The sequence below is a fragment of the Hoplias malabaricus genome, chromosome 4, assembly GCF_029633855.1.
Source record: "Hoplias malabaricus isolate fHopMal1 chromosome 4, fHopMal1.hap1, whole genome shotgun sequence".
Lineage (NCBI taxonomy): Eukaryota > Metazoa > Chordata > Actinopteri > Characiformes > Erythrinidae > Hoplias > Hoplias malabaricus.
In genome coordinates this window covers 64,527,193-64,588,140 of record NC_089803.1, presented here as the reverse complement: position 1 = coordinate 64,588,140, position 60,948 = coordinate 64,527,193, and the positions used below count along the sequence as shown (strand labels likewise).

Sequence of the window (60,948 nt, the reverse complement as noted above, 5' to 3'; positions counted from 1 at the left end):
AGATTAGCCTTCCCCAGCCAAAATCATGCCCCCAATGACAGAGCATTAGTTATACATATATCACAGTTACTCCTAATCCACACCCAGCACATTTGTGTGCTTTGGAAAGGTTCCCTGGGTCTAAATTCACTTTGCAGCTGTTCATAACAAACAGGGAAATGTTTTTAGCAGCAGTAGCTGCAGCAATAAGTCTCACTTCTCTCCAGGGAGCTGAGATCTGCTTCAACGTAAGAAGCCTTTCTGCCTCTGCAGAAAAAGGAAACAAGGACATTGTTAATACACAAAGCAGAAGCGTATTTGGTTTCTCCATGTCGTCTCTGATCAACTTGTGAGGAACGTTCACTGTTCAGAAAATAGCAGAACACACAAAGTTGTCTGACTGGTTGGAAAAGGATTGCACAATGAAGCTCTTCCTTTAAGACCTGGACTAACTTGTGAAGGTCAAAACAGCAGCTGAAGAACTGAAAAGAAGCATGTGAATGCTGTGTCAAATCTATCAGCAAATCCCTTTAAAAAATGCATACATCATTGTATATAAATTTCTTTCTCAAAATAAATAAGACATATCTGTTCACACAAGAAATTAAACCTTTACATTTAATAATAATAATAATACGTTTTTCTCAGCAGAGCAAAAACAGACATCATAAACACTTCCTACAAAAAATCTTACCCTTAAGTTCCAGGTCCTGGTACAAGGGATCAAAAGAAAAACATGTATCAAATAAAACAATGGAACTAAATATAGACTATGCATTCATAGACCATGCATGAGATAATGATCTATTAACACCAGGCTGGTTCCTCTCAGTTAACTGAGGCCATGTCCCAATTCTAGTCCAAAGACCCCCTTTGAAGTGCATGTTGTAACCGTACAGAAAGGTTGGATTCAAAGTAGAACTGGAGCATGCTTAATTATATGGCCTTTAAAAATATTAAAGAGAAAAATACATTATAAATTGCCTTTTCTCCCTATTGGTTATGAAATTGTTTAAGGATTGTGGCCTTAAACCTTCACCAAACTTCAGTTGGAAGTGCACTTGCCAAAAAGGTTACACCTAAAGAGCCTCTTGATGGAGGAAGTGCTTTACAACAGAGCGGAAAGAACAATCTGTAGTGGCCTCCATCTTATTGTTAGATTCAGTTAATTCAAAATCCGGCCAAACGATTGGTCTTAGAACGGTCAGGCTAGGGTCATGACATCTAGGGTGTGGAGCACGGATCACTCCAAGTGTGGAAAATATTGAGGCAGAGTCTGCCAAGGACAATTAATCTTCATTTTGCCTCATCTATTTCTAGTTAACTTTGTCGATACATGGGCCACATGTTGATCAGTTCACATCATGAGGGAGGAAACCAAGTTTGATTCAGCTGTTCACATGCAGCCTTATAATGTGTTTCATTCTATTTCCTTTAAATAAGCGCTCTGTAGCGTCCTTTATATGCCGTCAGTGCATTACAGTTCAATACAGTGAATAGCCCATTCCACCAATGACTATTGAGATGATGTGTTCAAACATTGAAAGTAAAGGGATAATTAACCCGATCATTACAATCACTACACGCACCCACAGATTCTGGAAATAACTTTTATTGGAGTGTATAGTTTTAGTAAATCTGGATTTAACCTAATTCCCAAAGGTCTGTGTTTTCTTGAATGGAAATCCCAGTTGAAAAAAACAAAACAAAACAAAAACATTTAAAGAATGAAAACATCAATATACCGTTTAATAATCCAGCACTGTTAAGAATGTATATTTCTATGACTAGATATTCCATGGTTTTGCATTCATCCTGCTGTTATTAGTATCATGATGTTGACTCTATAAAGAGTTAGTAAAGCGTCACCAGCAGCATATCTTCCATTAGTAAAATGAACTGTAGGATTTTTATGGAGGTCAAACATTTCTGCTGTTCCTTAAACATTTTCAAACACTGACTTAAAACGAACCGTCCATTCTCTGAATGCCAGAACTTAAATACATATGAAAAGCTGTTCAGTATCCACTGCTGATTAGAACAGACCAGAGAGACCCCAGGGCAGTCACTGGAGCTCCCAGTATCTGACGCTGTAGTGATTCCTAAAGCATGGTTTTTTTTTGGTTTTTTTTTGGCTTTTATAGCAAATTGTTGTGTTCATGGAGCAGATTTTAGTCTCTTTCTCGTTCGTGCAAAAATATAACAGACTTAATCTCTGAGTAAATTTACAAATCAGCTGTGGGGCTAAATATTCCAAAAAAGCTGATTCTTTAAGAAAATAATAATGCTAAACTAGGATTTGAATACGAAAATGTAAGGTACAGAAGAGCAAGTTATGAAAAATAGTGTTCTCGTTTTCAACAGATATTGACATTAAGAATTCTCTCAAGTTTGTTCCTTAGTCCTCCCTTGAATGAATGATGTAAAAAAGAAAAACAACATTCAACTCTACAAGTCAAGAAAACTTGATGTAAAATTGCACGTTAATCCAAGAGAAGGAAAAAAAACTTTACAGAGAAAAAACCTTTACAGATGAAATGAGGTATTGCACCGATTAATAAAAAAGCTTAAAGGCAACAAAAATATACAGCAAATCAGCTGACCATTTACATTAGAATCTCTGTAAGATTTAGAGAAACAAAACTTTTAGTGTCTTAAACAGGGCAGGGGAAAGGGTTGATAGTGTCATTAGTCGTCCCATTCATCATCTTCCTCAAAGTCCTCAACATCATCATCATCCTCATCTTCATCTGCAGAGAAATGAGAGGATTTTGTAAGATGGTTTAAAGAACAGTTGAACCAATGGGCAAAGACCCTGCACTGCTACAAATCTAGTTGCATTGTGACACTTACTCAGCAAAAAGAAATACTTTGCCCGTTTCCTGTCATACCACTTTCTGCTCTTCTGGAAAATATTTAGAAATGCTGGAACATTTCCAAGGAGTTCTGAAGGCATTCAGCTTCAAATGTAATTTAAGGTTGGGGTTAGGTGATTAGTTCTGGTTCCCAAAGGCCGCTCAATCTCCAAACGGTATTCTATGGAGATTATACAATCTCTGCACAGCAGAACGACTGTCTCTCCAAAGGCTGCACAACCGAATTACAATATTACTAATCATAAAGGGGACGACTGTACACACACGGAAAATAATCTCTTTCAGAGTTTGCAGCACTGGAAAATACACATCACTGACATATTACATTCAAGAGATCACTGCCTGAAGTAACTGTCTGGGGAAATCTGTGTAATGCTGGGCATGAACCAAAAGGAGAGGGACTCTAAAAAAAAAAAATCTCTTCAGAACATTAACCAACACAAGTGATTCATTTAATGACAGTTAAGAGTCTCTTTAAATCTCTTTGGAATATAATCTGTTTAAAATTCTGCTTAGGAACAAGTTTTATTTACATTTTTATTTTAAAAAGAAGAGGAAATAAGTTGTGATTGACAAAATAATTGAGTTACTATCCCGTTCCTGAGCCAGCTAAAACACACCACTTAACTAAGCCATTTCTTCTGGTAAAATCTAAGTGTGAAAATGGCAATGGAGTTTTTAAAGGGCTCTTCATATATTGGCTTTCAGAACTGCACAGTGGTATTTAAGATCATAATAATTTACTTGTTATTCATATTAGACAGTAAACAGAGACATGTGACAATGCAGTTTGGAGTACTGACACTATGTTAATTATTAAATTTAAAGCCATCACACCGTTTAATTTACAATGTTTGCACCAATCAACAGCTTAGTGCTGTACTCCTCTCTCCCAGCTCTAGCGCTGCAAGTAAGATGTGCAACATGATTATCGTCATCATTTAACGCTTGAATGTTGCCCACAATATCACAACAATACTCAGTCATACGTTTATCTATGGGTTTTTCTATGAGTTTATTGCACGCTTAAAATGCTTTATATAATTTGACTAAAACGTGAAATTAGTTTTATATTTTAAAATAAGTAAAATTAAACAAAATGACATTAAAATAGCTAGACTGCATACTTTACTACAATGACACATATGAAGAAGAGACAAAGTACTTCTTTAACTATACAGAGGTTCCTCGACTTACGACGTTGATCCATTCCTACGTCGCATCGTAAACTGATTTTCGGTGTAAGTCGGAACATACGTACATACTGTACGTAAATAACATACTGTAAGCACTTATCCTATCCTAACACCTATCCTCCTCGGTCCTGAGCCGCGTAACCGTGTATTCTTCCGCCGCGCACACCACACACGAAGTTCACGTTACGACGTTTACGACGCAAAACCAGTCGAAACAAGGCTTTATACAGTAAATGGGAGATGTGTCGTAACCACGAAACATCGTAACTCGGGACTGACGTAACCCGAGGACCTCCTGTACTCTTTCTTAAGAAGAAATGCACGACAGTATTTTTACAAGAGTAGCTGTTCTTTGTCAATATTACTTCGGAGTGTAGATAAAAAGACACAGTATGTGACCCTATTACAAACTGAGTGAAAAGAAATTAGCTTTACTCACCTGAAGAATGGATAGCTTTGCTCCTCTTTTGCATCACCTCCATCAGAGCTCCCACAATTCCCGCTGAAGGGGCAGGACTGGGTGGGGGTGGTTCAGACCCCTCTGTCACCTATAAAATAACACAAAGTCAGTAATCCATGTCTTTTCTGATGTCACTCTCACTATGAAAAGAAAATGATATCAGAGTCATAACAGGTCTCTGGACACTGAAAGAATCTGAACTATTGAGTCATATATATCTATATATATTACTTTTTCTAAAATATGCAGATGCCATATAACAGACAATAACAATAACTTTTCTTGTCAGTGAGTTGTATATGAGTTGTATTCAAAAGCATGGACATCCTGTTTAAATGACAGGTTAATTAATTTTCTAAGTGAAATATCTAGAAAGAACACATAAAAATAGCTAGATTGTAGATACATTTCTATTTAGTTGATGTATTAAATGCAAATTTACTTTTGAAAAAAATGTTAAAATCAGTACGTAAACAGTAACTTCTGCAGAATTTGCTCCCTAGAGAATGTGTGTATATTTGTAATCCACAAAACAGCTGACATGGGGCTTTCAAATGTTTGTATACAAATATGTTTTGCATTCAGATACCAAGAGTCTGACACTGGATCAGTTCACAAAGTGTCAGCATTTTGTTCCTTCCGACATCCCTTGTTTACTTTATGGTACAGAGTAAAAAAAACACTGATGATTGGGGCTTTATTTTCAAGCATTTGTTTAATTTTCCCAAGTGCTGCACCAGTTATTAACATTCAAAAGAGAGTCCTAATGTAGGGCAGGTAGTTCAATCTTTATTCTATATATTTTATAATATACTTAACATCCATCAATGCACTTGTGGTAGTTACCCTACAATTAACCAATGCCCTACTGAGGTAAAGAAAGGCATGGAAAAGGTAATTATCTTATTGATGCATTGTCAAACTATCTGTAGATACCCTCTTTAATCAGTGAATTTAGCTACATTTAGCTACAAATGTTCAATTCATTTTGGGATGTCTAGCTTTTCTGATCCAGAACTTACCATTCAACATTGGTAGTTCATCTCAATAACGTTCTTATGACTGAATGCAAGTGTAAAACTTTGTATTCAATTTTAGAGAAATGCAGAAGCTATTACTATAGATAAGTGGTTGTAAATCAAAACCATTGATAATGGACTACCATGCTGCAGACATGCTGGATGTAGCCTCCAGACACCTATGAAGTCACATTTAAGTTTCACTCACATTTTTAAGCTGGATGCCCTGTCGTATTTGGTCTAAAAGTGCATCTCGTCCACCGCTGTTCACTGCAGCTTTGATCCCTTGGTCTACTTTCTTCAGTTGTGTACCCTCTCGGATCTGATCCAGCAGAGCAGACTTGCCCCCCAATGGAGAGGACGTGGTGTCCCCTGAATCACCTGGAAGAGGAGGTGCAGGTGGAGGTGGTCCTGGAGGTGGGGGTGGTGGAGGGGGAGGTGGAGCCCCCCCTCCTGCAGAGGGCAGAGGCGGTGGTGGAGGTGGTGCTGGTGCTGGTGGAGCCATAGAGGCAGGTGCAGGTGGAGGAGGGGCTGGAGGGTGCCCTCTGGTTGGTGGAGGTGGTGGAGGTGCTCCTATACCTGGTCTGGAAGGTGGAGGAGGGGGAGGTGCAGAGGCAGGAGCCCTAGATGGAGGTGGTGGGGGTGGTGCTCCTCTGCCTCCCCTTGAAGGAGGTGGGGGAGGGGGCCCTGAGCTATGTGGAGGTGGAGGTGGGCCGCCTCTGGAGGGAGGAGGAGGAGGAGGGGCTTCAGAAAGAAAAGGAGGGGGGAGAAAAAATAAAAATGTTAAACACATTGGAATGCATTTTTTAACCTGCTGAAACTTCTGTAAAAAATATTCTAAGAATGTGAGAGCAAGACCAATAATAAGAAGAAATGGATTCATCAAATAATTGAACATGTTTTTATTTTTCTTTTAGCCAGTTCAACTCCAGCTTAAGCACTTCAGACTGGATGGTAGTCTACGAGTCTGAGGCACACTCCTCATATTGAAAAGGTGCATACAAATTACAGAAGCAACTGTGTAAACGGCAACAAAATTTAAGCTTGTTCTTATTTATAAGGTGTTTAATGGGAACGCATGCCAAGACAAATGACAAGGTTATATCTCATGTGGCCAATAAACCCAAACGAACACAACACACATGCCAGAGATCTTTTTCAACGAGAATTTCCAAGCTCAACCAAAACATGGTTAAATGCATGCTAATATCCCCAAGAAACAACACGGCCAACAAGGTACATATTTCACACTAAAATACAGGACTTCCTACTGAGAGAATTATACAAAAGACAGATGAATTATATCAGCACACAGCTGTGTCACCTACTGAAAGAGCAAACTGTTAAAATTAAACTTGCTCATCCAGATTCTCAGGATGTTTCACACAAAATGTGGCACATTTAGATTTGCAGCTTGCAGCAGTATCAGTTTGTTAAGATTCCCTCAACACACTGATGAGCTGAGAACATCAGAAGTGACTTCATAAACATGAAAATGTCAAAGAAAAAAGTCCTGATATAAACGCTGAAAATTCAAACGTGCCAAACACTTACTATTCAATTAATTTCATAAATTTAAATGATCAGTTTGAAGGATATACATTTTAGGTTAAGGCAGCAACAGACACTGGAAAGCTCAAACCACAATTTAATACTGAAGATATCATCAAGGTTTAGTAAGTTTTGTGTTAATACTGAGTTACAGATTTCAACATGGTTTCTAATATGAGTTGTTTTGAAAACGATTAAAAAAAAAGAAATACAACCTACCCTATCATCTGGGTTCTCCTGAAGAACAAACCAAATGGCTGAATAAAGTGTAACATTTGCTGAAATTATTAATCTCAATCTCAGACATTCATTTTTTTTACCTTGTCTTCTGAGCTCATCCTTCACTGCCTCCACACCTCCTGACTTCTCAATGAAGTCATAGATCACCTTAGATGTCTCCTTATCCTTTAGCTGGGCTTCAGAAATGCCGCACATGTCAAAGAGTTTCTTCAGCTCTGGGTCCAGGTTATTAAGCTAGGAATATCCAAGAAACCAAATAAATGAACGGCCAAGATATTAATAAAAAGTAGTGTGATTTTACCACTGCACATTGCAATTCCCATATGGCTTGCAATATATTAAATATATATATTTATTTATATTTTATTCCCATAAATGACACTGAGTGAATTGATTTTGTGTTAATCCATTACAATAAATCAAAAGGCAGGGGATGGGGGGCACAAATAGCATAGTGTAATATGCTTCTTTTTGATGATACCACTGGATTTTAATATTTGAAACTACATCTTTTATTATTCAAGAAATTTCCATAGGTTTTCATGCAGAATAACTGCAATGGCTACCTCTTTAGACGACCCAATGAGCTACGGATCTAACCAAAGCATAGAACGCTGAAGAGAACAAAGTGTTTTCTTCTAAGCTGATGATTTACTTTCATTAGAGAAATGTATTGTAATTTTCACTGTTTTCACCATTAGATGAAATAGTTAGCATACTTAGGGATGACAGACCCATGCTTTTTCTGTCCCCTCAATCATGTCCTTAGCAACACATTTATGGTAAAACAGGAATTGTATCATCAGTGTAAAATATTAAAATAAAATTTATTTATAATTCACAATATTAACAAACACATCTTAAACTGATATTTTACAGTTGTGTTAATACATATTCCTCCATCTTCCTGTGAGGGAACATAGAGGAAAGCCATATGACTGAACATCTGTATTAAACACATTTTAGCTTCATCAGAAACAGAATATATATAGCTTTTTAAACATTTAGTAAATGGTAGACTGCTGCGGCTGCACTGACTGTAAAGAAAACAGCCAGTAACACTGTTGTTTCTGCATTGCCATCTTGTGGAGAAATACTGGCTTGGATTACACATGATACATGACTGGTACGTTCACATGAGGTAATAAGGCTTGGGAAAGCTCAATGTCCAAATTTAATCTGATTATTGTCAGAATGATTACAGAGAATGATGTACTTACATTTCAATGATTTTTAGGGAGCCTACTGATACTAAATATGGTCACATGTGCTTTCAAAGCTTAGAAAATTACTAATTTGCATCTGTATACATGTCATACTCTACACCAGATATTGTATTTTTCAAAAAATTAAATAAAAATATATACATCAAAACATGCTGATTATCTATAAAGAGTTTTCCCTCCATGTTGATCTCCCTTGCCTCTGGCACTAATCCAGGTACTAAAAATCACATACTGCAGAAATCCAAGGGTCAAAATGAAATAAATCTCCTTTAAATAATCTCCTACTCTGGGTAGAAAAAAAAGATAAAAATTCATCCCCACAGACCTGATGTAAGCAGAGTTCCTAAGAGTGACTCATTGAAAAAAAAATGATCCTTTCTTTTGGAGGGCAACTGTTTGGATTATGATGATCTGTCATTTTTCCCCTTCTTCAAATCTCATTGTGTAATATGGGAGATGAGTTCCACACAAAACTCAACTGACTCATTTGTGAATAAACAAATGTGGCTTCAAACGAGGATCCAGGCATCAGCAATATTACCGACTGCTTGCTTCTGTGGCTTTATACTTTTACTCTACATTAAAATCGTCAGTGAAAACATACAAGTGGTAGAAGTACTCACATCAAATCCTGTGTTAGGATCCCAGCCTACATGCCCAATGTGCCTGAAAGAAAACACACATGCAATCAGCCCGAGGTTTAGATTAAGGTCAAATCTTGTCACCATGAAGTATATCTGGTCAAGAGTCAACAACGTTTTAACCAGATTCCTGAAGCACACACTACAGATTAAGTAGGGTGCATTTATATGAGGGACATTTAGGATTACACGGCAATGCATTAATTCCATATGCATCGTCCAGTATTGTGTCCAAGAATCAAAGTGATGTATAAGTCAGTCACAGTTAATCGGCATTTAATGCATGGCAATGATGAAGCTACAAATAGAAACAACTTCATTATTCATATTTTTATAATACTGACTGAAAATTACAAAAAAATAAATAAATAAATAATTCTGAGGGGGGGGGGGATAATCAATCAATTATCAAGTTCTCTATGAAATGAAGACTAAACAGAAAAAATAAAGACATACCGGAAATTGCTAGGTGTGCCAATTTCTGCCTTGGAGATTTTTTTCTTCTTGTTTTTCCCCTTGACTTTTTTAAAATTGCTTTGGAGGTTGCTGTTAACTTGAGTATTGTTGTTATAGCGAATGTTGTTAATCTCTGGATTCTTGATGTCCACTGTTGCCATCGGTAAAGTAGGCCCTGTAAATGAGAAACAAAATGGGTGGGTGAGAACAGTTCTCCTGATACAGTAGAAACGTTTACCTGCTTAGAGTTACGGAATCCTCACAGAACCCACATGAAAATGTCACAGCAATCTCTGAGCAACCTACCTTTGTCTTCATGCTCCGGAGCACCGGAAACGAGTGTCATTGAGTCTAAAATGCTGTCAGGCCCACCAACATCCACTGCCCCCAAGCTAGCATTCAGCAGAACTTTACCCATGACACCACAAGAGTGCTCACTGGGGCTCAGAGAGAGCTGAACAGCAGGCTCTGAGAGAGAAGGACAAAGCTCATCCTGCGGGAGCACCAAGCAGTGCAGGAGCGTGAGGCAGCCACCCAAGTCTGACCCCCCATCAAGCAGCTCATCGGAGGGAGCAGACAGGAAGGTGGTGCAGAACATCATCTCTACAGCACTCTGGAGCGACAGTGCTTCGTCGGACTCCGCTGTCAGCCTCACAAGCGGGTGTGACACTGCACACACACTGCAAGGCTCTCACGGTGGACTCTGCCAGCATCCGCATAGCGTGCAGCATTAGGTCAGAGCTCTGCTGAGTGACTCCGCCCCTCCAGCAGCTGGAGGCCAAAGCCCAGCTGTGAGGTCCCATCCCTTTAATCCTGGCAAATTATGCGAGAGCTCTTGGCTTTTACGTACGTGTTCAGGCCAGCTTTAATCTGCTACAAATCAGATGTTTTTCTTTTAAACATAAACATAATGGGAGTCTGTGGGATGGCTGTCTCAGTCTAGACAGCACTAAGTTCACAAATTACTACCCAAGAACCATTTAGTATGCATGCTCCACTTAGGTTAAACAACATAAATATTAGCTTCTTGACTTCCTAACCTACACATCTTCAGTTTCAGAGGATTCACCAATCATTAACACTGATTTAGGGTTAACCTGCACCATCATGCTTTTTCATAACCCTGAACAGTCACCAATTACTACGGAAGTGCATTGCATAAACTGGGCTCTGGAGGAGGGACTTCATAACCTGTGTATCTCATTTTTAAATTACTGCTTTCAGATCACTAATCAGTACCACCCACCACATTACAGGGTCCGTTCTGGTGCTATGCTGACACGAGTAAATAATAAAAAGTCATATCAGAGAGTACAGTGTTAGAGTGACAGGATGTTGGAAAAAATAACTGGGATTATACGAGCTGTAATGTATTTGTTATCTCACTGTAAACAATGTGTTTGCTAATATCCACAATTCTGCCTATGACACGTCTTTTAAAAAAAGTACTTCCAGCGTCAAGAAAAAAAATTATGTTTGAAAGACAGCACTGGAAAAATAGTAACTGTAACTGCAATGTGCTTACTGTAACAAACCAGAGAAACCATGGCACTACTCTTTAGAAACAGCAATAAACAAACAAATTAAAAAAAAACCTCACAGTACAATAAAATAAACTGCTCCCTGTGGTAAACAAAGAAAAAAAATGTTTTTCTCTTTTTTGCAGAACTGAATGCTTAAGATGAACATATGTAACAGTTTTAATTCATAACACAGAAGAAAAATATCTAATAGTCTATTTTTTAAATAAAAATGTAAAAATGGGTTGCTACATTTATAAATGATGCAAGTACAATAAAAAATAAAATACAGCAAAATTAAATCACTATTTATTCAGATATTGCCCTGAAAGTGAATTAAATGCATTCACTTAAAGCATATATATATATATATATAAGAGGTAAAATTAGGCTTTGGACAGTAGAAACCTTTTTGCTAAAGTAAAATAGTCTACTAGTCTGATCAGGAAAAAGTTAACAATTTGGGTGTCTTCCATCTCTTATGCAAACAATCTGTGAGGAAGAGATCATGCTCCTTCCTTCATGTGGAAAAAACAATTACCAATTCTCTATGATAAAGAACAAAGCTGACCTCTGCTCAATCTCTAGCCTTGGAAAAATCTAATTCTGAAGTGCCTCACAGTCTGGTTGTAAGGAAATGAATGAATAATCAGTCTCCACACAAATACACAGCGCAAGTCCAACAAGCGTGAGAGAAGCCTTCAGCAAAAAGCCTACAGTATACTACCATTCAGCATATATTAGGGTAAATTCTACCAAACTCAACAACTTGTGTGCACATAGTGGTGCGGACAGATCTTTAAATAAACACAAACTGGTTGGGACAAGCTTGTTAACTTCTCAATATTTTGCATGGGAGTGTGCAAAATGACATTCAAACACTTTAAATGTCCTGACCCAGGGTTTCATTGCTTTGTGGTTTGTCCCACTGCTGACTGGGAGCAATCCATAAGCCCTTTTGTTTAGAGTCAAATCATCTGGCCATAATCATTTGAATGGCCATGAGATTGAGCACCTGCTTTTACAACTGCAAATTTCTATGTCCCAGATTTAACACGCACCATTGTCTAGAGATGATCATTAGTCAGTTAATCTTGTCTAATTTGGCCCATGGCTGCCAATGGCTAAAGCACAGTTGTATATAAGAGTAGAACTGAACAACATCGATGTGCAACAGTCACATCACACAACATTCAATGTCAAGTGAGACAAATTAAATCAAACACGCCATGTTACAACTTTTTCTGCTTCTCGATACAAAAAGTAAACATATTCCATGAAAAAATATACAAGAGAAGTCTGTCTGACTTTTGACTTTTGAGATTTTACTCTTTGATTTCATATTTCTTGGACTCTCAGGATTTGTTGCTAGTGAATGACATGCAGGATCTGCATGCACAGTGATCCACCAATCTTGACATTTTAATTAGCTGACTATAGCCTGGATTATTAGAAGAGTATTATACCATCAGCTGTGTCACGGTGAGTCAACTATTATATTAAAAATATAGTCAGAGCTTTTGGGTTTGTTGCTTTAAAACTAATTGTACAGAATTCACTGAGTTACGGAATGGTTCACACTCTAAATAGTCTTTAGGGAAAAGAGAAGTTGGTTAATTATTATATTTATTTCCTTTGCAGATGTACTTCTTAAAATGTCTCTCAATTTGTCTATAAAGTTTTTTCTAAATAGAGGTATTAAAGTCATGCTGTGAAAGTCCCTGTATATTTACATATCTTTATTTACACTGCAGGGGAAAAACAAAACTTTAAGTCAACACAATTTGTCCACTTCTCACTCGTTTGTCCACTCTTAAATTAAACCACAGCCATGGTAAATGGAGGGGGCATCGACATTAACAGCTGAGAGAGAGAAAATCCTCTTATAGAGATTAACACAGGGACCTAATATTTATGGTCAGAGAGCCACAAATGCTCTTCGGGACCCCATCCAACACTAACAGGGCTGTGACGGTAGGAGGTCATGTCAGGAAATGCCACCAGTGTGAGGGTAGAGCAGCACCAAACATTTTATACTTGCTGAAAGGTGTTAGCTTAAGATTATGTCTGTAGACGCATAGCATACAGGTAAACTCTGCCATTACTTGGATGACCAACATGGCTTTTCTGTTGTTTATGCATAATAACATATCAGTGTTTCTACAGGAGTCACAGATTCATGAAATAGGGATGTAGAATCTAGTGAAAGAAGTTAGCTGGGAGCAAGCAGATTGCTAGCCTGAACATAATAAGGAGTGGGTGGAAGTGCTAGTGGGAGGGTGCCTACATCATATGGATTACATATGGTGGCAAGACTGCTTCCACTGAGAGGATTAACTAGAAATATGGCACTTCTGAGAAAAACACGGAGGAAGGAGTTTGTTTAATGCAGGCCATGTTTATGTGTTACTGCCCCAATTCTTTGGAACATTCCTGTCAATTAATTAATTAAAATGACACATACCATTTGTTGGATCACGTCTTTTTTCTGGAAGACAAAATTAAGATATCTGTTATTAATTTGGTACGGCTAAAGTAAGCTTTAACGTGTTTGTAACAGTGTATTATAAAAAGAGAGAAAGTGAGGCCATTTTGAATATGATGAGTTAGAAAATTTAATGTTTATCATTAGTATTTAGATTATCCATACAGTTAATTAACAGAAAGCTGGATGTAGAGTGTTCAGTCCTTTTCTCAGCAAAACCGGCTGAGTCAGGAGAAGCACCAGAGAGACAATATTGAGGAAGTGGTTAAAGCATAATAAGCTTCAAGGGCAAAGTTAATCAGGAGCAGGTTTTTGTGTTAGGCCCCCAGCAAGTCCCTAAGACTTCAAAGAATCACCATTCTGTATTACAGACTGTGAGAGAGAAGCTCATACAAGAGGTGGTCACTAGCAAGCAATAGTAGAAAGGTTAGCTAAGTGCTCTGAACAGAGACGACAGTTTCATAGCCTGGCAACAAGCTCGATAAGCCACAACGACAAATACAAATACAGTAAAAATATCATTTCACAATATTTTAAAACATTATTTTGCCTTTGTAATGAACCATGCGTTTAGTGCAGTGGACTACATCATTTGCTAACTAAATGGGTGTTAGCAGCATTATTTCACTAGCAATTAATCCATGTTAAAATGAGTGTATGGTCTGCATAGCACCAAAAATACTAACAATTCAATAATTTAAGGTAAATTAATGCAAAATGTTACCAGTTATAAACCTTATTTAAAATGTACAGTACTATGCTAAAGTTTTAGGCACCAGAGGTTATGATTTAAAAAGTTACTTATCTGAGCAGTAAGTGTTTATTTGCTAAAAACAAACAACAAATAACACCCAACATTAGAATAAAACCAAATAACTTTATTCCAGTGAGTGTGATATTCTGTGTGTGAATGTGTTGGTTTAACTTTTTCCAAATCCCTCCTCGTGGAATCCGTATTATTTGATGTTAACATCCAATACCTAGTTTTACAGGTTAATAAATAATGATTTTAAATAATGTGGGCTGTTGCTTTAACGAAATCATGCAATCAAGTATTTACTGTGATTATATATAACTTTATACAAGCACCACTTTTACTGAGAAGGCATTAGTTTAAATATATATAAATACCTTAGGTGCCTAAGACTTCTGCACAGTACTGAGTATGGGAATAAAACTTTGTAGCATTAAGTAATAGTCAATATTCCACATGCTATTGTCAGAATATGCATGTTTTCGAGACAAATTTCGTGTGCCAAGCATGCACCATACTTTGAATGTGGGTTCAGTACATGCAATATGTATGCTTCACTACAAAGGACAGTGAGAAAGAACTAAGGTCGAAGTGGTACATACCAGTTTTTCTTTGCCGTTTCGTTACCAGGCCATTGAGTGCCTCTCTGAAACGTTTGGCTTCTTCCTCACTGGCAAAATTGAAGCCGATCTGACATGTCTGTGTTTTAGAGTCAAACAAAATCAAGTATAATGCACAAATATCAAAAGAACAGTAAACACCAGAACACTATATATACAGAACACTAGCCATGGCCTTTGTCATAATAAATCCATATTTGAGATATATATATAAGTGCTCAATGGTAATCAGTGCATGATGAAAGGCTAATATTTATAGTGCTTTTTTACTGCAGCACCCTCTGCAACATCAATAACGCCATTAGAATTAAAAACAACACATTAAGTAGTTCTATAAAAAATACATTTAACTGTTTGGCTTACAGTTTCAATGAGAACAATTTGAACATGTTTTCGAATCTTACATTTCACTCCTTAAAAACAATGAATTGGTAGAAGGATAATTCAGTTTGGTGTCTAGTTTCTTCAGGGGAAGCCTTACGCTGGCTTTATATTTTCATATTATTTAGCTTTAAGGGTAACTTTAACATAAATCAACTCTCTTGATCAGGCCCCATTTCCCTGTGTGGCCTTATAAGAAAGTTCTGTATCAGTCAAATACTCCCCCCACACAAACACAAGCACATGGACATACAGCCATCCAGACTTAAGCCAAGGGGACTTACATCTCCAGGAAATGTCATGAAGTATGGCTTGGGGGACTTGAATGCAAAGTCTGTGTATAATTCCTGGTCAAACAAGGTTTTGCCTTCCTGCAAAAATCCATGAAAACATTTTAAAGTTAGAAATCATGAACTGGTGATAGCACATAACAAGGGTGTCCAAGAGTCTAATAAAAACTTAATTGCTTTGTTTAGCTCTGTGTACATGGGTAAATACTAGCACATGCTTTGTTGTTTAAAAGTCTGACACACACAAAGTCATGTCAAAGTCAGATCAAGATATGACCTAACCACAAATTCAACTTCATTTCCTGTATTATTAAAACAGCATTCTGGGTTTGGGAAAGATCACTGCTTAAATATATGACAAACTGTTATTGATCACTGAAAGACCCGTGCAAAAAAATATCCCTGCCCAGTTTTCTTCTAGTTACTACAAGCATTTTAGATACGGATGCAGTGCAATTATCATTCAACTAATGGCCCTTTCACACAGGCACCGTATTCAAGAAATGTTCCAGAGTTTACCCCAGGGAGCTGTATGTGTGAATGCGACCACCCGCAACATTCGTCACGGATGTTACTGGGTCTTTATCGTCCTAGTGCCCTCGTAAAAAGACTACAGGTTAAAGAGGGTAAAGTCCAAGCCTGTGCGTGTGAGAACGGAGTGGTAAATTGTCAGAAGCTTCTCCTGCACGCGCTGCACAGGCTCTGATCCACACCTAAAGCACGCATTACATTTCCCTCTGCAAAGAGCACGTCTGACAAAGACAATCTCCCACTGTACACTGCATGTGTGAAAGGACCACTTCAGGACGTCACAGGACACAATAATTGTAAAGTTTCTCTAGAAATTCACAGGAGTTCATGTGTGAAAGAGGCATAAGACACTTCAGTCAGATTCGGCAGTGGATTTTTCACATTATTATGTGTTTGTAGAGGAGATGTTGTATACACTGCACACAGCTAAAATAGTACTTGGAAACAACTGAATGATGTAACGTATAGAAAACAAACATTACCTATCCATATTTTCAGAAAGAAGGCAGGAAACATCAGTTGACAAAATATCTCTCTCATAAATTTGATTACTACTTACTTTGATGTCATATACCCTGATGAAGTAAGATCTCTGAGGGTTGTCTTTCACCAGGCAGGCTACACCACAGCAGCGCTTCTTCCAGGATGAGTTTCTGTCCCCTGCATACACCTGCACCACTGCTGAACATATGCTCTACAAAGAGAAGAGGGAACTTTTCAAATATTTGAGACAATAATAAATGAGAATTTCACTTAAAAGTGGATAAGAGTTCAGGTGTTGCATCCACAGAGCCTATACAGTACATTTAAAATATTAAATACAAACTTACACTTAATTAAATCCTGTTTCCACTATTTACTGCAACAAAAACTATAGTTTACTACTATGTAGGGCTAGACAATAATTCAGTAACAATATATATTGAAAAGTAAAATATTGCAATAACAGTTATATGATAACATTTTCAATATACATTTACAGCATGTCACAGACTGATATTTTACAGTTAGTTTAAAAATATTAATACTGAGCCAAGATGTTTCTTGCTTGTTCTTGGCTTTTATATTGTTCGTATCAATACTCTAATTACATGGATAGAAATTAAGAAATATATATTTTGGCCATATCATCCAAGGTCTACATGCAAATTCTACGCCTTGAAGTATTTCTACATCAAAACATTATGTAAACCAGCTACAGAGCCAACAGAATGCAAAATGTGTGCTACATTGACACGTAAATAACTGATTAATTGCTTCCACAAACGACAATAACATTTTGGCTAATATCTCAAAATACTGATCTGATCTGAGGCATATATCTATTTCAAAAGAGGTCACATAGCCTAAATAATTTTTTAAAAAAGAGAAAGAAATAATTCAGAGGTTTAGCTCTCCACTTATTACTTTGTAATCTAGTCAATGTATTAACATTACGGTGATCATCTGTAGAAGATGACATCATGGAAGATGCCTAAAATCCAAAGAGTGTCAAACTATCACAATACACTGCCCTCCACTGCTCAAGTAATGGGTTTTTTTGTAATGCTGCTCAACAAAGTCATGCCAGATAATTTGCTGCAAAATAAGCTAGAAATATGATCAAGATTCTGATAAGACATTTTCCCTGTTCACCAAGATAAATAATGATCAAGGTCCAGGAGTTGAACCCATTGGTTCTAGCTATCTGCAAAGTGGGATAGCTTCCATTGCCTGCTGCTACATAAAGAACAGGAAAAGTAAATATTGGCAACAATGACAGTAGGGAAGAGAAATATAATATTACAGATAAGAATAGGTAGTATAATTATATGATTATTACATTATATATATTATGATACCTTTAACTGTAAAATGTACAAAGAAAAGAATTCCGGTACTTTCACTGATACATGTTTATTGTTTTGTAAATATAAACAAATGTAGAATTTGATGCCTGTAACACATTCCAAAATTTTTGTGACATGGGCAATGTAAGTGTGAAGAGTGAAATGTTTATAGAAAAATCTGATTGCATCACTGTATCAAAAAATGCAACCTGCAACCCTTTTACCTAAGGAAAATAAAATATTAATAATAAAAAAAACATCAATTTAATGGAGGAATGCTGCCGAGTTCTTTGTACACATGCTCATCTCAGATGGACCAAATGACAGTAAAACATGTGCAGTGGTCAGATGACTCATGCTTCAGCTTGTTTTCAGGAAAAATAAATGAAAAAGTGAACAATGTACCAATTCATTGTTTTTTTTGTGCCAAAGACAAACTCTACCATTCTGACTGCTATCAGCAATAGGTGAGCAAATGATGATGGGATGATATGGGATTGCATCAGTGCCCATAGCATGGGTAACATTTAGATTTGTGAGTTCAACACTAACAAGGAGACATGTCTTGGGATTTAGAGAGCCATATACAGCCATCAATACCATGACTACTCCTGGGAACTGCACGATTATTTCATAATGTTTTCACAGCTGCTTTTTTTCTCCAGTTCAATTGAATACTGGTTCGTTTTCACCTATGGTGTGTTTTTTCGGTCAGCTGTGAATGACCTAATCACACTTGGATGTGGTTCAAAACATGTGGTCTCAGTCCCTTCCCAAATGAACGCTGGTGTGGTTTGTTTCTGGAGAGCTTAAGGTGGACTTAATTGTGCATCGTTTTATTGGTCACATAAACATAAATATGTTGAAAGTTGTTGAAATAATTTATAATAATATCTTATGCATGTTTGCGTAAAAACAGCTTTGTTCTTTTACAAAAAAGAAAATAATCAAGTTTTTCACTATAATCTTCATCAACACACTGGACACACCTGTTAATGCTTTTCTTACCACAGCTTTTCTGTTCAACTTTACACAAAATCTGAAGATTATATTAAGTAAAAAATGAATTTAGAAAAGGTCTGACTAATTTGTAATGAGAAGATTCTCACATGGTCTGCAGTGATGCATTTTGGTGCCTTGAATTTTTTTACTGTGAGAAAACCAACCAAGCAAAGGTGAAAACACTCCAAGATTACAAACTGTTTAACTGATTCAGACCACAGCAAACAAACTATAGGTGTAAAAATGCCCTGTTCAGATCTGTCTCCTGTTGAAAATGTCATGCAAAGTCCTTATAAGGAAGTCTGTTCACTCTGCAGCCATTTTTGCAACATACACCTCTCCCTGAGCGCCACTAGCGCCATAAAATCATCAATCCTTTCCCACTCACCGCATATCAGCAAGCTGATTGGCTCTTATTGGTGAAAGCTGAAGCCATGCTGAGCATTATGACAACTCCCATTCATTTCAACCAGTGTCATTTATAACGTCCCTGACTGTGACCACAGACTGTTGAGGAGCTCAAGTTTTATGTACAGAAATAATGCGCAACAACTAAAAATTGGATCAGTTGGATCAAGGCCCACCCAAACAGCCAGAGCTAATTCCCCACATGGAGGGAAGGGTAGATACTTCCAAGACTGCTAATCAGAGAATGCCCTTCTTATTGGCCATCACTTTTATTAAACCAATCAGCAGCCAGAGTTAGCTGTCCATCTTTTAGTGCTGCAGCCAATGGAGTCACAGTACCTCCTACAGGGAGCTGTTTTGCAGTGGTGCTGAGAGCAACAGGTCAGTGCTGAAATACTGGGGACTTACAGCTCTGCTTTTAGATATAGCGAATGTTAGCACCATATTTTGAAGAATCTACATTTCACTCTCCCTCAAACCATTTATGCACTGGCTCTGCCAAAACCAAAACCAGTGCCGAAACCAATTCCTCCACACCCCTAAGATTTGCATTTATTTATTAATCTAGAAAAAAATAATTGTGCCCACACACATTTGCCCACGCCAGCCCAAAGGTCTTATTCTGGCTCATGGCTACGCTACTTGATGTGACAAATTGCTAAACATGCCTCTGTCCCAGCTCCTTGTTTTTTTTTTGCAGGCGTCTCTTCCTAATATTGTTGATATTTACAAATAGAAACTTAAAATATTGTCCTTATTTCTATTAAATAAAATTGCAGGTTATTTAATAAATTATCAATTACAGTTTATGCCATTTTCAGTATGTGTACTAACTTTTGAGTTTCTACAACAGTTTTCTTAACATCCGCTTGTTGTGACGTTTTGAACTCATGAAATGTCACGCCCAGGTCCAAACTGCTACTAAATATCAACAACTTAGTGATTTTGCAGCTAGATTTATTGACCTTTCAGACCCAAGCGATTTTCTGTACAAACCTTAAATACATCTCATATAAAAGAATCGCAGATAGCACAACTCGTCAAAATACCGGGACTAACCGTGACTAGGAGACATTTTTCTTTTTGAGAAGGGCAAAACAAATCTGGAATGTTGTCTTGTGTAATATGATGTGGTTAACATGGCTTCAGACAAATAAAAAAAGTTTATTTTCAGAATGACTTTATATAACAACAAATAACTAAATATGTATAGTTGGTTGAGTAAGGATTCACTCTCTATTCTTGAGTTTAAATCCCAAAAATGTTGGTAGTCCATGAGAGAATGCCTGAGTTTAGCTCACCAGTATAAACAGACACCTATTGTTATGCAAATAATATGGTTGTGTGAATCTGTCCAGCCTACACAAAGACACTTCAACAGAGAACATACAAGAAATTCCTGATGTGTGTGCAAATTACAGTATAATGTTTACCAAATTTGGACGAGCATGTGTTTACAATTAGGCCAATAAATGTTACACATCAGCATCTTCTGCAAGACTAACACACTGAAAAATGCTACACTCTACTTTTCCAGCACCTTCAAACCAACTTCACCAAAAACAGCTGAGTCGCTAAACAAGTAGCTGGGACTCCCCAGTGCAGTATCTGTGGTCTGTGGAAAAATGACCCAGAGCTGTAAAGAAAACAGCTGATACAGTGAGCCAAGGGGCAAAAGCCTTGGCTTGGCAACCGCTGCTGCTACTTTGTGCTGAGGGTCCATTCGGACACAGGCTGCCAATTTACATGAGAGACAGTAGAGCTGCATAAGCAGATGGTCTTGCCAAGAACATGGCTAGGAATGCAGTCCCACAGCAGGTCTTAACAGCTCTAACAACCACAAAGTCCCAATTTAAGGCTGCTCGCAAACCGTCAAAGGTACTATTAAAAGGGAGATGAAAGCACTAGGAAGCAAGTTTCAGAGGAAATGAATGGAAGTGTATGTCCAGGTTGCTTGGTGGAAGAGTTTACAGTTTTCCAAAAGTAAAAGATTGCCCAATACCATGTTCATTTACTCATAATCTCAAACGAGGCTCCGATACCAACGTCCAATACCTTGTACCTAGTGCACGTTGCTGCGCTAATGAGCGGACGACTCAAAATGTCGGTGATCTGAAATTATTTCACAATCTGTGATGGCAACCCAAGCAAATTGGACTGTGGAAGAGCCCGAGAGCAGTAAGTGTGCTGCACTGTCTTGACTGTCCTCAAACAAGCTGGGTTTTTCTTTACTGAAGTGTACTTTCCTCCCAGGAAAGATTTTCCCATATATACATACACTGGCACCAAAGGTAAAAATAATACACTCTAGCTGAAATCTTAAATTTTAACCCAACAATGTCTTATTGATATGTAAAAATCCTGTTTCACAGCACAGTAGCAACAATGGGGAAACCTGCACTCAGAAACCTACAATGACCTTATCAATGATCTTTACCAGTGGATGGAGGAAATGACCTCTGGGTTAAACTGGGTGACATCATCTACAAGAACTTACACCCAATCACGTCACCTCAATAGATTCAGAATTTCTCTGTTCAGCACACAGACAATGGCATGTAGTCACATCACATACTCCCTGACACACTAATTTCGAAACTATGTGAAATGAATACCACTGAAAGCACACTGGGCCACTTTGGTTTACATAAGTGACAGACCGTAAAGCTGCACCAACTTTTGAATAATTCAACATTAAAACACAAAATGTCATATCAGGATTTTTACATAGACTTAATATTTCCCAATCGTTAAATAAAGTAACAAATCAGCTGGCATGGAGAGAGAAAGATACATACATCTCACCGATGTATATCTCCAGTCACAAACTCTGTTTATGTAACCTAAAATTAGTTAATTATACTTAACTCATTATGTATATTTGCACTCTTACCAAGAGTTTTATCGTGCTACACAAGTGAATGTATAATAAGGAATAGTGTAGATATCTACCTTCTAATTAATAGGAAGCCAGATTAGACAACTCTAGTGATTGTGCAGGCAAATTATGGAGTCAGCATTGTTGTGTGTTCTAGAGAGCTTAACTCTCATTTCGGAAGCACTAAACAAATGTTATATTAGCAGCCACAGAGAAGACTGAAGGGTGTGGCTTTATAGTGGTGCCCCTCACATTCACAACGGAGAGGACAAGCTTGTTCTGCCAGCGGCAGCAGGAAAAAAAAAACAGCTCAGAGGTCAGTCCATCAAGCAATGCCTGTAGCATTGCTGCTGCTGCAGGCTAGCCTCATTCTTATTCTTCACCTCATTCGTGAAAGAAGCCACTTGCTATGCCACAGTGATCAGTCACTCCTGCAAAGAAGAGCTGAAGAGACTCCCTTATCCGATACTTCTGAGGCTTCGTTCAACACACCCATTTTGATCATGTACCAACAAGCCTTGAGGAATAGTAACCACTAAGTATCAGAGGGAAAAAAACAAACAAAAAAAACATTCTTCTCGTCTTATTCATTTCTAAATAACCAAAGGGCATTTTACTGTTATTTGTTTATTGACAAATAAGTTAACTTGATTGCTCACAAAACGGTGGAAGGAATGCACACAACAGGGCAGTCTGATTTTACACAGATGCATGGAAATGTACCACATGACTGCTGTCATATGAGGAGGAAGTAATTCAGCGTTTTTGCTTTCAGGATGTTCACCCATTCCTGCTGAAATAGAACACAGGTAATTCTGTGAAACAAGGAACAGCAGTCAGGATACAGTATTGGGCTGAAAGTTCCTTTAAAGAAGCAGGACAGCAGATGTGGATCTACACTTTCAGAAAAACTTTCAGAAAAAACTCTAGGGAGGCTTATTTGAGTATGAACACAGTATATAATGTCAGGCTGTAGTGAAAGTGGGATCAAACTTAAAAAATAAGAATAAAACATCAAATACATATCATGACTGCATACTGTTTGTTCAATTTATATGTGCACATATGTTAATGCGACAAACTAGTCTTGTTGATTAGTAGTATATAAAAGGATTTACCACAATGACAGCTCATCTCACATCCCCTCCAAACTTGCTTCTTATTGGTTCCCAAACCCCCTTTTGGGAATACAGCTCTTTAATCTACTGCTGACTCATGATGACCATGTCAACTTTCGATATAGCTTAGTCTTTAGCCTTGATACAGTGTGGAATTTACCTGTTAAAACCTTGGCCTGCTTACTCATAGCACTTAACCTGCTACAGCCACTTTTGGTTTATCTGTATTCAAGGCCTGTCCAGCAAGTCCTGCTGCTTATTTTAAATGTTTTAGAACCAAACATTAACAGCCAACTATTCGGCAGCTAAATGGAGAGTAATGAAGCGTTTTCGAGCATATGCCCGGGTGACTGGTCTGACAGGCTAACTATGTTGAAACTCTACTTTAACTAAAAAAAATACCAGCAACATATTTTGGTGATGTTTTTGCATCCCTATTACAGTGTCAAATACTTGACAATGATTAAATGTTTATGTAATTACTATTTATTTGATATATATCAAAGTCAATGCAAATTAAATAAGATAAATCTTATTCTTTTTCTTTTTAACTGGTTAATTACTGCACTGTATTAGTTCTACATCTGTCACTTTACGTTAGTTATACCACTTACTCCCATTGTGTTACTGTTTTTAATGTTTCCTGTTGTGTCCTGTTTACTAGTGGGTCTCTGTGTGCTTTGTGTTTCTTCTAACAAAATTTCTCTCACAGATTAAGAAAGTGATCTATCTATCCGTCTATCTTGAGATTTCATGTTACTACCAGTGGAATTCTTCAGATTCTTCTCCATGAATTACAGAGGAATTCAGCCTAATTTTATTGGACAATCCATCTACAGAGATTAATTAAAATGAAAGGGGTGGTGACAGAGAGCAGGGATCTCAATATGTACAATACAAACAGAGACATTTTATTCAGGCCTACTACATAAAACAACCAGTGATCCTACATGCCTTCCCTGAGATTAATTTGTCATGCTGACAATGATAAAATTGATAACTAGTAAGAAGTTCTTTACAATTATTTCTTACATCCTGCCAACAACTTACTTCCAAATTATGAATAAATAAGGTATCCGATAAGATAACTGTACCAATTTCAGGCCGAATTGTCTAAAACACTGTGATACATTTGAGAGGCATTGAACAAACACTTCAAAAGTCTGGTTACTGCCACCACCATTCTGAAGAATCCTGGTTTGGCAAGTTTCTCTAGAAGAGAGTGAATTTGACATTAAACAAGTGAATGACTCTTAATGTGTTAACGACTAAACTAGGCAAACATTTTGAAGAAAGCGTGGAATTTATCTTTAAAAATAATAATAACTCACTGGTTTTGAATTGTGAGCTCAATGGCGTATGAAACTTACAAACAGGAGCCGTCAAGTCACTTCCAGCCACTACTGAACGACTCAGAGTAACTTAAATAATAAAGTTTATAATTTATGAATCATTACTCAGCATAATGACCAAGGTTTATGAAAGCCAAGAAAACAAGTCTAGTGGGACATCTACTGAAGGCTGTGCGGTAAATATTAGCCAACGAGCTAACGCTCACCTGAAACTTTCCCACAGAGAATTTTAAAACACTCAGACCTCGAATAAACACATATCAAACTGACAGAGCGGCTACTGCTATTAACGTCCCTCAAACTCTGGCTTTTCCACAGCAATAGAGCTAGGAGAGCTAATAACTTTAACATTAGCTAAATGAGCTAAGTTAACTATGAACGCTAACGTTACTTTGCTAAAACATGCCACATATCCCTGCTGACGACATCGTTTTATATTATAAATGAACGATTTAATAAAGTATGGGAACGACGTAACATGACGAGACGTTTTAATAAGTCGTTTCCACGCCTTAATAAGTCGTCTTAGTGCCTTATTAAACCGTTTCCACGCGTTTACGTGTCGTTCGCACGTTCTCATTTATTTTGAAGGGATGTCATCGGCAGGGATCCTTGCAAACAATAAAAAATGAAGAAACAGCAAAGCCGCTGGAAAAGCTGAGCTATCTGCCACAGGGGCTGGTGTCGGACCTCCGTGTCGCTGTAGTACGCAGTCTCCACGGTGTTACGTTACTGTTTCTAAGGTGTGTAAATGTGTTTGAACTCACCATGCATTTTCTGCCCAGGTAACCGTACAGCGCCTCGTTCTCTTGGTTGCTGAGCAGGATGGATCCCACATTGTTGGGCCTCCGCTGCGGCGGCTGTCCACTCATGTCTCCGGACCCAGCGGCCACAGGACGGTCCTAAATCACAGAAACTGAACCGCAAAACAAGCGCTCATGGGTCTGTGGTCTCTCTCACCGCGGCTTGCGGACACACCTCATATCCCTGAGCTCTTCCGCGGCTGAGGACAGGTGAGAAGTTGTGATGAACAGTTGAGTTTATTTCCAGACTGTGAAAGACAGCGGTAGGAGCTCCGCACCGGGCCTCAGCTCAGGGCTCACAACTCACACAAACTCCGCTTGGACATAGCCAACACGACAGAGGAAAGGAGCTCCACCATGGCGAGAGACACTGAAACACACCGAGGGAATTTCCGCGCCGAAGGAGGCCGCGATACAGGTCAAGCGTCCGCACTTATGGGATGTTCCTGAAGACTCCTGTCTGTCTCTGAGGAGGAGAACAGGACACACTCACGGCTTCTCAGGCGGCTGCGCTCTGGAGCAGGAATGCAGCGAGTGGGCGGGGCTGAACACGAAGGGGCGGGATCAGTGTGTCAACACTGTATGACGAAGCCTGTCAATCAAGCAAGAAGGCGTGTGGTAGGGAAAATATGGGTGGAACGCATGACGAGTGAACTTCAAACAAGTACAGTCCTGCCTTACGTATGCAACAAATTATAAACAACTTAAAAGAGAGTTTTCACCAGTAAAATAATTTATGTTCTTACTAAGCTAGGTGTATATATAAAATTCTATATTGCAATAAATATAAAAACATATATCTTAAAATAAAATAGCAATAAATGTGTTGTGAGCTAGTGTGAAGAAATAAAAATAGTTTTTCACATATTCTCATTGATCGTATGGAGCACACTTGATTTAATACAACTAAATATTTATTAGCCTCGGTTAAACTAGGTATTGAATGATAACCTCAAATAACACTGGGCTGTCACAAGAAGGGATTTGTTATGACTGTAAAAATGTTATTTGGCTATATTCTAATAATAGGGTTTCTGCTTTATCTATCTATCTATCTATCTATCTATCTATCTATCTATCTATCTATCTATCTATCTATTACATAATTGTATTCACTGGTAAATCTCCTTGTTTATGGACAACAAATTGCAGAAACCTGCTCACAAAGCATTTCTTCTGAAATGAAGGGTATAAATAGGGTGTTATATCCCTTTGCTGCAGTAACACCAATAACTATTCCAGGAAGCCTTAATTTTAGATGCTGGACAATTTCTAGGATTCCAAGGCATTCAGCAACATAAACACAGGTGAGGTCATGCACTGGTGATGGATGATGAGTTGTGGATCACAAACACCACTATGAAGCTAAATCCTTTTTTTTAAACCCCTCTAGCTAATATTTGGCATTTAGCAAAGTGACCTAAGGCTCAAGTGTATTTGTTTCAACAGGTAATTGATACAACAGTTAACTGAGTATATAATAGCCATACAGTATATTTAGAAGTATATTACTTAACCTTTTCAGGATGTTGCTAATTCCATTTGGCACACATTAGCATAATGTTGAATACTGAGTAAGAGCAGGCTATATCATAAAATGAAAGCACTCATCAAACAGGTATGCATTTTAAATAAATATGAAAATATTTATCAGGTAACTGGTTGACAAAAGCTCTTTTCATTAGTATAGCAATATAATATTGGGGAAATGGATAGCTGCATTAGCTTGCCAAGCTACAGAATTTTAAAAATGTCCAATAAAAATATGTAAAATACAAGCCATGATGGAACTGGTTAGTCACTTACACTTAACATACAAGAATGGCTTTTCTTTTGGACTAGTATAAACCACGCCTATGCATGACTGAGACATGAAGTAAAGAGAGAAAACCTGAAGAACCTGCCAGATAAGAGAGGCGGTAGAAAGACTGAGAAACAGAGAGAAGAAGAATGTAAAAGTATAACTAGAAAGCTTAGCATGTGAGCAGTAAAGAGGTCTGAGGAAATGTTTTGTTCACTGCTCATTAAATACCAAGTAAATACAACTTTAAATCTGTAAATATAAAATAAATCTTATATCATTATTGTAATATTTGAATTCATATAGATTGTAGCTATAATGAAAACTCTGTTTACTGGATTACATGTATTCAAATCATAAGACATCAAGACAACACTTTTAGCTCTGCTTGAAATGTATGTCATGCACTATGGGCAGATAACAAAGACCACATTTAGAGAGACAACCAGATTTATATACACCATCTTATGTGACTGCTTCATCCTAATTGAGGTCCTGGGGGAATTAATGCACAAGGCAGGAAACAACCTGGGCATGGGACCTGTCCATTGCAGGGCATTGATGCAAATCCTGATCTACTATTCCACTCTTTTCCACTTTCAGATCTGGACCATGTGTGTTTGGTTTTCATGAATCTGTAACTACTAATCTGTCCAAATGACTGAATCTGAAATTATATTACACATGTTCACATTAGTATAATTAGCTTCAAGCTCATAAAATGTATATTTTTTGTAATTTTACATTTGAAGCCAAAATCTCACATACACTTAGACTTAAGGCATTAAAAATCAATTATCCACAACTCCATAAAGTGACCATACATTTATTTTGGCAAGTCAGTTACAGCACCTACTTTGTTCACGTCACAGGACATTTTCAAATCATTCATTAGATTATATTAGATTATATCAGAATTTCAGTGGGTCAGAAGCGCACACACACCAAGCTATCTCTTTAAACAGTGTTCAAAGGGATTTTAAAAACTGATGTAATGTTTTAAGAAGCTGATGACTGGGCAACTTCCATATTTGGAGCTCATTAATGCACATGTGATTGTAGAGACCCATAAGAAAAGAATTTATGAACATGGTATTAATAAATCCCTTAAAATCTATTAAAGAATTGTTATTAACATGAATAATTAAGTTGTTAATACATTAATAGTCTTTAATAATCACTTATAACACACAGATAGAACAGGCAAATGTGACATGCTGTTTGCCAGATAATGAACCCAAATCCATCTATACTGTTTAACCTTAGATCTTGCCGGATTTTGACCTCACATTGTCTTCTCCATCAGTCGACATTAACCCTGTCTGTTTCAGCATATATTTGTTGATAGGTTTTACCATTTAACAAATTATCCACCAACAAAGTGTCTTTTTATACATCAGTGATAATGTGGTGTACCGTATCATATGAAATCACTAAATTAACATTCTTTTTATTGACATTATTAGTATGTTTTCTTGTCACATTCAGTATAAAAAAGTACAATAAAAAAGTGTTGTACTTCTTATCACTGTGTTACAAATGAATGTGTTTACAACCTAATAGACAACCTTGTAATTAATTGATTTTTAAACCATTTATAAGCCTTTATGTTTGTGGTCTTATTTTAAAGTGGTACCGTAAACAGTAAGTCTGGTGTCTCTTGGAGCAATTTGTAAACTGCAAATTTAAAAATTCAAAATTAATTCTGGTCCGAAAAGTTCAAATGGAACCAAAGACAACAACAAAAGAAATGGTGAAAGAGCACATTCCTGACATGATTCCTTGAGAGAATTTGTAGGTTGAATGGTACAAGTGTTGAATGACAGCCATTCTGTCAGGGAGTGAAAACCTACACTTCCAGAAAAATGAAGGTTGTGCAAGGCGGCCCTAAGCAATTAGTTTGAGTTTAACAACTGAAACGTTAGGCCTCTAAATGCTAAATATGTGCCAGAAGAACTGGGAATCTGATCTGGTAAATAAAACCCTTGCATTTGAATCCTGTGATTATTTTTCACAGATAGATTCTTGTAGAAATAAAGTGTGTTCTAATTTAATTAGCATATGAATTGTATGTAGGGCTGTGTATAAAATTACAGATACTCATATGTATGGTTGTCTGATTATCTGTTTACCTGATTTATTCCTGCCATGTCTAACAAGAGCATATTTCCATCAGATTTACAGCATTATTAGATTACGCAGTGAGTGTGTTTATATGCGTCTAATATTCATGTACACATCTATTTTTCATCCCTAAAAAAAACAACACATGGCCATCCCATGCCACAAACATTGCAAATCAAATGGCATGATCATTTTAAGTGGGGATTTGGCTAATACCAGATTTAGTGGTGTGAGTAGCCAGATGCTGTAAATAAACATAACCCAAAAACAAATCCACAAGTAAACGTAGGCGAGTGGCAGCAGGGAAATTTAGGTCAGGGTAGATACAGACTTTAATTCCTTGTATTTCTTTGATTTATTAATAGTATTACAAAATAGATCAAATAGATAATTTAAAGATTGTCTAATTGCATAAAGAAATGGCAAGTCAAATTAATTTAGATGAATATATAAAATTTCCTTAATTGTAAAAAAAAAAATCACACACACACAAAGTTGCATCGAGAATCGTTTGGAAGAACTACTGTGCAAGACCTGGAGCATCAAAACAGTTACTGCTGGAGAAATGGATGATAATTACATGTGACTTAATCCTCCAGTCCAGGGGGACAGTCTGGTGTGGTTTACTGAAGGCGTACACATAGTAGGTGCTTGCTTTAGAGCCTTGTGTATGTTGTTTGTGATCTTTGTGATAACTTGGTTTGACCGGACAGTGTGGGACTACTGTGTGTTCTTGTTTTTCTCTCATTAATCGAATACACTTTATTGAAGACTGGGGTTTCTGCCACACCTGTTGCTAACAGGTTTATAAACACAAGCACATAGCCTCATAACATTTATAGAAAAATACTGACAGTGAAATTATCATAGTGAAGACCTCAGGGGCTTTTAACAAGGCACTTTTAACACGTAACACTTTACACCACATCTTTCAATTTGCAACAGATTTGCCATACAATAGCTGAATTCAGTCATTTTAATGGGTGTCTACACGGTTTTGAACGTAACCTATGCATCCACACATTTTCCAGCTTTTTTTGGGTCCCACAAAGGGCCAATGGGTTCATTGGAATTGCCTCAGAATAATGACTTGGTAATGTGTTAGTGCAGACAGAGACTCCAAGGCAGACTGAAGATAAGAAGGCAGAGAAAAATCAGCTCTAAATGCTAAGCCAACAGAAGATTAAAACACTCCTCTATTATTCCCTCCACAGACATTACAGTACAGAGCAAAAACTCAATGCCCAGAGTTCCCTCGCAGTGAACTCTAAATCAGCTCCAAATGGCTGAAGTAAAACAATTAATACCACATATATACCTTATATAGCAAAAACAGCAAAGCCACATCCTGGGAATCTGCAGAATAAAAGTGCCTGTGCTGTTTTGTTTTTCAGCGTGCCACAGCTTGGGTCTCAGGTCTGCTGACTTGTAGATGTTACATCTGCATGGATGGCAAATATAGACCTCTCAACACTATATGGTGAGATATTTGAGGACAAGTAGTATAAATTCATGTGTAAAAGCTGTAGATTAGATGATGAAACATTTCTTTGAGTATTTGAATGCCTTTGGGCTCATGAACATTGGTGAGGTCCAGTTCTGATGTTGGATGATTAGATCTGGATGAAAAATGCCACTCTAAGTCATGCCAATAGTACTAAATGGAGCTTCATTTCTTTAGAGAACATAGCTTTGCTGCTCAACATCCTGATTTTCTGGGACACCGCTACACCGCTAGGTGATAAGTTTTGGGACATTGACTTCTTGTGCAGACAGCCTAAATCTTCTCATTTCGTTATTTTCTGTAGGGAATTTACACCTAATTATATATCTTAAAGTGGCAGAATTTCCTAGTTACAAGGCATATAAAATATTCCCTTTGGACATATAGTGTACTTCTCTTCTATTCATATTCTGGCCCTAAATTTCTGTGGAGTCCAGGAGCCAGTCCTTCACTTCATGCCCAAAACATGGCAATATACAGCACCACCTGTGAATAATGTGACAGAAAGTACGTATCTGCTGGATATTTAATAGAATTTATTCATTCATTCATTCATTATCTGTAAGCGCTTATCCAGTTCAGGGGCGCGGTGGGTCCAGAGCCTACCTGGAATCATTGGGCGCAAGGCGGGAATACACCCTGGAGGGGGCGCCACTCCTTCACAGGGCAACACAGACACACACACATATTCACTCACACTTCCGGACACTTTTGAGTCGCCAATCCATCTACAACATGTGTTTTTGGATTGTGGGAGGAAACCGGAGCACCCGGAGGAAACCCACGCGGACACAGGGAGAACACACCACACTCCTCACAGTCACCCGGAGGAAACCCACGTGGACATGGGGAGAACACACCAACTCCTCACAGTCAATAGAATTTAACAAATTTATAAAAATAAATTCATGGCTAGTAGTAACTAATGATTGAAAAAAGTTTCAAAGTAGTAATTTTTGTCCTTTGTTAGCATTATTATCACCAAACTAATATCATAATAAAGTTTGAAAAATTCAGACATGACAGTGAAAAATTAGAAGAAAATATCTATAAGTTACCTCTGCATATGCATATACATTAGGAGCATGCTACTATTGTGTCATACTCGATGAAGTCGACGAACAATGATGATATGAAACTATTACTATTACTATTACTATTACTATTTTTGGAAGCACTATTCATGGAATGTGGCTGGATGTCAACGAAGACAATGGCGCCCTCACGTAGCCCAGAGTGGAATTACAGGCTTGAACCAATTCTTTGGACAATGCTAGTGTTCTGGAAGGTTAGAAGATGTGAGTCAAGCATCAGAACCTTCCTATCCTGCACTAGAGTCCCATTTCTGAGAGAGGGTACAATTTGGGTTTGCAAACAGAAGCCTGATAAAGTAGAACATTGTTTACCAGAACTGACTGGAACTACTTTTAATAGTTGGGGATACTTTCATTCATTTGTATTTATATCATATTTACTCACAGATTATCAAAGATAATCTTTCAGAGACCTTACCGCTACAATAATGTATACGTCCAAATATTTGTAGATATTCCTAACCTACTCTGCTACCTTAACACAAACGAGTAGAATGAAATGGGATTCCATGTGTGGTGTGGTGGTGTTTCATGTGACCTTTTCATGGAGCTGAAAATCCAGTGCGTCAGGGGTTTCAGTGTCCTCAGCACTGGACTGTATAACAAAGGAATTGTTTTCTCTGGAGTGATACAGCTCCAGTAAATACCTCTGGGATGAGGCGGATTGGCTTTTGTAATAAAGAACTAATCAGCCAACATTAGTGAACAACCTCACTAAAGCTCTTGTGGCTAAATGCCATCAAAGCAATGATCTAACCTTAATTCCAAAGCCTTGTCAGAAGAGTACAGTCTGTTACTACAGCAAACAAATCCAGAAGAAATATTAGATGAGTATTTCCAATCTTTTGGTATATGGGATATTCATTTTAACAGGTAAGCAGTTACAATGTAGCAACTGGTTCAGCCATGTGGACAATGTTGTGTCTGATTTCTTTGTTTACATGCCTTGTTTTGTCTTCTTAGCTGTATCTGTGGCTCAAAAATTTCTGTATGTCAGGACAGAGGTGTTGCAGCACCTTGTTTTCAATCTCAGCCAGCTACAGTAAGGCAGCTCACACCTGTGTGTCAGAGTCTGCAGTGTGGGAGTACATTGCTTCATATAGGCTCCTGCAGAGGTGGAAAGATATCTCTAATGGCAGTATGAGAATTGTGTTTTTTTTGCTGAAATTTTGGTCCTCCTGTCAAAAAGCAGTGATGTGCAGGGAGATGCACACTTGTCCAAATTACCCACTTGTCCAGAAAGTAGTTTAGTCTTAATGTTAGACAGCTATATGCTTCATGATATAACACTCTAGTGTGTCTTCCTGACTTTCTGCAAAACAAACTTGGCACACCATGACCTTGACATGACATAGACAAATACATAGCCAGAATATGTGGGTACATAGCTCTCTCTCTCTCTCTCTCTCTCTCTCTCTCTCTCTCTCTTACACACACACACACACACACACACACACACATATTTTTTTTCTATATTGGAGGAGAGGCTTGTTTTGCAGTGGTCCTTTCATTCACTTTATACTTTGCTCCAGAAAATCTTTGCGTCCAATGCTTGAGAGCCAGACTGGAGTGAAGTGATGTCCAGGTACTGTAACGCTTGTTTATTCATTTGTGGTCAGTGAATTGACATAGGCAAGCTGGGAAATGATAGATCATGTTATTGTTATACACTGAAGTGGCTTTAGTAAGCATATCTGTAAAATTAATAACATATTGGTGGGATTGAAAACTAACCAACTTGCCACCACCAGGGAGAAGAATGGGCTTGTCTGTGCTTATGCTGCTCATCCTGTCACTGTCCCTTACTGGTGTTTTCACTCTCAGCTCCACTCACTCTTCTGGCCAATCCCTGCCTAGCACTGCCCCGCCCCTTTTTAATGGACACCCCTTCATAGTGACCTGGAACATTCCAGATCTCGTGTGCAACAGGTACAACATCTCTCTGGATACTTCTCTGTTTCTTGGTGTGAGTAACCCAGCCAAAATCCCAGACCAGTTCCTTGTTTTGTTCTACACTGATCGTATGGGCTTGTACCCCCATGTGGACCCAAAGTCCAAGAGACAGTTTTATGGTGGCATCCCTCAGAGAGGTAACCTGCAAGCCAGCCTAGAGAAAGCCAGGGCAGACATCTTTCACTACATCCCCTCCGAGACCTCCCCTGGCCTGGCTGTGATTGACTGGGAGGGCTGGCGGCCCCTGTGGGAAAGGAACTGGGGTTTAAAGAGCATCTACCGGACTCTGTCGGTCAGCTTTGGCCAAGAAAAGCATCCGTCCCTTACCATGCGGCAAGCTGTAGCTCTGGCCAGGCATCACTTTCAATCTGCTGCCAAAAGGTACATGCTAGAGACTTTGACCTTGGCCACTCAGTTACGACCACGATACCTCTGGGGTTTTTACCTCTTCCCCAACTGCTATAACTACGGCTGGGAGAGGCCAAACTACACAGGGCACTGCTCAAAGGAGGTGCAAAGGCAGAACAAGAGGCTGCTGTGGTTGTGGGAGGTGAGCACAGCACTGTTTCCCTCTATCTACCTGCAGGCTTCACTCGCGGACCACCGCTCTGCTGCCCTCATGGTTCAAAATCGTGTGCATGAAGCACTGCGGGTAGCAGCCTTGCCCAGGCGGACACACACAGCTCCGGTTTATGTCTACAGCCGGCCTGTTTTTATAGACCAGAACAAACGACTGCTGAGCCAGGTCTGATTTTAGTTTACTGTTAAAAATAATGTTACATACTCTTGCTCTAAATTAGGACCCATTCTAAATATAATGTTCTTTAGTGCTTTTCTTTCTAACAGTGTTTTATATAATCTAAACTCACAGTTCGTTCTTAAGATTAACATTTTTGTACTCTGTCAACTGTTAAAATTAGACATTAGAGTTTTCAAAGATGAAATGGGAATTTAGGTTTATTTAAAGACAAATAAGAGCACTTAAACATCCCTCTAGATAGAATCCTGTGTTTAACCTGTCTGTGTAGTATTGTTTATATGCTACAAGATGCATCAGGATTGAAATAAGCAGCAGGCAACATGGCTGAACATTTATCATTTGAATCTACAGTGGCCCAAAGAAAGCCTCAAATGGGCAAAATTTGCAAAATTGATATGACTTCTAATGGGAATTAGTCAATGTTTAGAGTGGAGTTTAAAGCTCCCATCTCTAAAAGAACAGAGAAATGCAATCTCCAGAATAGGACAGGATAGGATAAGAATAGGACATTGACAGAAGTAATTGAAAAATATCACTGAATGTCTTTGGGATTACTTGCACTGACAAATTCCACAGCGTATTTAGTGTGGTATGATTTACAGCTATATGTTTGTGAATGGATAGTAATGAAATGCACAGTGCCACTGTTTTCAGTTTGAACCAGAGGTTTATCTTGACGTGATAAATTTACTTGCTCTTACACATGGCCTACTTTTGTACTGGTCCACAGGGAGACTTAGTCAGCACCCTGGGGGAGAGTGCAGCAGTAGGTGCTTCTGGGGCTGTGCTGTGGGGGGCCAGCACTGACTTTGATGACAAGGTACCATTAAACACACTGAAGCGTCACACTTAAGCTTTTAGGAACAGGCTTAAGAAATGCAGCTATCACTCTTTGTATTTCTCAGTCTTTTTTTTCCTCTCACAAACTCACACACTAGGCCTCATGTGAAGCTTTCTCCGCCCACCTTGACAGCACCATCAACCCTTACATCATCAATGTCACAACAGCTGCCAGGCTCTGCAGTAACTTCTTGTGCCAGGGGAAAGGTCGCTGTATAAGGAAGAAGTATAACTCCAACCACTATTTACACCTGAGTGCAGGCAGCTTCAGCATTCAGCGGGGCCCAGCAGGACGATATGAAGCCTTGGGGAAACCTTCACTCACGGACCTGGAGATGTTTACCAAGGCATTCACCTGTCAATGCTACGTTGGACAGAAATGTGAACCAGAGACTCTTATTTTGTTCTCAGAGGAAGAGCCTATGTCTGCCCTCCAGACTTCAAATGCCACACGGTCTTGTGCTAACAAGACTGTACCATAAAAACAGAATTATTTAGTGGTACCAAAGTGCACACTTGACCTCATGGGCTTTGGGGTATATGTTGTTTACTGTGCCTTAAAATAGTTAGCACTGTGAAGTATGTAACCAACATGAAAGTTGAAAATACAAGCTCTGTGAAGTATAAGTACAGATTAAATATGGAGAACACAAGAATGAAACACAGATTTCCAGGTGAATAGGGCTAAAACCCAGAGCTTCTATTACTCGTTCCTCACAGCTGGGCTCTCACACAAAGCTGAAATGTGGCTTTGTGAAATGTTCTTATTTAAAGGAAATGGAGCTGCATCCTGATGTTTTGAATAGGGATGTTGTAGCCACATTTAAAACATCATGTGAGTTTTGTTTACCTCACCGTACACCAATGGGGTGAACACTACATTTTGCTTTAAATCTATAATTTATTAATAAATTACTCTTATAGTGTCAACTACTTTTTGCACAATTAAAATGTACATATAAAAGTGTTCATATTTGTAAAAGCTGATATTATGCTCCCTCAGACCCTGTACACTCAGGTGCAGTAGCTTCCTCAGGGACATCTGCTATCAAGATAGCACTAAACTGGGGGAGGTATCTCTCGGCTGGGCTACAGTTTTCTCCAGGGGGTAAGAGATAGGTTCTTCTCTGTATCAGTGAGCCTGCAAATAGGAGAGTGCAAACAGGCTTTAACATGAGTAGGCGGCTTTAGTGATAAGTTTAGTCATTTCTGGTTTACTGAAGAACATATCACACTGAAGTAAGATAAACCATTGCATCCACTGCCCTCAAACCTGTTCAGAAACCATTTCAGTTCTGTGGCCTATGAGATCAAGTCGAGTACAGAAAGACACATATATATGTATAGATATATGGCTCTTCAATGTCTTCTATGTATTTTATATGTTAGCATTTATGCTGTAAACTCTCACAGAATCTCTCTATCCTGTAACAGGATATGACGTCAAAATGGAAGATTTTGAATATTAGCTTATTAGATAACTCTGGCAAATTTACATTGATGTGGAAACTGAAATGTTACTTAATGTGTGTTGTCTCTGATAAATAAATAATAATAATTAAAAAAAACATTTTGACACAAATATCAAGCAAATATTAATCTTCGTTCAGTACGAACAGATTTATGAATATGAAATTAATATTAGTCCCCACCTCTATCTCCTAACACCCACCCGCAGCTCAAAAGCCCTCCCCACAAGTTGCCGGGAGTGGTTCCATATGTTTATGACGTGAGAAACCCTGTCTGTCTAAATCTACCTATCTGAGGCAGTCATTGAAACACTCTAGTGGAAATGCTCAGCCATGACCTTCATTGCTTTATTTCCTATAAACAACAACATATGGACGAGTTAAGTTTAAATGCTTGATTTATTCCTGGAGGTGCTCTCTAAAACGTGTTGTACTAAGTTCGCTGCTCATTTTAACCACTAGATGGCGATAGACTTTAAGATCTAGTGAATATCCAATAGCTCTCCAGATTTTTCCCTAAATCCTTTGCACCACTAGCTGCAGAAAACAGAGATGCCTGATGGGAAAAACAACTTATTCAGGACCACACCTCCAAGAAGTAGGTACCCGTTCACAAAAGTCCAAACGAGCTCTCAAACAATGGGGAATCAGTTTTTTGCTCCATGTGCATAGACACCCAAACGACCATCTCTACAGGACGTCGAGGGATATATTAATGCGACAGGGAGTGTTGACTAATGACGGTATCAAGTTGAGGTAGTCCTCTCTGTCCATGACGTATGTTACAGTGGGCTCCTATGAAATGCAATTTTAAAGCCCATTTCCTCCAATTTGCTTCACTTATTAGTTTGCCTTGCTGCCTGGGGGAAAGTGGCGGAGATAAGGGAGGGGAAAATGGGGGGGAACTCCAAACACTCCAGGGACCTCGGAATTAAACTCCACATAGAAGGGGCTGGGAGGCAGTGCTCGTCAAGTTTATATTATTATTATTATTATTATTATTATTTTACAATTAATTCACAAGCTAACCCTCTATGGTTACAGGAAAGTAAAGATAACACAAAGGCAAGCTGTGCCAGCCTACTGTTTATTTTTTAACTTCCACCTTTAAGTGATTGAAATTAATGGCTTTGAATTTTTTTAACATTCATTATATTGCAAGACAGTTTAAATGTCACCTTGAAGTTTGTTTCACTTTATATTTGACGTGGAAAAAAACAACTTCTATTTTATTCATTTATTTTTTTATTAAAATTCTTACTCTTAAAAGTTCAGTAGTATGTTTGACACATTTTTACAGTTTATTTTGTTAGCAAATATCTGGCTGGTGTGTCTTATTCGGAGGTCTGTCTTCTGATCGCCACACCTCTGTGGTCACAGTAAGGCAAAGAAAGCAGAAATTAGATCTTCCAACCCCCACCCCTTATGTGTCCCTTCAAATTTAGCTCAGCTCACAAAGATCTTGGCCAGGCTTCCCGAGCCAAGCCCATTCCTCTCTGCCTGCACTTATCCACACAGCCAGACCCTGGTGGATGGAACTGACCACATAACTACATCAATCCCTCCTGCAAAAAAAAAAAAAATTCTAATTGTGTGTAATTACCATAAATGTACACTGCATGGTCACTGGGTTAGGAACTGTAAAAAAGACTGTAGTCCATCTGTTTCTCTGCATACTTTCTTCCATCCTGCTCCTCAGTGGTTAGGACCTTCCACAGGACTTTGGGTGGAGGATCATTCTCAGCACTGCTGTGACACTGACGTGTTGCACTGCTGTGTCTGATCCACTCGTACCAGCGCAACAGACAAACACATCACCAACATGTCACTGCAGCACTGAGAATGCTCCACCACCCAAAACATACCTTCTCTGTGGGGGACCTGACCACTGAAGAATCATGTGAACAGTTGATTTTTATTTTTCATAACAAAAGAAAACATTTTCAGTGAGTTTACACATTAATTTGGGAATCTGGAGAATTCCAATTCACAAATTCATTTAGTTTTTGTGGGAATCAGCAGTCAGAAATCATGTGGAGAAAAAAGTGGGTGATGTGGTGCTGCAGGTCCCTAGGTGTGAGTGTGTGTTGCCCTGGGAAGGACTGGCGCCCCCTCCGTGGTGTGTTCCGGGTAGGCTCCAGACCCACCACGACCATGGACTGGATAAGTGTTTACAGACAATGAATGAATGAATGAATGAATGAATATTCCTGCCTCCTCATCAGGGTCTCTCCATTTACAGCACTGGACCTGCATTTATATGAGAGGGCAGAGACAAAGTTAAATGGAGAAAATACAAACACAATAAGCACTGACATTTAAGAAAGAGAACCAAGCGAAAATGGCTGCTCCTTACTCCTCTAATATTTTGACCAACAGATGTTTCATTAAGAATCAGAACAGTGTTGAGTTTTGGAAAAACTGGTGTGATATGTTCCCATCCATCCATTATCTGTAACCGCTTATCCAATTCAGGGTCACAGTGGGTCCAGGGCCTACCTGGAATCATTGGGCACAAGGCGGGAATACACCCTGGAGGGGGCGCCAGTCCTTCACAGGGCAACACAGACACACACACATTCACTCACACACTCACACCTTTTGTGTCGCCAATGTGTGTTTTTGGACTGTGGGAGGAAACCGGAGCACCCGGAGGAAACCCAGGCAGACACAGGGAGAACACACCAACACCTCACAGACAGTCACCTGCAGCAGGAATCGAACCCACAACCTCCAGGTCCCTGGAGCTGTGTGACTGCGACACTACCTGCTGTGACACTGTGTCGCTGTGATATGTTCCCTTTTAAACAATTATAATTCTCTTCTTTAAAAGATATTTTAAAACGAATATTTGTTATATGGCCTAGATTGAAGGTTATCGTGTGCTTCTATATTTATTTTTAAAGTACAACCAGTGAGTCGAAACCATCCGCTCTGATCTGTAATTCACTTCTGAGAGGTTGAACTGCAAAGGCCAGTGAAGCAGGTCAAGGTTATCACCATGGAGACGAGGGCTACAGTAGCACTAGATGTTTCCAAGCTGGTGCTGTGGACTGTAACAGCTGTGTGTTTTACCCCGTCCCCACCTGCAGTTCTGGCTTCATGTTTTCCAGCTGAGCTTCATTCGTGCTGACAGACCTGTGGTGTTATTTATGCAGCCTCTTGTTATAAGGTGGTCTCTGAGCTGTTGTTGTGTTCTTCTCTGGGTCAGAAAAGGTCGCCCAGATGCTGGCAGGAGTTTGTGTCCTCGCCCTGTCCTCGCTCCTCAATTTGGAGAGGACTTCACCTGAGGCATATTTACATCATCGCGGCAGCCACTCCCCTACTCAGAGAAGGACAATGATACAGAAAAAACTCTCACCATCTTTTCTTTGTGCTCACAATGTATTTATTTGTGGGATAAATACAATAATAGATTGATAAACACACACACACACACACACACAGAGATAGAGAGAAATAGATACTGTAATACATAAATATGTCTGACGGATGGATGGATTGATGGACAGACACCGATAGATAGATAGGTTGTTGCCATGGAGATGTGGATCTAGTGTTGGGGGGGGAATAGGCTGAGTGTTCTCTGGAGAGGTGACAGTGTCTGATTGAACTGCAGGAACAGACCTTGCTGATGAAGTGGTTGTTCAACTCATACAACACTTCAGCCTAATCTAATGATTCAGAAGAAGGGAGATGGAGCTTGACGTGTGATAGAGCAGCTGTGAAGGCTAAACATTTTCATCTTTTCCTTAAATAATCCTTAAAATATACCATGTTTTAAAATATATATTAAAACTCCACCTCAGACTGAGAGCCGTCAGTGCATCTCTTCAGCTGTCACCACATTCTGGAACACGAAGACACTGGCAGTGTGTTTCTGATTGGCATTTAAGATTATTATATACACTCTATATGGTATTGTATTTGATATAATTTGAAGATTATAAAAATAAAGACTTGATTCCATTTGGATGCAGTGATTTCAGGTGATAGTAGTAGTTTGTGTCTCGCTGAGATAAAAAAACAACAATTCAATATTCATTCCCAAACTCAGCAAGAATGCATTGTCTGTAAACGCTTTTCCATTTCAGGGTCGCACTGGGTTCAGAGCCTACCTCAAGACTGGAACGCACCCAGGACGGGGCACCCGCTCCTGGCAGCACCACACACTCACATTCCCTCAATCACAAACACCCATGGAAAATCTCGAGTTTCCAATTCATCAGAATCCGCCTCCTTTGGCTTAGACTGGAAAACCACACAGGTCTTGTGTATTTATACCTGATCAACACAGGACTCTGACAAAAGTGTGCAATTTTGTCGTCAGGTTAAGAGAAATCTTAATACCAGCTAGCTGTAACAGGTCTGCCACTTCTTACATTTACCCACTGTTCCATAAAAGCAGCTCACCCCTGGGGCCAAATGACCTACTGTCAAGCTGAATCTGAGCATTACCGTCTATAATTAGTATCAGTTTACCCGGGCAGGTCATAACACACCAGATATAATGTAGTAAACCGAACAGGATATTGACACTGTGTTAGTTGAGACTCTAGAATTGTATTACTCTCCCCAGCTGGACCAATAAAAATGAGTGGCTTATTTAATTGCATTATTTGTTTAACATAGGTCTTAATCCGCTAAAAAATCCACCCCAAAGCAAGACGTTTTATTTATGTATTTATTTATTCTAGCCTTACGTAGTGTACTTGCTTTAGTTAGCTTGTTGGTTATTGATTCATGCAAAGATGTCCCCAAGCACTGGTCAGGAGAGTGTACTGAAGGAATAACTGTAAAGGGCTTTTAAAACCTAGTGTCTGAAACAAGCACAAATTCAACCATTGCAACTTACAGGCTGGACTTCAGGATGGAACTGCTGTTAGGGTGGGGTGTGGGGTATAATCTGGTATAAGGCCCATTCAGGTTAAACAGTCCCATGCAATTGGGAAGCACGGGGTGGGGGAGTGGGGGTTATGCTGGGTCAGGGCAGCACTGAGGTAGAACATCAGGAGCAGGGCATCAATATTGATCAGTTCAGGACATGAGAAAGAAAGAGAAAGAAAATACAACAGCAGGTAAAGAGTGTACAGTTAAAGAGAGTCTGGTCAAAAGAAGATAAAACAGACCACAACAGAATAATTTAAACCTAGAATCGAGTATAAGACAGGGATAATACAGACACTGGTTACACTGGTACTGTGTAGACCCATGGTTTTATAACGAATGTGAATATTGTGCATGAAAATGCAGCACATTCATTAATGAGGTTGTCTGACCTTGTGGACTTCTTAAATTGGATTAGACTCTTTCTGGTCTTGTTCTTGACCTTGAGCTTGACCTCCAGATGGTTTTCTAACAAGCCATCCAGAAGAAAACCACTATTTATCCTTTGGGTGGGTCAGTAATGTGGTGCATGCGGCATTCTGAAATACCAACATGGCAAACATTTGAAATATTCATGTGCCTGTATTTATATGCGCAAAGTTGTCATCCCCTCATTCCTTCATGCATATGCACACAATTAATCAAAACAAATGCCTGAATACTGCTGACAGATAGAAAAGTTGCCCCAACCCAAACTGGACACCACATTAAATTGCTGACATTTCACAATACAAGAGCTTGAAGATAGTAAGAAATTAATTAAATTTACATGGATATGCAAAAATTAGCAATTTGTGTGTGTTTGTGTGTTTGTGTGTGTGTGTGGGGGGGGGTTTGTGTTTTTTTCCCAGCCCTTATTCAAAGACCTCTAATGGAAATGCCAGTGGAATGTCAAAATAATGTCAGTAATTACAGCCAATGCATCACCGCATGAGCACTTCAAGCATCACGTCATTCAAATGAGGGAAACAAATTTGGAGCATTCATTAGCTGAGGTTCTTGAACTAAAAACAATAGAACATTCTCAGCCATTCTCAAGCCTTTTCGGCTGTCGGAGAATCCACAAACAATATTAATATGGATTGTTGTGTGTACAGGGCTGCATTATTCATCACTTCACGATCACAGTATTGAATGGCTGAGAGAGCATGAATGCCACATGAGCAACTTTTAGAAGTAGAGAAATTTGGTTCACAAACTATATGGCCCTTGACAGAAAGTCAATCACAAATCGCATGTGTCCCTGTTAGAGGGCTGTCTGTGCGGAGTCCCACTGCGATGAGTTCTGACAGAACAAGGTCAAGGCAAAATGGAAACGGAGCAATTGAAAGAAAGCACCTGAAGTGGATTCAGGAAAAAGGTGGAACACACTCCAATCCATCATTGACACATACGATGGCCCATCTATTGGTCATTACTCATAATGTCATTTACTCTCTAATTATTTAAGGTATCACCATATAAGAACCCGATACTGGCTATGTCTGAAACATTATAGACATAGCCTACTGGAGCGGAATGTGAAGAAGTCAACGAGTCATAACTAAATCGCATGCTTGTTAGGAATGCTACCTGCTGAGGTAGATGTGTTTGTATCCTACACTGGCTTACCTTTCCCATAATCCTGTGTGTCAGCAGCACTCAGAAGAAAATGCAGAAGAGAGTAGTAAGTAGTAACTCAGCTATGTTTCTGTGAAAATTTAATTAGAGTTATCTAAATATATTGTTTATGATCAGAAATAGCTGGAGTAATGACAGATTCCTCACTCATTTTATTGTCTCCTTTAAAATTTCTAATTATTCTAGCTAATATACATTTGCATGTGACAACAGTCACAGCTGGGAGAGCGTAGGACTCACATGGGAGGTCCCAGCATGTGTAGCGGCTCCCCCAGGGACTGTTTGGGTGTTCTTTTGAGGGTTTAATTTTGTCATCTACATTATTACCTGCAAATGTAGAGCCTGTGTAACACTTTATTAGGGATCATACAGTTCACTGGTTAAAACATGAACTGCAGTGCTTGAAAGCTTTAATTTAAACACTCACTTTTACACAGTACTCCCTGAGACTTTAAGGACTATATGAAAGTCTACCAGCACTCATTTCAGTGCCTGTAATTTCTTCAAAGCTCACAGTAAACCCAGCTTCTGAACTGTCTTTGAGGTCCTCATCAGTAGATTCATACATGTTTGGTTACAAATGGGCTGGCAACCCAATTACAGAGATCAAAACCTCACTAAAACCTAAACATCTGAAATCAGTTACAGTTCAAAGTAAATGCTTAAAAACTCTAATCATCTGTCACAAGGATTTGTGCATTGCCATGGTAATGTAAACAAAACTTAATAGAGGACTGTCAGTCACACGCATTCATGCCCAGACCATTCTCTGAGATCTGAAGAGTGTATTTTCACAATACATGAGGATTGTTTGATCATATTTCTGATTTTTCCTGGGACTAAGGCTGCTGTCAAGGAAAGTCCCAAGCAGCAAACTCACCTTGTCTGCTTTAGGGGAATTATTACAATTATTTAAAGTAACTCCTGAGAGTTACACATGCCCAGAATATAACAAAGATACACCCCAGTGTAAAGCTCCATGGCAATATATTCTCAGACTAGGCTGCTCACTGTGGAGACGAGGGATGTGTGGCAGCCAGCTGCTGTGGTCTAATAAGCACATTGCCATGCAGCTCACAGCTGAGCGTCCAGAGCCGTGTAGTGTGTGCCGACACGTGCTGCAGTTAATGTCAGCGCTCTGTGGCGAGGTCACCGGGCCAGAGCGACTCCATGCAGGCCAATTAGGATTTGCATAATCTGGACTTAATGCCTTCCCCCAAAACTGGGGTCTTTCTCCACAGGTGACAACCCCTCAACACAGCAGCAGGTCACTGCAAAGAAACAATGAACAAGTCAAATCTCGGAAAAGAAGAATGGTGAGAAAGGATGCAGAAGCTTTAATGTTAGGAGAATTTTAATAAAGGAAGTGCATTTGTCCTTTATTTTCCATACGAGGAAGCGACAGCGATTTAATGGCTCTCCATATAAGCTACAAACTATAAGCACAACTGAGGGGAAGTAGGGGTGCTCAGGTACAGTGTAGGGGAATGAAAAAATAGTTCTGCAGCATGTTAGTGTCACTTTAACACTGGTGAATTTGCTGTGTGGCAAGGATGTTACCTGTTGCACCACTTGGCTGCCTATATTTTGTTTTCACTAGTGCATATTCTATTTATACTGCTTATTTTATTCAGACATGCTGCAGAACAATTTTTTCATTCCCCTACACTGTACCTGAGCACCCCTACTTCCCCTCAGATGTGCTTATAGTTTGTAGCTTATATGGAGAGCCATTAACACTAATAGTGTTGATTTAACACTGGCAAATTTGCTGTGTATGATGTATGGGTTCGAACACAGACTCTGGCCACTCTCTGTGAGACACGTACAGTGTTCTCTTTGTGTCTATATGGGTTTCCTCCAGCTACTATGTATTTCTTCCATAGTCCATGAACTAGGTGGATTGGCTAGGGGGTTTCTACCGTGTGCCTAGTGATTCCGGGTAGGCTCTAGGCCCACTGTGACCCAGAACAGGATGAAGCAGTTATAGATTGTGAATGAATGGATGTTTAAGGAGTTGTCAGTGATATGGAGGCTCTGAAAGGATGTAGAACCTGATACTGTGTAGCGAACACCGGAAACTATCACGTGATTCAAACTGCAGAGTGTATTTTGTCCTTTACTGTACACATCAGCATGAGGGGGAAGGGTAAAGTCTGACCCACTGACACATCTACATCTCAGTGTCCACCCTTCATCCATCTGCCTTTGAGACTGCTCTAGACACCAGTGGTGAGTTGCCGGCAAACATCAAGCCGGCCAAGTGATGCATACTCATGCCCCCCTCCACACACACACAAACACACACACTGTGATGTGTCTGCATCACTTGACCAGCTTGATGTTTACTTACTCCACCCCAACTCATATGTGTAAATTATTCAGTGTCACACACACCCTGTCTGGTCTCTGAGAGGGCTCCAGTAGTTCCTCACTGTCTTTGCCAACCTGCAACATCAGCCATTCTCTCCATCTGCTTCTCATACATTACTGAATACTCTTTGCTGAAGTCTTTGTTATTCCTCTAACTGTTACCTCATCTGACTCCGTGGGTCATCTTTAAAAGAACTCAACAGTCTGAGTAATAATCTGAGTTGAAACCTTTGGTGGAAATCTGAGAACAGGTTGGTAATATGGTGCAGTGCTTTGTGCTCTGACAAAGAGCTTCTCAAGAATGTGTGTGATGAACCCTTTTTAAATTTAAAGAGCTCCATAAGATTCACAAAATATATGTTAAATCTGAGGATCATTGTTTGTAAGAGAATGGAAGGAGGATTCAATAGTGAACAGCCAAGAGAGTTCAATAACTAGAGTTCGATAACATCATTCAATATCATGTAATAGAATCCTTTCAGGAGGCTACACATAATTCTAAGAATCTATTGAAGATCATTAACAACAATTGTCCAGTCAATTGCATCAGTGGCTAAAGAATGAGCATTACAACCATGAGCCAATTCCGATACTGTTATTGAAGGAAAGGAGACTAATCAGATTGGAGATATATTGTAAAAACCAAGTCTATTACTTGAAGAATCATTTTGGTGTGGTATTGAACTCAAGTTTATTTTGTATTTTTCAGTTTCAGGTTTCAGTAGTGACTATTATGTCTTGGTTCAATTGTATAATCCTATTTGTAAGGGGGAGGACAAATTCTCAAGATGACAAAGCACTTTTTAAGGTCTCTGTTAAATACATTAAAAGCAAATGTTACAGGTAAGGTTTCTATTAAACACAGTCATTCTTTCCTTCATTTGTTTGTATGGCTAATATAATATATATTTTTGTTCATTCCTCTATGGATTGGCAGTGTTATGTTTTATTAGCAGCAGTGTACACTCACTTTAACACATAGGGTTTGGTATGACTTTTGGAAAATGACTTATTTTTAAGCTGTTAAGACATTGTCAATGCATTACTTTTCAGTAAATATTAGCAAATTCAAACTAGCGTTTCCTCCATTTTAATAATGCACACATACTAATAGTGCCCTTTTTGGAGAACTTTATATATGAATGTGATTTAACTACCAGTTAGTGTACTGGATGTTTTTGTATGTTGTATGGTATGAGGGGGCAATATATGTTTGTTTGGGATGTGGTAGTTTCTCATGGTTTTAGAAGGTCATGTCCAACAAGCTCATGGTCAGTTTTTCTGTATTGTTTGTAATTTAACTGGAATTTTCTTTCCATTCAACCATTCATCCAACCTGAGTGGGTGAAGGCAAGCACATGCTTCCTCAAAGATATGAAACCACTTTTTTTTCACACTGCTGCTAATTCAACACCAGTTCAAAGTATATAACTGTGTTTGTGTAATGGGGGAGATGGGGTCTGTCCCGCCCACTCAGAGACTGAGGCCTGTTGTGCTCTCTAGGATTTCCATTCATTCATTCATTCATTCATTATCTGTAACCCTTATCCAGTTCAGGGTCGTGGTGGGTCCAGAGCCTACCTGGAATCATTGAGCGCAAGGCGGGAATACACCCTGGAGGGGGCGCCAGTCCTTCAAAGGGGAATACACATTCACACCTACGGACAGTTTTGAGTCGCTAATCCACCTACCAACGTGTGTTTTTGGAGTGTGGGAGGAAACCAGAGCACCCGGAGGAAACTCACACGGACACAGGGAGAACAGACCAACTCCTCACAGACAGTCACCTGGAGCGGGAATCTAACCCACAACCTACAGGTCCCTGGAGCTGTGTGACTGCAACACTACCTGCTGCGCCACTGTGCTGCCCTCTAGGATTTCCAGCCTTGGATATATGCAGTATATATGGGAATCAAACCAATGATCTTCCAGGGGTAGTGCCAGTGCTTAAACTGCTGCACTACTCGTGAGCCCTATTGGTACATTATTAATTGGAAATGATTAATGAGTGCCAATCATTAGAGAATTGATTTTCTTTGCTTTATGTGGGTGTGGCTGCAGCTAATCTAAACACAATTAGCCACTAGCCCACTTCCTTCAAATTCATTTTCACACAGAAAATAGGGTCGGTTATCAATGGATTACATCTCAGTGTGGAACCTGTTTTCATGCGAGTGGTAATGACTGGTGAAATACATTCTGCAAGAGACATGAGTGTCAGAGATCAGCATGTAATTTCGCTTATATGGCCAGACTTCTAATGGATGCAGAGCTCCTTCTGCACAAATGACTCCCTAGAAACAGGCAAACACGTGGATATTAGTGTGGATGCAGCAATATGCACATGTGCACAGACTCACAGGTAGCTGCCACACATATTTGCCACACATTATAACTCACTGCAAACTTTCCCTACAAACACATGACATGAAAGCAAATATATTATGAATGCATTTATATTAAATTAATGGTTTAATTCCAGTTACCACATATATTCTTTCAATTATCTTCTGTAACTTCATCCTGATCAAGGCCATGGTTCATCTGGAGCCTACAGAGTATCATTGGGTGCAGGGCAGAAACACACTGGACAGTGTACTAATCCATCATAGGGCTCACACTCCAGCACTCCACATGGGGAGATCACACCAAACTCCTCTAAATCTGTAACCTGAGATAAGGCTTGAACCCAGGACCCAGAGAACCTAGAGCTGTGTGGCAGTGACACTACCTGCAGCCCTAATTTGTCATTGTCAGTGGTATGGTTTATTTTTTACTCTCACTGCCTGCTCATGTCCAACATCCAGGGTTTTGTGACTGCAAATATTTTTATGCTGCACATATCAACCTGCATACAGAGCTCAGTCGAGAATGACATAGTATCTCAGGGAGGCTATGGGCAGCTTTCTGCTGACCCTGTTGCAGTTCTTTTTGCACTTGGTATTGCTGGGGTGAATCTCATGTGGGCCCCTGCAGCTAACAGGAAACACTTCCATCTCCACACTCTCCTGCACACACACACACACACACACACACAGGCGTACACACACACACACACACACCTGAGCCACACAAACAAACCACGCTCTGATGAATCATCTCACAGTGGGCGATTCAAAGCCTGTCCTCCTCCAGCGACAGCCTTTGTTGTCCTTGTTCTTGTTATAAATATATTTTCTTCTATTACATGCATCCTTCCTGCTCCCTCTCTCTCTCCCTCTCTTTTTCTCTCTTTTCATCGCTTTTCCCTCCTCTTCGCCCTATTCGCTTGGCCATATCACTGCGCTATGACAACCGCATATTCTCCCTCGTTCACCCGGCAACAAGCCAGTTCCCCTGGTGAGCGCTGCTCTCTACCACAACTTACTAATGGCTAAAAGGACTCTTACATCAGGGCACCCTGCGCTGTCCTTCCCTCCCCCACACCCCTGGTCATCTTCACTGGGGTCTGATGAGTGCAGATGTGCCATTGTCTTTGATCTCCACAGCGGTCATAAAGTCAGACAAGAAGGATGCTCTGGTTACTATAGCAATGGCAGTGGTGTGAAGGGACGTCTTTAGAAGCACTAGGAAGAATCCTTGGAAATTTCCATTACAGAGCTATTACTCAGATGGGTAGAAACACACAGGAGTGGCATAGAGTTGGGGGTGGGGTGGGGCATCAGGCTACCTAACCTTCCCACTGTAATTCCCCAGAGAGAGCAAGCCTGCAAGCCCTGATTTCAAATTGAGCAAGAAATGGCTAGAGGCTGGGGCTTTTAGGAGTCGGAGGACAAACGATTTGACAGCCCGGGCCGCTCTGCCAAAGCCGGCCTCCATCTGTCCTTATTTAAGCTTTCAGCTGCTGGAGATGAACTCTGCAATGAGCTCCAGTGATGGATGTCTGTGGGGATTTCTCTTCAGAAGTGAGAATGTGTCAAATCAAGACTGTCAATAACTTCCTGTGGAACTGTGGTGGGGGAGGTGACCTATTTCCTTTTTTTCTTCTTTTTTTTTTCTTAACCTTGGCCAAAGAGCCTTCACAACTGTCCTATGACTCTATTAAACCCACATCAATCCTGCACATTCTCCTAGTATGAAATTTGTCATTTTGATGAAAATACAGACACTTGATCACTGCAATGATCATACGCTCAAAATACACAGGGTTACATATACACAGATACCTCTGCTTATGATAACAATTTCTGCTATTGTAAGGTGCACATAAGCCTAATATCAATGTCTAATGCCAAGTGTCAACTAGAGGAATATACAGCCCAGTATAAAACATTGGGCTGTAGAAGGAGCTCCATCCATTCTCTGGGATAAGCTTGAGGGTTCCAGTGAAGTGGAACATGTGTAATGTTTGTGTAAAAAAAAAAAAAATTTATTGAACAAAAAAAGGTGGCATGGTGGTGCAGCAGGTGGTGTCGCAGTCACACAGCTCCAGGGGCCTGGAGGTTGTGGGTTCGAGTCCCGCTCCGGGTGACTGTCTGTGAGGAGTGTTGTGTGTTCTCCCTGTGACTGCGTGGGTTTCCTCCGGGTGACTGTCTGTGAGGAGTGTGGTGTGTTCTCCCTCCGGGTGCTCCGATTTCCTCGCACAGTCCAAAACAAACACAGGTTGGTAGGGGTATTGGTGACTCAAAAGTGTGTGTGAATGTGTGATTTTGTGTGTGTTGCCCTGTGAAGGACTGGCGCCCCCTCCAGGGTGTATTCCCACCTTGCACCCAATGATTCCAGGTAGGCTGTGGACTCACCGCGACCCTGAACTGGATCAGTGGTTACAGATAATGAATTAATAAATAGCGTATTTTATTATTGTAAATCACAAACAAGGAATATTATGAAATGCTCAGTCAATAGGGAATAGTCTGTGGTACACATTATGCATGAACAGAAGTGAAATACACAAGCAGTCTGCAGGCAGGTTTATATATACAGCACGCATGTTCTGTGCAATCCCACTCTATTATATGTGCAATAACACCCCCTCCATCCACCCCAGTCGCTGGTGTGTGCTCCTTTCCCCATACACTTCATAGTCTTCAGGAATTTGCTGCACTCCTGCAGTTTAAAAAAATACTCAATTCAGTATTCTGAATACACCTGACAGTAGAATATGATTTGTTGGGAAATGATTGAACACCTTGGGTAGGAGTCTACAGCATTTTGGAGTGAACTGGTACAGTACGCATGCGATGCATCATGACTCACAGAACAATACTTGGTATGTGTGAGAGATAGGGGACAGATATTTGTGCCATGGGACTGGTCAGTGACATGGAGGATGGGTGGTCGCTCTGTAGGTCAACAGCATGCTGTCTCTGCATATGCTCACCATCTCCCTCTCTGTGAGAGCTGTGTGTGTGTGTGTATAGATACAACGGGTGCAGTACATCCCACCCAGGCCATGCCTCAGACAACGTTGCCATTGTCTTTGCTCCTGGGCATGTGACCCCAGCACTGACGCAGGTTCCAGGCCTTTGTTTGATCAGAAGAGCTGCTGTGTGTGCCTCTAGAGAAGGTGAGAAAGAGACGTGGAGTCCTCTGCTGTAGTGTTTGCCCAAGCATTTACGGCACAGTGAGAGAAAGAGAGAGAGAGAGAGAGAGAGAGAGAGAGAGAGAGAGAGAGAGAGAGAGAGAGAGAGAGGATAGAGAGAGTGAGCGAAATGGAAAAGAGAAAGCGTGAAAGTGAGAGTGAAACCAGGGGAGAGAATACAGAGAGAAGATGTAGTTGAGAGCTGAGAGGAAGAAAACACATGAACGAGAGAGAGAGCAGGTGAGAGGCAGAGGGATTGAGAGAGGGGAAGGGAGGAAGGAGTTTCAGAAGAGAGAGAGAAATAGCAAGGGAGAGGACAAACAATATATAGGGAGATAGAATGCAAATAGAGAAATGAGAAAGGCTGGAGGATAGAGAGAAAGCAAAAACTGAGAGAAACAAAGTGAGGGAATAGAGTAAACAATTAGAGGAAGAGGAAAAGAAAGAAAGGAAGAAAGAACACAAAGAAGAAAGAAAATGACACAGAAATCACCTCCCCTGTAGCACAAACACTTACACAGATCAGAACAATGAGAAATCTGTCCATGGTACTGGGCCTGTACATTGTGTTCTTTCCCTCTCTCTCTCTCTCTCTCTCTCTCTCTCTCTCTCTGCCTACAGTTGGCAATGCTCAGCTTTTCTCCAGAGCTCAGATGGAGACTCTGATAAGATCATCCACACAAACACGTGACTCCTCGAGTCTAGTCGGCTGCTTTGATGCCGTGGTCTGATGTCTGGAGCGTCCTATAGTCTGTGATTGACTGTCTGCCATTTATTGCCATTTATTCCCAGTGTGAACAGTGACTGAAAGAAGTGGATGGTGGGAACAGACACTTTGGCTGCCTCCTGAGCTGAAAACGCATTGATGGTATGTTTCTGTGCTGACCTCTGTCTTTCAGCAATGCTCTCAATACAAACTCAGGCCAAATAACATTGGACGATAGAAGAAATGATCGTCCTTTTCCACAGAGCATTAGGCCACGTTTTCATTAAAAAAAACTGCATTGGTGTTTGGTTTGTTGGTGGGTGTGTCCTTTACCACTGTTTACAATTCCAGGGGTGAGCTGTTCCAAATCATTACAGCTAACTATAATCCCAGGCATGGATAAATCCATAGTGAGGATAGTACACCTTGGCATATTGGCTGTTCTTATAGATCTTTGTGCAGCTGTAGACAGATCTTAGAGCATCTGGACACGAGCTCCTCTTGTAGATCTGCAGAGATGGAGTTCAACAGCTTTAGCTGTTTATAGTGCACAATATAACTCTAGACACAAAGACTTGTCTAAAATTATATTTAACTCCTGTATCCAAAATACAGACAATCTCCATCCATCCATCCATTATCTGTAACCCTTATCCAATTTAGGGTCGCGGGGGGTCCAGAGCCTACCTGGAATCATTGGGTGCAAGGCGGGAATACACCCTGGAGGGGGCGCCAGTCCTTCACAGGGCAACACAGACACACACACATTCACTCACACACTCACACCTACGGACACTTTCTAGTCGCCAATCCACCTGCAACGTGTGTTTTTTGGACTGTGGGAGGAAACCGGAGCACCCGGAGGAAACCCACGCGGACACGGGGAGAACACACCAACTCCTCACAGACAGTCACCCGGAGCGGGAATCGAACCCACAACCTCCAGGTCCCTGGAGCTGTGTGACTGCGACACTACCTGCTGCGCCACCGTGCTTATGTTAAAGGTGAATAATGGTGAATAAATTCCATGCACTGCTATGTACGTAGTGGTTGTCTGTGCTGTCTTTCCAGGCACTTTTCTGAGATCAAGGCAGTGGCTTTTTCAGGTGGGAATGTGGTGTGTGTTTGTCAGTTTCGATTTTTCCACATTTTTACAGCAGATGTAAATGTCTTGGAGCAAATGGGTCTTAAAAGACAGGACAACCTTCAACCCTCTGCCAGCATATCATCAAATGGATGAACAAACAAACAGGCACTCACACACACACACACACACACACACACAGATGTGTTTACAGTGTCTGGCCAATGTCACCCCTGAGGTGTTTTTCCTCAAGGAGGCTCTTGGGCTGGGTGGGAGTCAGAGGCTGAGTGTGTGTGCATATGCGTCTGCATGTGTGTGTGTGTGTGGTGTAGGCAGCCGGCTGATTCATCACAGGGGGTTTTAGATGTAGTCTTCATTACTGCTTGCTTGCAGCGAGACTGATTCCCCCACGAACTCAGCCGAGCAGATAGTAGGTCAAAGCGTCTGTGTGGAGAATCCTCATTAAAAATGGATAGCCATTTTATTAGCCAGCATGTGCACTGCTTTGCTGCGCTCCCTGCTCCAAGCAGCACAGAGAAACTCCCAGTTTCAGGTAGCTCATCTTGTATGGCAATTCTGCACAGGCCAAGATTAAAATAATCCCTCATAAAGGAGAGGGAAAAAAGAAGAGATGCCGCAGAGGTGGGTTAGAGGAGAAGGTGGCTGCATTCAGATAACACAGCGAGGCCGCAAGATAGAGAGAGGGAGAAAAACAACATTCAAAGTGTTGCTTTCAAAGTGCATCACAGAACCGATACAGAACAAGCTGCAGCATCACCACTGCAACGAGACGAGGTCATTACAGCTACAGAACACAACATCCCAAAGTAAATTAAAGAACGGGAGGAAAAGATAGGAGTGAAGATTGATCAGAGATTTGCTGCTCAAAGGGGAACTAAATTTAGACACTTTCCAGTCCAGTATCTCATAACACCCTCTATTTTCAAAGGTTGTCTTGGAAACAGAAATTTGTATTAAGAATAAAGAGGGGAGTTGGAATATAAAGAAAAGTTGGATATGTTTCAAAGGTTTTGAGCATGTTTTCTCAAAGAAACTTTGGGCAGGCAAATGTCAGCCAAGCTGTGGCCTAAGCTTCAGGTCCGAGGCACTTCAATGCGTTGACATTTTGGTGCGATGTGAGACTTTCAGTGGCATTTCTGAGCTGAAAACTGTAGCCTTTACAGTCATTGTCAAAAAAGCTTGCTGCATTGGGAAACTGTCAAGAAGAAAAGATAACATCACTGGTGACGCCAGAGAAAGCAACAGTACGTTGCAAGGTCACAACACAAATGGCAATTATTAGATAGTTGCCTTATCTTTAGTAGCTAAAGAGCAACTCAGTATCAAAGTGCTGTATATGACCAATCATTTACATAGATTTAAAATAATGAACAGTCAGTTTGTTCCTCTGTGTTGCTGTAACAGTCTCTACTCTTCTGAGGCGTTTTGATAGATGCTAGAATGTTGCTGTGAGGATTTGATGACAAGCATTAGAGTAAAGATTAGTTCACTGTTTGAAGCACTGTTTGGTGTCCTGTAATGAGTCGCTCCAACTCAATGTTCCTCCATCACTCCAGAGAGCACAGATCTACTGCTCCACAGCCCAGTGCAAGCTTCGTTTAAGGGCACAGTAAGGACGCGTAGTGGGAGCTTGAGTACCCTTTTGAACATGAAATGAGAAATGGAACCTCCTACGCCTGGATATGGATCGTAAGACCCCAAGTGCAACAAAAGGGATCGGGCCAAAGTCATTTAGTAAGTGCAACACTAGCTTCAAAATCAGAGCAATCAAGGACTGGACAATGACCTCAATAGCAGGTCCTAGCTAGGCTTCTGCTAGGTTGAATGGATTATAAATCACTTCCCCAAATGATTTTCGAACTACTGGCCACTGCCCTGTGGGGTCAGACACCAGGGGAACGCACTTCTGGTTTGTGTGTGTGCTGTGGTGCGTGCACATGACTCAGGGACAGTGTTGCTGTTTTTTGGGATCTTCCCTCAGGATCTTTAAGTAATTGCTGTTAACATTAAAACCACATCGTACTTTTTATTTTTTTAAATCAGTTTTATATTTTGACAAAATATGTGTTCCAAACTCATTAACGCCATAAAAAACAATGTATTAATTAGGGTAAAATGTTCTAAAGTAAAAACATCTGCAAGCAAATCTCATTTAAAATCACTGAATCATAAGGAAACAGCTGTCTGACTAACAAGCATTTTAAACATACTTTAATCTTTGTGGACATCTGCTCATCCAACGTTTCTCCTGAAGGTAGTTTGTTCCACGTTGCTGCAGTTCCATCTTCCACTCTTCTGGGAAGGCTTTCCACATGAGGATTTGATGCTAATCCACATTGAGAACACTAGTGAGGCCAGATACTTGTGTTGGGTGATTAGCCACACCAACTCAACCCTAAGATATCGAATGGAACCCAATCATTCCACAGATCCATAGCTTCACCGCTCTAGTGTGTCGCATTTCCTTGAATGCTTTTTGTGCACAGAACGGAATGCCAGTTGGTGCATTTTAAAGTCAGTGAACTGAATCATTTTAAGGAGTGTCTACAAATGTTTGGACATATTGTGTACATTATTTTCCTTTGTTCACAGTGATAGTATCACAGTAAATCATTATGAAATGGCTGGGCACCAAAGACAGCTGAATCTATCATTGTTCTCTATGAAAGTGAGCCTTGTCTTTGAGAAAATGTACTAGGCACAGGGTTTTGTTTCATAACCATGATTTGAGAAGATGAGAGGTTTTGCTGCTGCCCACACTGCCCAAACTGGTATGAGGAAGGACTCACAGGACATTACATTGACATTCATTTCTGGCTAACAGGTGCTAGAAAACTGCTGTATCCATGGTAAATGTGTCCCTGTAGAGACGCCGTTCCAGGCCACTCTGCTATCAAAGCTATCAAATACTACACTGTGTATGAGTAGTGTATATTTTAAATGGAACTGCCTCATTAAACTAGCTTGGAACTCACTCATTTACTCACTCAATCACATTTAAATACATCTGTCCAGATTTTGGCCTTATCAGCCTCAGTTGTTTCTACACTGAAAATAAAGACATCCCTGACGTATTCATTTATTCATTGTCTGTAACAGCTTTTTCCAATTCAGGGTCACGGTGGGTCCAGAGCCGACCCAGTGCCAGTCCTTCACAGGGAGACACACACATTCACACCTATGGACACTTTCGAGTCACCAACCCACCCTGTGCTTTTGGCCCGTGGGAGGAAACAGGAGCACCCGGAGGAAACCCACGCAGACATAGGGAGAACACACCAACTCCTCACAGACATTCACCCGGAGTGGGACTTGAACCCACAACCTCCAGGACCCTGGAGTTGTGTGACACAGACACTACCTGCTGTGCCACCCATCCCTGACTCTTTTGGAATTGTAATCAGTTTCCCTTTAGCGAGCTTTTAAAAGTCATTTTTAGTGAAAGATGGCAGTTTTGTTTGTCACAAACTAGACTCAAGCCTGACACAAGCCCAGTGTTGTATGAAAAGCAAACAATTTGTGAGGCCTCTTCAGTCTCAGGTTGGGTAGCACAGTTCTAGTGCTGTGTCTCTTAAAAGAGTCAAGAGCTCAAAATAGCCCCTCAGTCGTAGCGCCAGAGTCAATGGGAGTGATGTGGTGTCAAAGTGACCGAGTGTTATTTACTCACAAGGAATGGATGCCTCTTCACATTGCCTTCTTCCCAGTAGCAGAATGGGGAAACAGACACTGACAAAAATAATACTCTTTGACTTTTTCAATGCCTCTCTCTCTCTCTCTCTCTCTCTCTCTCTCTCTCAGGAGGTGTGCTGTCACTGTAAGTGATATTCACTCCCTCTGTCTCTGCCCATATCCATATCAAGCCCCAGCGGCCTTCAGAAGAGCTGTGACAATGGCATTAGGTTTCCATCAGCCCCCGTATCTAGTGGCATTTTCTGCTGCAGTGGACGGAGTAATCGACCAACACCCATGTCCACCGAAAAAAGGGAGTGAGCGACACTCCTCACCCACCGAAGCTCTTCTCTCACTCTGCACCGATAAGACACAGATGCACAGACAAGGCCATAAATTCCAACTCCCTGCTGCCGTCATACCTAATCAATATCTCATTGTTTGGGAGAATTAATGCAGGCAGTGCAGCATGTGGAGCAAAGCTGGGCTTGTGTGGTGGAGATTACTGAATCAGAGAAACCAATACAAGGTATGGCACTGGGCCAGCGTGCTCTCTGAACAGGCATTAATGTGTTTTTCCTCCACTGAAAAAAAAAAAAAAAAGAAACTTTGGCCACTGCGGGTGCCGTGTGTAAGACCACTCTGAATAGTACTGTGCCATTACCAAGGCAACAGCTTTTGGTGTTGCCACAGAGATGGGGAATAAAGGGCGAGAGCCACAGTTACCGGTGTGTAATTGCTGTGAATGATTGCGGCAGATTGCTTGATGCAATTAGGGACATGCTGCAAAAGAAGGGGGTCTGGTGGAGTGGGGGTAGGCGAGGCAGGGGGTCCACTGTGAATATATTTTTGATTTGGTGTAGTCTCTTTTTTTTTTTTACATTTCCTGATGTGATCACAGCTCCTTTCATGCTGCCACAACCCAGACAAAAAACCACAAAAGCATCCTAAATCTTCAAATTATTTTCTATTCTTATCATGACCCAGTTTACAACAGCACTATTGCCAAAATTACACAAAGATCTAACACATTATGAGGGAAAAGTAATATGATATGCTCTTTTAAGGCAAAGCACCTGAACCTCTGGCACCAGAACATTTGGCATCAGAAAACTGGAATTGCACTTTTCCCGTTGGCCACTGGTCAATAGAAACCAATTTCCAATGGAAACAAAGGCTCTAGTTTTAGGGGTTTTGGTTCCTGCTCTGAGCTTTTTAGTAATAAGACCTAAACAGTACTTGAGGATGGGGTAGCAGTACTGGTCAGTACTTACTGGTTAAGCACAGTGCCGTTATTTAAACAACCATCTAAAAAATATGATCCAGTGTTGTGTTTAAACCCACAGGACCACAAGGAAACAAGTGTAATTTGACAGGATTCTTCATGTGAGTGCCTCCATGTGTGATCACACTGCATTTATGAAGGTGTGGTGTCTAACAACCACAAGTTTTATTCTCATTTACAAATAAGTAAATGATGTAAATCTTTAAAATGAGTTATTTCACAGAAAAACACAGTAAGATTGAAAAATAACTAGAGATGGCTGATGAGCTAAGATCTGTGTGATAGATATAAATGAATTAGTTACCATTTTCTGTGGTGTAGTCTTACATGTTGCTGTCGAGGAAACAATAAACATGGCCTAGTGACCTTGTTGACTGCTGCCACCCGACTGGTACTGACCCCACCCTCTAACCATGACTGACTCCTGCTGCTGGTTAGTGACACTCAATTAAAGCAGGAGAGCAGCAGGTGTTTTCTCCAGCAGCCACCATGGCTCTCATTACTCCAGCCTGTCTCTGCAGATAGAGCACCGGACGGGAGGCGAAAGGCGAGTGGGAGGGCCGCATCCGACTGAGAGAGATGAAAATCGCAAAAGCCCTGATCCTCACACACTCGGCAAGACATGGAAACCTGGCAGATTAGAAAGCTGCAGCAGCACCTGTTTCTCAGTAAAGGGAGTGGCCTGGTTTAGTCAGCACCAGAATAGCAACATGATGAGTGGACCAATAGAAACGGTCCAGAATGAGCAGTATTAAATCTTATATCAACTTTTATTAAAATGGGGGTATGTCTGTTTTTTTTTTTCCATCATCTGCAAAGTTACTTTAAAAATGAGCTTCCGTTCTGTGAGAGATGATAAAACCCCAATGTCTCGCACGTGGACACAGTTACATTTGTAGATGTTCAAGCTGACGTGGCTTGGGTGATTACCATTCTGCTCTGCTTTATAGATAATCATGAATTTAGCAAAAAAACACCAACAAAAATATTTGCTTTTGCCAGGACATTTGTGAATCTCTTAATGGAGCAACACCTGGCATGAGATGGAGGTGTTGTCCCTCAATAATTCTGAAAAACATGGATTAATATGGATTTTTATTGTTGTGCCACTCTCCTGCACATTTTAGTGTTCCATTCCACAGAAATATATCTGAGGTAAACTGTGGTGGTTATGATCAGACAACATGCAGTGGGGCTCTAGGACCAGGACTGAACTGCACTATCATTTCATATGATACACTTGTAGTTTTGTGAAATGGTGTGTCCCTTCACATAATTTTCAATAAGTGTCCTATTTTGATTGTTGTTTGATTTTTCCTTCTTCCTTAGTTTTTTTTTATTCATTAATTATTGTACTATGCTGGACTCCAAGCCATCAGTGTGTAAACCTACAGTTTCCCTATGATAGGGTCAATTGCTTAGTCTGTTGGCCACTTGGGAGCCCAAGTGTCCTATTTCTAAGGAGTGCAGGAGGACAGTTTGCTAGACTACACTGTCCTGATTTGTACATCTAAGCAGTATTGGACTAACTGCGTTCTCAGTCACTGGAGACGTTTTAATATACTTGACAAGATTGGCAACAGAGCATGCATATGCACGCATTCACAGTCTTCACCCGTACTTGGGGACCTTTGCTACATTTGGAAATGTCACGTTTGTGTGAAATACGTTTAATGAAATGTGAACTCCCCTGCTATATTTTAATATATAGAAGATATTGGTTGTTGCTTACAATAATGGCCGAGGCGAATGGAGAGGAAGCAGTAAAGACATGCTAGTAGTCTGGTCACGATCATGATGCGAATAATTCCAAGTAATTGAAGTAGAACTGCATTACTTACACCCAAAGGTGATAAAGCTTTGAAATAAACTCAGAATCAGCGAACACCCCGTTACGTAGTATGGGCAATGGAAAGGAAGAATAGCCCCTGAAACTGTCACTGTTGCCTTTCATTCCAGCCAAGGCAACGAGCCCTCAACACCATGTTGAGGAAAGCCTCCCTGGGTGTTCAATGCCCACTCAAGCATTCACTGCTAGCACTGACCTAGAAATGAATGGCAAGCAAACAAAGCCAGGGTAAGATGGTCATGAAAAAATGCCTATTCCCCAAGAAAGGACATGGGACGGTCACTGCTCCACAAACCAGTCTTAAATTGCCACTCAGTTCAGAGGGTTGTGATCCACTGAGGCCAAAGCACTGTCATTTTAAATCATTTTAAGGCTGTTTTAAAGCCATATATATATATATATATATATATATATATATATATATATATATATATATATATATATATATATATATATATATATATAAACCTCACATTCAGCAGAAACATCTTTCTTAAGCACGTGAACGTGCTTAAGCCCAGTGGACGATCCTCTCCCAGTTTGTCTCTGATTTCTTTGACATATCTAAACCCAAGTCTTCTGACTCTGTGGAAATGCTGTCTCAATTCGATGAATCAAATCCAGATAGGACCTTTATAAATAAACATGACACTCCTGGCTCTCTTCTCCACTTAGATGCACATCAACAAGCACATCCCTTAAAAAAACATATATCTACGAAAGATTTCTCCTCGCTGTTCCTTCCAAGTCAACATTTATTCATTCCTGCTTCT

General features: G+C 40.0%; 2 protein-coding genes across 3 annotated transcripts; one reads left to right on the top strand and one right to left on the bottom strand.

The window, feature by feature from the left end:
- Positions 1-1,698: 1,698 nt before the first annotated feature.
- On the bottom strand, positions 1,699-26,183 carry waslb (WASP like actin nucleation promoting factor b). 2 transcript variants are annotated; one of them, XM_066668529.1, is made up of 11 exons: positions 25,580-26,183; positions 16,785-16,919; positions 15,689-15,775; positions 15,006-15,102; positions 13,629-13,652; positions 9,645-9,819; positions 9,171-9,213; positions 7,402-7,555; positions 5,739-6,274; positions 4,491-4,599; positions 1,699-2,729 (listed from the first exon to the last, which is right to left on the bottom strand). In XM_066668529.1, exons 1-11 carry the CDS (start codon positions 25,682-25,684, stop codon positions 2,668-2,670), a joined length of 1,527 nt encoding a protein of 508 aa, XP_066524626.1. In that variant the 5' UTR covers positions 25,685-26,183; the 3' UTR covers positions 1,699-2,667. The 2 variants fall into 2 exon arrangements, with proteins under 2 accessions (XP_066524626.1, XP_066524629.1); XM_066668532.1 differs by lacking the exon at positions 13,629-13,652.
- A 7,714-nt stretch (positions 26,184-33,897) lies between these two features.
- On the top strand, positions 33,898-36,173 carry LOC136695074 (hyaluronidase PH-20-like). Its single transcript, XM_066668883.1, has 3 exons — positions 33,898-34,836; positions 35,582-35,671; positions 35,790-36,173. The coding sequence occupies exons 1-3, from the start codon at positions 33,898-33,900 to the stop codon at positions 36,171-36,173; spliced, it is 1,413 nt and encodes a 470-aa protein (XP_066524980.1).
- The last annotated feature ends 24,775 nt before the right edge of the window (positions 36,174-60,948 follow it).

Coding starts and splice junctions, on each gene's coding strand:
- waslb (XM_066668529.1), bottom strand. CDS start 25,684: ATGAGTGGACAGCCGCCGCAGCGGAGGCCCAACAATGTGGGATCCATC. Junction 6,275..7,401: donor GGATGAGCTCAGAAGACAAG/GTAAAAAAAATG, acceptor TTCTTTCTGAAG/CCCCTCCTCCTCCTCCTCCC. Junction 2,730..4,490: donor CAAAGCTATCCATTCTTCAG/GTGAGTAAAGCT, acceptor ATTTCTCTGCAG/ATGAAGATGAGGATGATGAT.
- LOC136695074 (XM_066668883.1), top strand. CDS start 33,898: ATGGGCTTGTCTGTGCTTATGCTGCTCATCCTGTCACTGTCCCTTACT. Junction 34,837..35,581: donor ACAAACGACTGCTGAGCCAG/GTCTGATTTTAG, acceptor ACTGGTCCACAG/GGAGACTTAGTCAGCACCCT. Junction 35,672..35,789: donor GCACTGACTTTGATGACAAG/GTACCATTAAAC, acceptor CTCACACACTAG/GCCTCATGTGAAGCTTTCTC.